At 34.3% G+C, this 72,089-nt stretch overlaps 1 long non-coding RNA gene and 1 pseudogene across 6 annotated transcripts; both read right to left on the minus strand.

Moving 5' to 3' along the window:
- Nucleotides 1-7,841: 7,841 nt before the first annotated feature.
- Nucleotides 7,842-9,160, minus strand: LOC149533951 (uncharacterized; annotated as a pseudogene).
- A 2,747-nt stretch (nucleotides 9,161-11,907) lies between these two features.
- LOC149533952 (uncharacterized) lies at nucleotides 11,908-40,691 on the minus strand. 6 transcript variants are annotated; one of them, XR_016357218.1, is made up of 3 exons: nucleotides 40,269-40,691; nucleotides 39,549-39,732; nucleotides 11,908-12,179 (listed from the first exon to the last, which is right to left on the minus strand). It is a non-coding gene; the product is annotated as an uncharacterized LOC149533952 (long non-coding RNA). The 6 variants fall into 6 exon arrangements; XR_016357214.1 differs by having other exon boundaries at nucleotides 11,908-12,201; nucleotides 40,269-40,678; XR_016357219.1 differs by having other exon boundaries at nucleotides 39,549-39,728; nucleotides 40,269-40,663.
- Between the last annotated feature and the right edge of the window lie 31,398 nt (nucleotides 40,692-72,089).

Genomic DNA, 72,089 nt, shown 5'->3' on the forward strand with positions numbered 1-72,089 from the left:
TCAATTTTAAACCTAATAAAATAGAAAGCTTCATGGAATCTTAGTGCTTAACCTAGACCAAATAGAATTCTTAACTTCACAAAAATCAAAATTGTAACCAATCAAACTCTAACCAACACTAAAATTTAGTTTAATCCCAACCTTTAAAAAAAATATGCCAAATTATATACTAAAACTAACACTTATCAAAATTGAACACCTAAACCTAACAATAAAATAAACTAAATTGCAACCATAAACATGATTAAACTTTATTAAACTTTCTTGAACCCTATCCACAATCATATAATAAGGCTAAAGAAAACTTAATTATAACTCTAAAACCAATTGATTGCCAAATTAAATTGATGTATAACCTTAAACCTAATTAATAATTAAGCCAAATTGAATTCTAACCCTCGTACTATATTAGATCAAATTATTATTCTATAAAAAAATGAATGCTAAATTAAATTTAAGTATAATCTTAAAACTAATAAAAAAATAAAATTGGTTGAATCCTAACCCTAACACTATACTAGATCAACCAAATTAGATCTAAATGCTAAACTTATTTGATACATGGAAATTAATATACTATTAATCATTACATTGAACAAACCTCTCTATGATAATGACGATCCAATGAATGTATAAATATAGACAACACTTCACCAACACACTAACTATTTAATGTTAGTTATTACCATATATATTAATTTAATTATTACACTATATGTTTTAAGAAATTAAAACCTCCATAACTCGTGTTCCCTATTTATGCTAATATACTAATATATTTTTTAAGTAAGAATAATCTTATATATTAGAATACAAAATATAATGGTGAAAAAGTTTAAACATAAATTATAGACAAGTAGAATTTAAGTTGCTTTTACATAACTTTAAAATTACTAAATTTGATACCGTTCTAAAGAAGAAAATAATGTCTATATTGTAAAGTGAAAATTGATAGATGGGCAGAGGCACATGAAAACATAAAAACACTAAATACAATGTGCTGTAGCACAATAAAAATATATTATATTTCACTCACGGTGATTTCAAATGAATACAGTGTCTTTTTATAGGCAAGTGTACAATATTCTAGAGAAATCTAGCATTAGCTGACAAGACAAAATATCTACATATTTATGGAAAATACTACATCCGACTCAAACTTCTAGAAAATACTTCAATCGTCACAACCCAAACCTAAACCTAATAATCTAGAAACATCTAATGATGGATGATTAATTCTTAGTGGAAATTGATATTTCTAACACTCCCTCCTAATTTCTACTATCTGTATCATGAATATTTACAATTCCCAATGCTTCCCTCAAAATCTCAAATTGTTCCTTTGCTAAAAAAGCCTTGGTGAAGATATTTGCAAGTTACTCCTCTGATTTGCAATGTTGTAGATTAATTTCTCTATTATTAACTAGCTCTCTAATGAAGTGATACCTTGTGTCAATGTGCTTTGTCCTCTTGTGAAACACGTGGTTCTTTGAAAGTGCAATAACAGACTTGTTATCACAATAGATTGTAGTAGGTCCATCTTGAGCTTGCATTAAGTCTTTCAAAAATCCTTCACATCCATATTGCTTGACATGCTATTGTTGTTCCCGCTACATACTCTACTTCTGTTGATGAGAGAGTTACTACAAGTTGCTTCTTTGATGTCTAGTCTACAACACCTGTCCCAAGATGAAATGCATATCAAATGTGCTCCTTCTATCCTCAGTATTCCCTGCAACATCACTATTTGTATATCCAATTAATTGAAAATCATTTGAAATAGAATACAAAATGCCATGACTCATAGTTCTTGTAATATATCTCAAAATTATTTTTCTTGCCTGCCAATGTGAGTTCTTGGGTGATTCCATGAATCTAGAGATTAAAGTCACTCCTACCACATGTGAAGAAACTAGACTACAATTTATCAATCTAAATCTTTTAAAAATATCTTTTGCATATTTACTTTGGAAAATGAAAATTCCTTTATCATTTTGAGTAACGTCAATGCCAAGAAAATATTTTATCAATTCTAGATTTGTTGTTTCAAATTCTTTTTTCATTGCTGATTTAAACATGTCAATAGATAAATTGCCTGTGAAGATCAAATCATGAACATATAAACAAACAATCAAAATCTGACCTTGTTCATTATTCTTGGTATATAATGTAGGTTCACTGGTGCTTCTCTTGAATCCATTCTCCATCATGTATGAATCTATTATGTTGTACCAGACTCTTGGAGCTTGCTTCAATCAATGCCTTCTTCAACTTATAAACTTTTTCTTCATGTCCTCTTATTTCATATCCTAGTGGTTGTTGCACATAGACTTCTTCTTCCAAATATCCATTCAAAAATGTCAATTTGACATCCATTTGGTGAACTATCCTTTTGTTTTGATTTGCAATAGCTAATACTATTTTCACAGTATCAAGTCTTGCTACATGTGCAAATGTCTCATTATAGTCAACCCCATATTCTTGTGAAAATCCCTTAGCAACTAACCTTTCCTTATATTTGTCTACGTCTCCATTAGCTTTAAACTTAGTCTTATAAACCCATTTACACCAATGCAATCTTTATTCTTAGGCAGATCAACTATTTCACATGTATCATTTCTCTCAATTGATTCTATTTCATTATTTATTGTATTATTCCAATGCCTTTCCTTAATTGCATCTTCAAAATATATAGGATCTTGAGCAAATAAAGAAAAATTTGATTGCAAATCTATTTTACTTTCTTGATCATAAATCTCACTTAAGCTTCTAGTTTTCTTGCTTGTAATCCTTGATCTCAATTGTGCAAGTATAGGGTTTGAACCATTACTTACTTGTGAATTCAAAGATTCTCCATGTTCAACTTCATTTTCTAAGTGATCTCCTTGTGGACTCCGTGGTGGAGTTCCTTCTTGGTCACTTGGCTGATCCTCTTGATCTTCATGATCCTTTTTATACTTCTCACCATATGGTATTGCTATAGCACCCATAACTATTTTATCTATATTTCCATACCAAGATTCATTGTCTTTAAATACAACATCCCTACTCACAATAAATTTTCTGGTGATAGGATTAAACAACCTATACATGCCTTAGATTGATCATCATAGCCAATAAAAATGCATTTCTCACTCTTATCCTCTAATTTACTTCTAGTTTTTTTTGGAACATGTGCATATGCAATACAACCAAATACTTTGAGATGAGAAACACTATGAATCTTACCACTCCATGCTTGTTATGGAAACATGTCCCTCACAATCTTTGTCAGACTCTTATTCAAAATATAAACAACACAAGAAACTGCCTCATCCCAGTACTCATTAGGAAGATTCTTACCTTTCAAAATGCTCCTTGCCATCTCCATTAGTGTCCTATTCTTTCTCTCTACAACAACATTTTGCTATGGTTAGTAAATTGCTTTTCGATTCCATGATCCCTATAATAATCTAAAAATTCATTTGAGTTATACTCTCCTCCTCTATCAGATCTCAACATCTTGATAGGTAACCCACTTTTTTTCTCGACAAAAGCCTTGAATTCTTTAAATTTGCTAAAAGTTTTAGATTTGTATTTAAGAAAATAAACTCATGTCTTTCTACTAAAGTCATCAATAAATGTTAAGAAATAAATGCTCCCCCCTAATGATGGTGTTTTCATTGGACCACAGATAATTGAATGCACAATCTCTAAAGGTACCCTTGCTCTACATGACATCCCTTTTAGAAAACTCTATCTATGATGTTTGGCCAAAATACAACTTTCACATGGACTTAATGATGCTTCAATTGGAGGTAAGCCTCTTACCATTTCCTTTCTTTGCAATAAAGATAATCCTTTGAGATTTGCATGACCATACCTCAAGTGCCATATCCATGTCTGATCTTGTCTTGTTGCCTTGAAACTTGTTGCCATTTCATCAATCATATTGCTCTTCATCTGAAGTGGAAATATTCTATTATTTGTCATTTCTACCCTTGCAATCACCAAGTCACTAGGAGGCATATCAAATATAGTGCACATATTTTTCTCAAAACTAACTCTATAACCTTTTTGACTAAGTTGCCTCATACTTATAAGATTATGTTTCAAACCAAGTACAAAGTATACATTAGAAATAGATTTCTTACCATGCTTTGTTATAACATTGATTGTACATTTTCCACTTATTTCCACTATCTCATTATTTCCCAACATCACTTCTAATTTAATTGATCTATCCAAGCTTTCAAAATAATCTTTGTTTCCTACATCATTTGAACTCTCTTGGGCTACATTGCAAGTAATGAACGACGTCTCAGAACTGCTCTCAGAAAAATTTGCATTTTACTTACTCATATCAGCACGTTTCTTTCTACACTCATTTGCAAAAAGTCCAAACTTCTTGCAGTAATAACATTGAACATTTGTTTTATCATAACTTTGTGATGTCTGGCTGTTACTACATCCCCTTGAGTTGAAATATTGATTTCTCCTTCCTCCTGGATCTAAACTCTTTCCTTCTTCCTTTTGAAAATTATATCTACCTCTTCCTCTTCCTATAAATCTAGAATTTCCTCTTCCTCTACCTCTACCAAATGTCATTTGTGTTTTAAATGCATTCTCTAGTGAATTACCATTACACTTATTCAACTTGTCTTCATGATTATACAAGGATCCAAACATCTCATCTATGGATAATGCTGTTAAATCCTTGGATTCTTCAATTACAACCACAATATTATCAAATTTAGGAGGCAAACTTCTTAAAATCTTTTCTACAACTTTCTGGTCAGAAAGCTCATCACCATTCATCCTTACTTGATTAACCACATTCATAACACAATTTGAAAATTGCTCTACAGAGTCAGAATCCTTCATTTGTAAATTCTCAAATTCTCTTCTAAGTGCTTGCAATTTAACAATCTTTACCTTACTTGTACCTTGATATGCAGTCTCAAGAATGTCCCAAGCTTTCTTGGCCATAACAACTGGCTTAATTTTTCCAAGAACTGAGTTATCCAGAGCTTGCCCAATAATATGCAAAGCTTTTTTACTCTTAAGTTATTTTCATCAAGCTTTTTCTTTTGATTAGCATTTAAAGTAAACTCATCTACAAGTTTAGCATAACCATTTAAGATTATATCTAATAATTCATAGGAATCAAGTATAAGCTTCATTCTAGAAGCCCAATCATCATAATTCTTTCCAGAAAACATTGGAATTGAAGCCTAAAAAATCCCTGAAGCCATGCCTGATAAAAACTTATAAACAAAATTCACAAGTATAACAAACCCTAAATAGGGTAATAAAAAACTTACGGATCTCACAATAACTTTCTATCCCCTTTCTCTATTGTAATCCTCCTTATGATTAATCCTTCAAACTCCTCTTCTTAACCCTTCTCTAATACCAATCTTATGGATGGGCAAAGGCATGGAAAAATATAAAACACCAAACACAATGTGTTGTGGCACAATAAAAATATATTATATTTCATTCACAATGATTTCAAATGAATATTATAAGCAAGTGTACAATATTCTAGAGAAATCTAGCATTAGCTGACAAGGAAAAATATCTACATATTTCTAGAAAATACAACCAACTCAAACTTTTGGAAAATACCTCAGCCGACACACCCTAAACCTGAACCTAATAATCTAGAAACATTTAATGTTGAATGATTAATTCTTAGTTGAAATTAATATTTCTAACAAAAATAACGTCTATATTGTAAAGTGTAGTAAATACACATGCTTTCGACAATGATTGATCTATGCAAATATTTAGAAAGGCTACTATTTAAGGAATTCTCTTTTTGTTTTGTTTTGGGTAGTGTGTATGCACTTTAATATAAGGATATCTATCTAGAACTGTACATTCTTCCATGAATTAACAAGAGACAAAGCATCATAGTTCCTACCAAAATGCCAGGAAACTAATATCGAGAGTGGGGAAGAAGTTAAACACTTTAAGTTACAGTTGTAAATGCATTGACACAATCTTCTCTTACACCATTATTTTATTTTCTACATCAAATATATGACAACCATCTAGAAAACAAAAAATCTTCCTTCTTAAAATGTTTTCTACGATTATATCATATATTTTTATTTCTTATTAATTACACAATGAGCAATATTTAGAATTGATTTTATTAGTTTTTATTTAATAATAAAATTAATATTCAAATATTAAGATTAAAATGATATAATTATAAACAATTATTACTATAAGCATACCAAATTAAATTGAATATTATTTTTCAAAAATTATTGTATATAAAATATAATATATGATAATAAAAATATGTATTTGAAAAATTCAAAAACATTTTAAAAGAAAAATAAATCTAAATAGATTGAAATAAGTAGATTTGTGTAACTTATAAAATTAAAAACACTATATTAGCAGAATTATTTTATGTATGTTTATGTTACATTGTTGTTAAGGAATTATTATATGTCGTATTTTCTACATAGTTGATTGATGGTTGTACACATGTAATGAATCGAGATTGTCTCATCTCAGTTGGCACATACCTATTAATAATACCGTCAAACAAAGTGTGAAAAGTAATGCATGGAAATTATTTAAGCATTTAATAGACCACGTGGATAGCATGATTGTGAATGCGTTGACAGACATGGTATAGGCCATTTTGAATAGAGCCCAGCTTACAGTGGAAGTAGAACGAAGGGAATGTGCAATGTTTTTCTCAACCGTTGGATTAACTCATTATTCAGTTGTGTTCGTCATGCTTTACCAGAGATTGCCCTCATTTCTCTCTCGCTTTTCCTTTACTTGGTCTTGGAAATAAATATAGTAAAATGTTCCAATCCATTACAGATTTATGTTTCTAAAATTTGATATGTCCAAAGAGTAGAACTGTTGACACAACTTCTCCACTAACTTGACAAGCAGTGAGAGTGGCTTTCTTCCTTGATAGCATGCTGCTTCGTAATTTGATGGGACTTTGCATATCATATGAGAATAACATTCGGGGGGAAGTCAAATATGCAGAGAAAGTGAAACAACCCATTTCTCACACCTTTGCATGCTATTAGTAAACAGATTTGTCACCTTGAAAATATACGATTTAGCCCAATGGAGTATGTGGCAAATCGATGTCTCCAACAGTTGGATAGGCCTTCGATATCCGGCCTTCCTCTGCGTTTAGAGGGGCAACTCCCTCATAAGATAAAATTTGTGCTTTTTCAATAAAGATGAATAGAACTTAGAAAATAAAAAGGAAAACCATTGATAGCGAATGCACCACACGCCTTCAATGTTTTCATAAAAATGATCTATTAATGAGAGCAATCAAGGACTACGCTTGAGAACTATCACTGACACAATGCTAATTCAACCATTCATGAATACTCACACCATACCATGAAAGTACTCATAAATGAATCAACACTCCAACAATTCAAATTCCTTAGAAAGAGAACGCCAAATGTACTTCATTTATTTCCTTGCACCAAGAAAGTAAAAAATAACTGATTACAAAAACAACAGTTGTACACACTTTCCAAAAATTGCTTTGTTATCAGAGAATAAGTGTTCTCTGGATCCAAGTCTAAAAAGTCCCTTATTACATTGAGACTTCAGAATTTATAGCTATTCTGGAATAACCAACCCTTTGGCTTCATAACTACCTGAAAAGTAGAGTTTTGAAATTGGCAAGCATTTGAAAACTGATTCTAACTCTAACTCATGTAAAATTTTGACTTCTAAAGCAAAACCTTAACCAAAGGAAAGTTAGGATCCTAACTTAATGAGTTACAATAAGTGACGCATGTCACTTTCTACCACAATGAAAAGACCAAAATGTTGATTTCCTTGAGGCATCTTTCCAATTCATCTTTTTCTTCGTTGGCCAATAATATTGAGAGTTCTTCATAGGTAGAACAAAATTGTAACATATTCAAGGGACGATATCTGCATGTATCGCCAAATGTAAATTCCTTTGATCATAGTCATTTTAAAATATCTTACTTGAACATTGCTCAATATCAACTTTCATAAGTGTCACAATCTATGGGAAGATTGGATTGTGGTAAAGAGATTCCAAATATCAAATGTGTCATATGGACATATGTTCCATTTTACAAATGTTCTAAAGACCGAATAAGAAATGTCCTCAAGCTAGATAGGGTAACATGTGTCTTCACCCTCAGTATTCTAGAGGAAATGTGCATAGCTACTAGCATGAATAGGATTCCCAAGATCTCCGCAATAACATCTAAAAAGGATTCTTCTGCAGCAGTAAGGTCACCCTGAGCCAACCACAGAAAGTTTGCATAATGCCTTATGACTTCGGCATCAGAAACATTAACTTTCACAGCCTTATGAAAATACTCTTCGGTTCTGTCATAATCCTGAGTCACAAGATGCAAAAATTGAGCATAGTTTGAAAGTAGAAGAGGATTTTCAGGATCAGCCATGATAGAATTCTGTTAGTGCAGATTTGTACGATCATAACATGCATAATTATCAGGTTCAGGCTGCACAGTAATTGGGGCCACAAATCTCTGCATGGTTTCATGATCAATAGCTTCTTCTTCGGCCCCAAATTCTAGCTCCTCAGAAGCTTTTTTCAAGAATGCCTCCCATTGTTTTAACTCCTTGGCAACATGGTCTACCATAGGAATGGAGTCCTCAACTCTGCTACCATATGATGATGGATTGCCAATTGAAAATAATAATAATAATAATAAAAACATCGTGGTTCACTAAATTGTCTTCTAGAAACATTGCTTTATTTTGAGATGAACCATCAAAATGTGCATCCCCACCATCCATTCCCATTGCAATTGCTGAATTTTTTATTTTATTTTTATTTTTTAAAATACTACCACCAGCCTCATCTCCCACATCCATTGGCCTCTATGATTCAGCTGATAGATCTCCAAAGTGAGAGGATGATGAGAGCATCCGATTAATAGATAGATGCTCTCCAACAAGCTTAATGGGAAGAGCTTTCCTTCGTACTACCAATTATGTCCTCCATAATTGATACCATGGCAATAGAGGGTAGAACAGTGGCTAAAGCTACATTGTTTCCCATTGAATAAACTATAAAATTTGCAAGCATAATCATCATCGAAAACATAAGATTAGGGGTACACGAGAAAACCTGTTGAAAGAGCTACACAAAGGAAGCGTACATTTCTCTCTACACACTACTCAAAAGCTCCCTTCTCTTTGTTCTTTAACTTCAAATTCCGCAAGGATAGAGGCAATCTGACATCATTGATCTTGTTCTCCAGACTTATAGGAGAAATTCTATTCAGTTTCATGCTCTTTGCATTAACATCTGGCTCAAGACAGATAAAAATGTTGTCAAGCTTAACATAAGGAAAATGCCTGGAATGCGCAAATCTAGAATTATAATTGCGCCGCCCCCCCCAACCAAAAAAATCTATGGTTGGTTTCATTTCCGAAACTGCTACTTTTGCCTCCAAAGCTCTTGCCGTGGAATTCTATGAGCCGTTCCTCACTATAATCTGCAATACGGCAATCCCACCACCTTCCTCGATTTCATCATCCAAATGGCATTCTAAGGCCAATTCTTGTAGCCTTCGCAAGTATTGGAGATGCCTATCAATCAAATATCTATGTGTTCATTGGCATTTTATCAAATGGTTATCTTGCTATCTTGTCCTTGTTCAGGAACTTGCCTCTCCAAGTGTTTGACCAATTAGCATTTAAAGATTGGTGTTATTAATGAGGCCACAAATTGAATATCTTAACTCGACACCCCTCATCTCAACTTAAATCTTTTCTGGTGGATGCATTATAGCATTTTGATTCATTTCATCTCCTCCGTGTGTGGGCTCTTAGTACATCACAAAAGGCATTCTGTATGACCGTTCCTGAAGCAACTCTGCCCGTGTTTTATGTAACTTTCCATCATAATAATGTCATTGAGACGAAGACACAACCTATTCATTTCCATTGATCTTACCACTGCTTTTGGATTTCCTTTGAATTTCACCGATCACATCAATCTTCTCAATGAATTCTATCTTGGCTTGAATTACCTTGGTGGATTTCTCCTACGAGCTGCTTTTCCATAGACATTTCGGTCGTCTTGACATTCTCTGAATCCATGAATTGGCATAGAGCAAACATGGCATCTAAATCTGCTAAGATCTGCAGTGCATTAAAACGTAGAAATTTCATTTCTGAATACTTTTCCACCATTGTGATCTATGATCATCAACTACCTTTATTTATGCAAAGATGCTCTCATGTTTATATTTTGTCTAGGTTAAGATTAGAGCAAAAAGTTTGAGTACGTGGAGAGAGAGTACTTCAGTACATGGAGAGAGAAGATTGAGAGGGAAAACCCGAATCCAAACTCGTACTTCTCTGTAAAAGTTTTGAGTATGTGGAGAGAGAAAAGTTCGGGGAGAGAAAATGTTGAGGAGAGTGAAATTCAAACTCAAACCCAAACCCCGAACTTCTCTCTAAAAGTTTGAGTATGCGGAGAAAGAAAGTTTGGTTTTACTTGAGGACTAATCTCTCTCTTTCTGATTAATTAATATAATTAAAATGTTTAGGTAACAGGTCTCACCTCTGTCTCCATAGTTGTGTTGTTAATTTTTGTCCTTGTAATTGTTTGTAGTATGTAGTTGCCAGAGATAATTCTTGCCTGATCATGATACCAATTTAGTCACCTGCTCGGAGGAGCACAACAGAATTTCATTTCGACCTAAAAGATCTCGTGATTCATGCGTGGCCTCTTTATTAGGCTTTTCACAATGAATCTATTTTATTAGTGTATGTAATTTTTCTGTATTGAATGGGACTATGTGCAGAGCAAAAATAGGAGGCGATGTGCAGAGGAAACCCGGATTGTGGGGGAGCTAAGGAATAGTTCATAAAAACAGATATTATTATCTTGATACATGGCAGGAGGAAAAGCGAATAATATAGTTCTGGAGTTTGCTATGGAAAACTTCTAGGAGGGGTTTAAATTGACCGGTTTTCCTGGCTTGAAACAGTGTTCCATATCATAGCCTCCTGGATTGTTGTTCTTTGCCGAAGAACCCATCAAAGCAATAATATCAGCATGGATTTACCAGTCGTTTAAGGAAAAAAGCTAATCTAAAATAAAAAGAGCGATAAAAGGTTTTACAACAAGGATGTGTGACACCTATTGGGAAAATGAAATGTCTAAGCCAGAATTCCAAAAAGGGTTTAAACAACATGAATTAGAGACAACTATTTGCAAAATCGTTTAAGCTTTTTAAAGAAAGATCTTCACGGTATAAAAACTGTTTCACAAAATGTTTCACTTAAAAGCACAACCAAAAAACAAGGGCTCTTACAAGGCTGTAAAAATTGACAAAATTCCTTACTCAATTTTGCAGGCTAAGTTCATAGGAACAAAAAAAAGCCAGCAATGTTTTGAATGAATATTTCTTAGTAAGAAGGTGCCCAAAGGAGTTATTTAGCAAAAAGAACTTGCAGAAGTAGCTCCAAAAAGATCACCGGATGAAATTTAATGAGCAGGCCTGAAACTGAATTCAATGAGCAGACCTGAAACTTGAAGCTTTTGGTAAAGGTTTTGTCACATTAAAATGAAAGTTGGCAATTTTAATGGTTGAAGTGTAGACCTCTTCGATAATGTAGAAATTTCTAGAATTCTAGCGGGCAGAAATATCGAGATATTTTTTCCCATCTCGAAAGTTCCCTTAATTTTTGCAAATTATGATGTTCCAAAATTCATTTATTTGCTCACCATAAATAGTTGTAGCCAATCACGAAGTAGAAAAATACAATTGTTTTCAATTTTTAAATAAGTGAAAATTCTATAAATAGTTGTACCCAATCACAAAGTAGAAAAATACAATTATTTTCAATTTTTAAATAAGTGAAAATTTTAAAACTTTAAAAAGAACAAAGAAGTCTCATAAATTCTTAAGTTTGATTGGTTAGTTCATTAAAATATTGTATTTAATGTGCACTTAACGAATGCATTGGTTTCCTGCACGGCGGGAGCTATAATAAGTTCCCTGTTACCAAAAAAATGCTAAAGCTGGGCACCTCCGCCAATTAGAAGGATAACTCATGCGTTTATTTTTCAAACTAACTCTTCCTCCACCTCGCCGACGCTTTCGCTATCTTTGTTCAGCTTCATTTTTCCTCTGCCCGTATGAAATCTTAAAAACCTTAGCTGCCTGCAAAAAAACTTCGAAATTCCTGAGAGATTTACAGAACACGCTGGACCCAAGTCAAAATACTGAAAAATATAAAGTTCCTATGAAATTACACAAAAAATTATAAAAATCGTAGAACTTACGGAAAATGCTGAAATGTATAAAGATGTGTGAAAATAACTTATAAATATCGTGTGAATTTATGTAGAAATCACAGAGCTTAAGGAAATTACTGAATAATAGAAAGATCTGGATAATAAAATATCGTGTGATTTTACACTTTTTTGTGTAGAAATCACAGAGCTTAAGAAAATTACTGAATAATAGAAAGATCTTGAAAATAACTTATAAATATGTTGTGAATTTACACTTTTTTGTGTAAAAATCACAGAGCTTAAGGAAATTACTGAATAATAGAAAGATCTTGTAACATTAAAAAAAAAAGGGAAATCACAGAAGCCTACACAAAATACTGAAAAATACACAGCTTATAGTATGAACTTGCAAAGAGCTTATGAGATTAAGCAGAATTTTATAGAGACTGATTAAATTAAGGGAAATACTGAAAAATAAAAAGAACTTGTGAAAATAACTTTCAAAGAGTTTGTAACATTAGGAAAAAAAATACAGAAATCACAGAAGCCTACGCAAAATACTGAAAAATATACAGCTTGTAGTATGAACTTGCAAAGAGCTTATGGAATTACAGAGAAAGTAATAAGCAGGGACTGTTTATGATCCCTAACCTCTAAAATGCAGCTGTACGTTCTCAATCCAGGTTAAAACACGCAAAGTCCATAGTTATGTTTTGTCTCTCTCACAGGGGAAAGCCCATAGTAGTTCAGCAGTTGCTTTTGGGAAAAAGTTTTTAGAAAATAATAATTGGGTGTGGTTTTATCTTTTAGGGTTGTATCCAGTGGGCTCAAAACAATCTCTTTTTAATTCTAATATAATTTTGGAAAAAATGTCTGTATTAATTTTCTTATAATTAGGAGAAAAGCTTTGAATGTGTTTTATTAATTATATACTTCATATAAAATTTCAATCTTCCAAAATATTCAGTGAAATGGTTAATAATTGGTACATAAGGGATCTAATATATAATTGCACCATATACCCTAAAATTCATAATTATATTATGTATAGTTGATCAATGAAATTGAATAACTACTACAACATTATAAACACTAAGTTAGACAGAATTGTTCACATCTTCATGAACTGGATTGCTTATTAAGGTGCCCAAGAAGCACAATAGGCATAAATCCTTTTGCTCAATTTGAGAAGCCATTATGAAACAGATGGTCAAAGAGCTTAGAAAGGAACAAAGTGGTCGTTCACTCCAGCAAGGAATCCTCATTGCTAAAAAGCAAGGTTCAAATAATTCATTTTAATCTGAACTGGCGGCATGAAAACTTATAAGAAAATCCCTTTCATTCTGAGCTGGAGACATTGAAAACTTATAGAAAATGCACTTCATAGGTACATAATGTTCTATCAGAAGTATTGTAAAATTGTGTGTGCACTTGGTAGGTACGTACTATTTTATCAAATAAAATACTTTACACACAATTGTTTATTGTTTATTGGTGTAAGAAAGTGTTTATTGGTGTAAGAAAGCTAGACGAGATTATGTGAACCCCAAGAGTTATGGTACTGAATATCGAAGTTTTTATGATATGACCATTTGTGTTTTTCGTCCAAAGAAAATTCTAATTCGTAGTTTGAAGAAACAAAAGATCAGCCTTTTATTTCAAGTTACTTTGGTGAACGAAATTATAATATAAGGATACTACAGATCAGATATATTATTTTATAATGAGTTGCTAGTATCAGTGTAGAATTTATGGCATTGGCATTATTTATAGTTTAAATTATTGTAGATAATGATTTATTCACTATGGAAAGACAATGGAAATAGATTCTATTGTTTTATAGGTTTAACATTAGTCAACTTCAACAAAAATAAGAAACGTAAACTGGTATTGAAATGGGTGTGGCAATTTCAACTTTATGCAGAGTCCAGAAAGAGATGTTGTGGAAGGTTGTCTTTGGTATTGTTACTAATCATAGAAAACTTAAAAAGTTGGAATGTAGAAGAACAATGTTCCAGTGGAAATGAAAAGCACACAACTTGAGTGAAGACTATAGGCATCTGGTCGAGGACAGGAAGAATATAAAGCACACCTAGCTTTCTCAGCCTTGGGTTTCCCGTGCTCTTTTTTTTAATATTTTGTTTGTTCTCTTTAACTTTGATGTGGGTTACTATGTCCCTACTCGTAATCTTGGGACAATACTGTTATGTTCAAATTAAATTATGTTAATCTATAGTATTCTACGACTCCTTTTTATTTTTTGTGATTATCAACAATGTTTTGGCTGATAAGTTAGACTTTAGCATTAGTAGTTATAACTCTGGTTTTTAATTAAGTTTTGTATGTTGGTGATTCTCTAACACAAAGTTTTAGGATGGTCTTTTCTAAGGCTTGATTGTAATGGCTCAGAGAAGAGATGATCTATATTCTTTTGTTTCCTAGGTTTAGGACCCTTTTCCTCCCTCCTTTAATCAAAAACAAAAATAAGAAGTCACCCTTTCGATACACTAAACCAAAAAAATAGTATTAAACTATTTATTTTTCTCCTACTATAAACTGGTTATGACGATGTCTATGAGTTCAATATGTGTGTTATAATATTTCATAGATAAATTCACTTGAGCATTTGAAGACCCCTAAGGGAAATAAGAATACATTGTATAAATCAGTGTTAGTCTCCAATTTTTGCAACTGAACCATATATATGCAAAAAAAATCTATAAGAATGTGTAAGCTAAAAGCTGGTACACACACTTAGATAAGCATAAGCGTATTGATATAGAAATAGATGTATTCTTGTTAGAGAATCAGAATCAAAACATGTCATTGTGCATAAATGTACATGTAGACCCACTAAATGTAGCATATGTCTGCTTGAAAAGTAGGAAAGAGTTCTACAAATTGAGACTTTTCTTTTAATCTAAAGGCCGACAAATCACATAGAAGAAAACTACAAACAAAATACTCCACTAACATAGATACAAAGATTAATACAAGTTATAGTTTTGTGCAACAACGGCGAGACAATAAAAAATGAGTGAGAGGATATGAAAATTTAATAAGCTAAATTAGGTGTTACCTTTTTACCATCAAGCATAGAAATCTTCTCCTGAAAAGGTTAGCCATAAACCAAGAAAATTAACGAGTATAAAGAAATAATCTTGAAATAATTACGGAATTGTGATGTGAATATCAGGATTTAACTGTGTGATTTTGAGTCAAACTCGATGACCCATGTTTCATGAGTAGTGATTCAACATGAATCCATCTCTCATGAGAATAAATGGAACACTTAGCACTCATTGGATCTAGGTGATGCTCACAGGGGTGAAACACCGGGACTTCCCGGGAGGTCACCCATCCCAGTACTACTCCAGCCTGAGCGCGCTTAACTACGGAGTTTCCTCCACAGTTAAACCCAAAGCTTGCAACCCCATTTGCAAAACCTTCACCAAGTGTTGTGCCTTATGAACCATTTATTAGAAAGCCCCTTAAGCTCATCAATTGATAAGTAGGAGATGATTTCCACAGCTAGTCAAATTGTGATGTGAATATCAGGATTTCACTGTGTGATTTTGAGTCAAACTCGATGACCCATGTTTCATGAGTAGTGATTCAACATGAATCCATCTCTCATGAGAATAAATGGAACACTTAGCACTCATTGGATCTAGGTGATGCTCACAGGGGTGAAGCACCGGGACTTCCCGGGAGGTCACCCATCCCAGTACTACTCCAGCCTGAGCGCGCTTAACTACGGAGTTTCCTCCACAGTTAAACCCAAAGCTTGCAACCCCATTTGCAAAACCTTCACCAAGTGTTGTGCCTTATGAACCATTCATTAGAAAGCCCCTTAAGCTCATCAATTGATAAGTAGGAGATGATTTCCACAGCTAGTCAAATTGTGATGTGAATATCAGGATTTAACTGTGTGATTTTGAGTCAAACTCGATGACCCATGTTTCATGAGTAGTGATTCAACATGAATCCATCTCTCATGAGAATAAATGGAACACTTAGCACTCATTGGATCTAGGTGATGCTCATAGGGGTGAAGCACCGGGACTTCCCGGGAGGTCACTCATCCCAGTACTACTCCAGCCTGAGCGCGCTTAACTACGGAGTTTCCTCCACAGTTAAACCCAAAGCTTGGAACCCCATTTGCAAAACCTTCACCAAGTGTTGTGCCTTATGAACCATTCATTAGAAAGCCCCTTAAGCTCATCAATTGATAAGTAGGAGATGATTTCCACAGCTAGTCAAATTGTGATGTGAATATCAGGATTTAACTGTGTGATTTTGAGTCAAACTCGATGACCCATGTTTCATGAGTAGTGATTCAACATGAATCCATCTCTCATGAGAATAAATGGAACACTTAGCACTCATTGGATCTAGGTGATGCTCACAGGGGTGAAGCACCGGGACTTCCCGGGAGGTCACCCATCCCAGTACTACTCCAGCCTGAGCGCGCTTAACTACGGAGTTTCCTCCACAGTTAAACCCAAAGCTTGCAACCCCATTTGCAAAACCTTCACCAAGTGTTGTGCCTTATGAACCATTCATTAAAAAGCCCCTTAAGCTCATCAATTGATAAGTAGGAAATGATTTCCACAGCTAGTCAAATTGTGATGTGAATATCAGGATTTCACTGTGTGATTTTGAGTCAAACTCGATGACCCATGTTTCATGAGTAGTGATTCAACATGAATCCATCTCTCATGAGAATAAATGGAACACTTAGCACTCATTGGATCTAGGTGATGCTCACAGGGGTGAAGCACCGGGACTTCCCGGGAGGTCACCCATCCCAGTACTACTCCAGCCTAAGCGCGCTTAACTACGGAGATTCCTCCACAGTTAAACCCAAAGCTTGCAACCCCATTTGCAAAACCTTCACCAAGTGTTGTGCCTTATGAACCATTCATTAGAAAGCCCCTTAAGCTCATCAATTGATAAGTAGGAGATGATTTCCACAGCTAGTCAAATTGTGATGTGAATATCAAGATTTAACTGTGTGATTTTGAGTCAAACTCGATGACCCATGTTTCATGAGTAGTGATTCAACATGAATCCATCTCTCATGAGAATAAATGGAACACTTAGCACTCATTGGATCTAGGTGATGCTCATAGGGGTGAAGCACCGGGACTTCTCGGGAGGTCACCCATCCCAGTACTACTCCAGCTTGAGCGCGCTTAACTACGGAGTTTCCTCCACAGTTAAACCGAAAGCTTGCAACCCCATTTGCAAAACCTTCACCAAGTGTTGTGCCTTATGAACCATTCATTAGAAAGCCCCTTAAGCTCATCAATTGATAAGTAGGAGATGATTTCCACAGCTAGTCAAATTGTGATGTGAATATCAGGATTTAACTGTGTGATTTTGAGTCAAACTCGATGACCCATGTTTCATGAGTAGTGATTCAACATGAATCCATCTCTCATGAGAATAAATGGAACACTTAGCACTCATTGGATCTAGGTGATGCTCACAGGGGTGAAGCACCGGGACTTCCCGGGAGGTCACCCATCCCAGTACTACTCCAGCCTGAGCGCGCTTAACTACGGAGTTTCCTCCACAGTTAAACCCAAAGCTTGCAACCCCATTTGCAAAACCTTCACCAAGTGTTGTGCCTTATGAACCATTCATTAGAAAGCCCCTTAAGCTCATCAATTGATAAGTAGGAGATGATTTCCACAGCTAGTCAAATTGTGATGTGAATATCAGGATTTAACTGTGTGATTTTGAGTCAAACTCGATGACCCATGTTTCATGAGTAGTGATTCAACATGAATCCATCTCTCATGAGAATAAATGGAACACTTAGCACTCATTGGATCTAGGTGATGCTCACAGGGGTGAAGCACCGGGACTTCCCGGGAGGTCACCCATCCCAATACTACTCCAGCCTGAGCGCGCTTAACTACGGAGTTTCCTCCACAGTTAAACCCAAAGCTTGCAACCCCATTTGCAAAACCTTCACCAAGTGTTGTGCCTTATGAACCATTCATTAGAAAGCCCCTTAAGCTCATCAATTGATAAGTAGGAGATGATTTCCACAGCTAGTCAAATTGTGATGTGAATTTCAGGATTTAACTGTGTGATTTTGAGTCAAACTCGATGACCCATGTTTCATGAGTAGTGATTCAACATGAATCCATCTCTCATGAGAATAAATGGAACACTAAGCACTCATTGGGTCTAGGTGATGCTCACAGGGGTGAAGCACCAGTACTTCCCGGGAGGTCACCCATCCCAATACTACTCCAGTCTGAGCGCGCTTAACTACGGAGTTTCCTCCATAGTTAAACCCAAAGCTTGCAACCCCATTTGCAAAACCTTCACCAAGTGTTGTGCCTTATGAACCATTCATTAGAAAGCCCCTTAAGCTCATCAATTGATAAGTAGGAGATGATTTCCACAGCTAGTCAAATTGTGATGTGAATATCAGGATTTAGCTGTGGAAATCATCTCCTACTTATCAATTGATGAGCTTAAGGGGCTTTCTAATGAATGGTTCATAAGGCACAACACTTGGTGAAGGTTTTGCAAATGGGGTTGCAAGCTTTGGGTTTAACTGTGGAGGAAACTCCGTAGTTAAGCGCGCTCAGGCTGGAGTAGTACTGGGATGGGTGACCTCCCGGGAAGTCCCGGTGCTTCACCCCTGTGAGCATCACCTAGATCCAATGAGTGCTAAGTGTTCCATTTATTCTCATGAGAGATGGATTCATGTTGAATCACTACTCATGAAACATGGGTCATCGAGTTTGACTCAAAATCACACAGTTAAATCCTGATATTCACATCACAATTTGACTAGCTGTGGAAATCATCTCCTACTTATCAATTACAGAATTGTTAGACAACAATAAGATGACTCACCGAACCACGAATCAATTGTTGAATTTCTTCTATGTCAAACTAATTTGTGATTAACACGAACGAGCTGAGAAATAATAAGCTTCTGACGAACATTTTCAAAAAATCACAGAGAGATGAGCAAAATTAAACGAAACAAGTGAAAAGAAGAAAGAGTTCACAATATTTTTAAATTATAGCATGTACCTCAGTAATAAAACTGTACAAACAATAACAATCCTGTCCACGTTGCCCTCGAAAATTACTGCACACAACCTGCAATATTGTAAATACATAATATAAAACAAGCATCTTCTGATCTAGTCTTTCTTTCTAGAAAGAGGGTGTTCAGTGAAAGGTTGTTAAGCGTTAACCGTCATACCATTCATGTTAAAAGTTTGGATTTTATTTTTATTTACTTTTCAATCATTTTTATTTATTATGTTTTATTAAATCAATGAAATTTCAGATAAATAGTTTCTTTTATTTGAAAAAATTAAAAATTTAATATATTAGTATTAGGAACTAATGAAATGTATAATAATTAAATTAAATCATTTCCTTTCTTATTATATTTTATTAAATCAATGAAATTTTAGATAAGTAGTTTTCTTTTATTTATTTTTAAAATGTAAAATTCAGTACAATAATATTAGGAACTAATGAAATGTATAATAATTAAATTTGGTGAGTATTATAAATCTACAAAATATTGAAATAATTTAGTTAACAATAAATAATTAATAAAATAAGAATTAAATAATAATTTTGTTTCTTCTACCCATCAAAGACTTTTTTTTTTCAAATAAAGCAAAAAAAAAACATAAATTAAAATATAACAAGAGCTTAGTTGGAGTCCTTGCCATCTACAATATTTAATTTATGCAATCATCTAGTGATTGGTATTTTTATCTCAATAATAATAAATAGAAATGCAAAACATTTCATGTCCATGGCCATAGGGAGTATATTTTTTAGGCTTGTTTAGAATTTTATTGCAGAAATCCTCAATCCTTCACCAACTTTGCAAAAATGAACAAAAACACTCTTTTACAACACTAAAGGTGCCCTCAAGTGAAAAAAAACACTTGACACTAGGCTATCAAATACCAATGGCCATAACAATAAATAATAAATACTTTTAAACTCTCACAAGACACAAACTTGCAAAACAAAGACCCCCAATACCATTAAGTAGATGTTATTAAGTGTCATGAATTAAAATCAGAAAACCAGAAAACCCTATAACACATAAGTGAAGAGAAAAGCTTTAATTAATGTAAGAGCCATATTCCTTCTCTATCTCTACCTTGTATCCCAACATATACTATATTTGTAGTTTAAAGTTATGGTCGTTATAAAAAAGAATAATTCAAGTAGAAAAAATATCACAACAAAGACTACACAAAGGTTATTGAAATTGTGTCCCATATACATCATTTCCCTCAAGTATCCAAGTAAGCACTTCTTAATGAGAAAAATATAGTCCTCGCCACGGATGAAAATGCATTATACTAGAAAGACTTCACATCCACCATATGAATCAATTCAGAGGTAGATAGAATATTGCCACAAAAATTGAGAAAGATAAACTTTTCATAAAATTATATTTGATTCTTTTCATAAAATTATATTTGATTTTGTCATCAGAGATCATACATGTAATTTATTGTTGAGGTCTTCAATACCACTACCAAATTCAACAAACAACCTCTCTAAATCTATGGCTTTGTTGTTAGGTCTCAAAGCTGCTCTTTACAAAGGTTTTAAACATTTGATTATTGAAGGTGATTCCATGATTATTATTCAAGCCACCATTTCCAGATCTTGTCCTAATAGAAAGTTACTTTATGTTCTTATGAAAGCTTGGTTTATGCTACATCAAGTTCATGACTTCCATATTTGTCATACGTATCGAGAGGGTAATGCTTTGGCTAATATGTTCGCTAACTTGGCATGTGATGGATATAGCATTTCACTCTCTCAGGGTTCTCCTAATCTGAGAGAGTTTCATGGTATCTCAAAAGTACTGAAATTGGATAAAGTTAATGTACCTAAATGTTGACTAGATGATAGATGTCATGAATGCTAATGCATATATTACTGATCCTACTCTTTCTTCTCTTCACAAATATTGATGGCTTTCTTGCCATTTTCTCTTATTCTACCTATCTTTATTTTTTTATATGTATACTTATATATAGGCTTCTTGCCTTTTGTTTTTTGTTTTTTTAATTATATCTAATAATCAACCTAAAAAGTTTAAATTTTCTAATTCATATGTTAACAAGTTGTATCTAATTAGAGAAACCACTAGAGATGAATATTGTCTATGTGTTTTCTATAGAGCATCGAAAGTTGTTTCCTACTTTATAATAGTTAGCATACGTAGTAGAGTTTAGCATACTTAGCTATAAAAATTTGAAAATACAATCTTATTGTAATGTCCCATTTTCAAGAAAAAAATAATAATAAAAAGAATTAAGTATAAGATTAAATAATCAAAGAATGAGAAAATATTTATAATTGTATTGATTCAATGAAACAAAAATAATATATAAAATAAAAATATTAATTATAAATAGTTATTATTACAATTAATAATATAATCATTAAATATTATAATTGAAATTATATTATTTATCTTAATTATATATTACAATATTATAAAAGAGTAATAATTAATATTTAATCAAAATAATAGCACTGATAATGATCATCAATAATATAATTAAAAAAATTATCAATTAATATATTGTTATACTATAGAACTTTAAGATAGACAACTATAAGAACAACTTAATATTGAATTAACAAGTCAAATAGAAAGGCCACAACACTGGAGAGAGATAACTTATTAAAAGATAGAAGCATTAATATCATTGAATAGATGATATATTTTTCATTGAACCTAAAGTGCATACAACAAGGGCGCAAGTGCCAAAGTTCCTGCCTTACCTAAGTTCGAGAGATAGTTGTGAAAGGAAAAATTGTGAAATTATTTCAGGAATTTTGGTGTTCCATTAGAGGCTCTATCTTGTAGCACTCTGGCCTAGTACAAAGAATAAATATAAAAAAGCATATATATATATATTAATAATTTCAATCATTCTTTTAAAATTTGTTTTTGTTCAAAAAAATTTTAATAATATTTTGACTTCAGATATATGAAAGATTGAAAAATGATCTCTAAAAAATTATAAATTTTACTTCATATAGTAAAAGAAAATTAAACATATATTCTATATAATTTTTTTAAACAAAAAGTGACATAGCACTTAGATATTATATATATTAATAAACTAGTTCAAGGGCTCATCAGAGAGAGAACTAGCAAGAAAACTCTGAATCCTTGCCAAAGTACAAAAGTGCTAAAGGCTGATAGGTTATACCAGGCATACCTACAGCAATATACAATTACTCGGCATTGAGAAAGAGTTCCCAAAACATGGTATATATATATACTCTGCAAGCATGGTATATACAAATACTCTGCAATGAGCAATGCCAATGAACCTCTCCTTCTAAAAGATTTAACTAAAATCAAGAGAACATTGAACCCTCTGTCTAATTAGAGCATTTGTGAAATAGAAAAATACCATCCAAATCAACATCTGGGACATGAACGATGAAGGCCAACTCCGTATTGTCCATTTTCAGCAAAAATATGAATCCTCATGCACAAAAAGTGTGAAAACTAATAGCCAAATAAGTGATAAGTGTGTCAAACAACTATAGCACTAGTTTCTATAAAGCTTCATTCATCTTCTTCGTGTCCCAAATATGACACTCTTCTAAGCATGGGAATTTCAAACAAATAACCTCTAAATGGCAAGATTCAAATATGGAGCCTTCACAACCAAGATTAGCTAGGCAATCAGCTAGTTTATTGCCCTCCCTCAGAGTATGAGAGAAACAAGTAGCATGAAAAGAGTCAATCAAATCTTAGCATTGTTGAAGGATATAGGTTAGTTTCTAGGTATGAGAAGACTGTGAGAGACAAGAATTTATAATTAGCTAAGAATAACCTTCAATATGGATGGAGGAAACATTATATCTCTTAAGCCAAAGCTAGACCCGCCAATAGGGCTTAAGCTTCTACAAGGTTGTTAGTACCATCTGGTAAAACATCTGCTTTGATTACAACTACTTCACCTTGTCAATTCCTAATACAAGCACCCAAGCTTGACTTACTAGGGTTCCCACAAGAGCAACCATCAAAATTTAACTTAAGAAAATTTCTAGAAGGGGGAGACCATTTGATATGAAGTCGATTAGATTGATGATTAGAATTCCAGTTTGGGGAGACACCTAGAAGCAACTTTGTTTGTTTCCACAATTTTAGAAGCGGATAATCCCAAGCAGGTACTGAAATATTATTCACACAATTGAATATATTTGCATTCACTCTTTCTAAAATTGCATTCTCAATCCCATCTAGAATAGATTCTAGGTTTAATTTTTTATTACAAAAAAATGATCTTGTTGCACTCCCACCAAATGGCCCAGACCATAGCAGCCAAGATGTGCTTCCAAATACAAGCAAACAAAGATCCTAGAATCAAAACTAGCCAAGATTGAAACAAGTCCCAAAGACTACTTGCAAGAGGTAAATACATTTGAAGCTTGCTCAACACAAAAACCCAACATTGATAAGAAAAAGGACACTGAAGAAAGAGGTGATCTATAGTTTCCAACTCCTTGTTACATAATTTGCAAACAAAAGATTCAACAATACCTAGCCTGAACAACTGTTCACTAGTGAGTAGCCTTTTTCTAAGGGCTAGGCAACCAAAACATCCAGCCTGGAGCAACACAATAGAGTTCCAACAAAAGGAAAAAGCTCTACACTTCTTGCTTGAATTATCTATTTGTTGAAGACCATAATAACCTTCCTAAATTGAGTAATCACCACATTTGGATGGGGGCCATCTAACTATATCTTCCCTATTAGAAAATAAAACAACTCTTTCAACAAGAGAGTCCCTCAAAGAATGCAGACTTGGCTAACTAAGAAGATGTGTTGGAGATTCTTCCCACAGAACCCTTCTTGAATGAATTTCAACTGCCAAAACATAATCCAAAAAAGAGGAGCCCCACTCAACTTTTAGGACTTTGCATGCTTCATCCAACTTTTCTTGTTTGCATAGAGAGGGGAATCCATTCCATGAGTCTTCCCAAATCTTTACTTTCTCCCCACCATGGATTTCCCAAGTAACATAATTACAAACAATATCCTTTGAAGACATCATAAAATTCCATATGGCTAAACCTAGAGGAGGATTAGACAAAGTAAAGATTTTGGTAGGACTTGGCGAATCTAAGTATTTTTCTTGCATGATTGAACACCATTTTGCATGAGATTCCATATACATTTGCCACACAAGCTTGCCTCCAAAAGCCTTATTTCTAGTAGCAATATGATGCAACCCCACACCCCTAGATGCCTTATCATGAGTCATTTCAAGCAAAGAAACAAGAGGCAGCTTCGTTTCATCTGATAAATTTCCTTTCCATATAAAATATCGAATAATCTTTTGGATTTGCAAGACTATAGAAGAGGGAGCATTAAGAATTGACAAGTAATAGTTTGGGATAGCTACTAGGACATCTTTACCTAGAAAAATATGACCTGAAAAAGATAACCATCTATCTTTCTAGAATGAGATCCTAGCCCTAATTCTATCAATGCTAGGAAGCCAAAAAGTCATCTTGTTGGTTCCTATAAAAAAAGGAATGCCTAGAGAAACTAATGGGAGTTGACCCACCCAGAAGCCCAAAGTTGAAGAAATCCTCTGTGCTACTGCATCATTAGTGTTGAAAATGAAAATTTTAGATTTGTTGACATTGATTCTCTTACCAGGAAATTCTGAATATAGGTCCAAGGCATACTTAATATGGGTAGCTTCCTTTACATTTGACTTACCAAAAGGAAGAGTATCATCAACAAAACGGGAATGTGTAACTGTAATAGATGTATGAGGAATCAAAATTCCTTGCCATAAGCCCAATTGTGAGGATCTATTGTTGAATCTTGTAAAAGCATCATCCATAAGAATAAATGAAATTGGAGATAGAGGACCACCCTGACAAATCCCTTGAGAAGAGGGGAAAAAACCAATTGACTTGCCATTAATAATGACTAAAAACTAGGCACTGGAAATACAATTTTTGATCCATCTGCACCACTCTGAAAAACAAAATTTGGAAATAACTTTAAAGAGGAATGATCATCTTACCCTATTGTCGACCTTCATCATGTCAAGATTGATCACAAAACTAGAAAACTGATGAGAATTGATGGAATGAAGAGTCTCATGCACAATTATAGTGCCTTCGCATGTTTCTCTTCCTAGTACAAAACCACCTTGACCTGAAGAAATGATACGAGGAATAAATTGTTGCAACCTCATGTATATAGCTTTGGTAATCAATTTATAAATCATGTTGCATAATGAGATAGGCCTAAAATTAGCAAAAGAGACCGAATGCTTAACTTTTGGAATAATAGTAATGTTAGTTGAATTGAAGCTTCTAATCATCCAGGCATTCCTTCTCAACTCTTTTACCACTTCTAATAAATCAGAACAAATAAAATCTTAGTGTTTTTGATAAAAAAGACCTATAAATCCATTTGGGCTTGGAGCTTTGTTAGGTGGGAATGAAGATACCAATTTTTTTTATTTCTTCCAATGTGAAACGGGCAAGCAACATACTATTATGACCTTCTATACTAAGAGGGGGAATACAACTAATAAAATCATTAATCAAATTGTCATCAATAAGATCCAAATGGGGAAGCCAAGAGATTTGTTAAAAAGTGAACACCTTCCTCAATACCATTGTCTTCTTCTATAAGATGAACAAATTCTGAGTGCTTAATTAAAAAAATAGTATTAACAACCCTTTTAACTCTTATAGATTCATGAAAAAAATTCATGTTCTTATCCCCATCTTCTAACCATAGTTCACAAGACTTTTGTCTCCAATAAATCTCCTCCCTTTTGCAAAGCTCCTCCCATTCTTCTTTCAAGGATTTTTTTTCATGATATAAATTTGGACTAAGAACTTTTTGAATGATGATTGAATTTACCTTCTCAAGTTTTTCTGAGACATCTTGTTTCTGTTTGAACACATTTTTGAAAACTTTCGCATTCCACTCTTTGATCATCCCTTTCATGTAATGAACTTTTTAGAGAACAAAAGCATCTTAGAATCCCTATAGATCGGAGTATTTATCCACCATTGTTTTAAAAGCATAATAAAATCAGGATGCTTGAACCACATGTGTTCAAACTTAAAAGAACTAGCTCGATAATGACCTTGTGATATGTTGTTCTTTGATATCAATAACTAAACTAGAAAATGATCTAATACAGCAAAAGGTAAGATTTCAAATTTAAAACTAAAACTTAATAGCTTCCATGATTTTGAAAACAAGAACCTATCCAATCTCTCAACAATTCCTAAAAAACCAATATATCGATTAGTCCATGTGTATAATCCATTCTCAAGAAAAATGTCACTTAAGGAAGAAAAAACTTGGATAGTTCTAATGGGTGGACAAATTCCCCCTTTATTTTCAGATATGGATAGTAGTGCATTGAAATCCCCACCCATGATAAAATTCATCTCTCTTTCTTGCTCGATAGAATCCGTCAATACAACCCAAAGGTTCCTCTTATCATTTGTACACATGGGACCATATATGTTGAAGAGAAGAAATTTCAAAATATTCAACTTTTAGTAGCTACCAATTGGAATCTTACCCAATAAAATGACAATGAATACTTTTAGCATTCAATAAAATTGCTAAACCCCGAGAGGCCCCATGCCTTACTGCATGAACTGAAAGCCAATGTCTTATCAAAAACTTGCTCTAATAGTTTATCTTCTTGAAGAAGAATAATATCTTCTTTTGTAGAATCGAGCAATAGCTTGATTCTACCTCTTTTGTTAGAGGCATTGATGCCTCTGACATTCCATGTAATGATCTTCATTGCTAAAAAGGAGAACCTCTCATTCTCCTTATCAATCTTTTGATTGATGAAAACTTATCATCAGGAGTGGATTGAATACCAGCATCCACTTCCAATATTGTCTTTGCATATTTCGGCTTTCTACCTCTGTTTTTTGTAGTCTTCTTCACTATGGTGATAGCAGTCGGGGATTGATCTAATGACTAATGAATTGAGAAGTCAAAATACCCTCTATCCATGTTATTGCCATTTTGTTGACTACTTTTTGATTCTTTACCAGTTGAATCCATCACATCTGCATAATTCAATTCATTCAAAATATGGCCTTCTTTAGAGAGATTACTTGCCCTCATTTGAGGTTCTACAAACTCATTGATCTAACAATAATCTAAAGGAACCTCCAAATTATTCATATCATTCAAATTTTTAACTTCTTCAAGATTATTAGATGCTAACAATTTACGTTGGATGAGAGAATTCCTTTGACAACTATCGAATGATATTGGATATAAGGAATTAGTTGTTCCTTTCAGTACTGCATTAAAACCTTGGGGATTTTCCACATTCACCAATTGAGTCTCATTTGGACAATTAGAAATTGATTAATAGAGATTATATCATTCAGGTGAATAATTTCCTTTATAAAAACTCCTTCCTCAATTGCAATTTTATCAATAAAGTTATATGCAAAAGTTGTTGACAGAACTGTGGCTACTTTCAAAAGTTGATGCTGGTGGATCTTACCTTTTAATTCATTGAAAATGCATGACAAATGAATAGGTTTGTTATGATAGGTGAGATCATGCACTAGCATGTCCATCAAAAAAGAAGGGATTTCATTAGGCTTTAAATCGTCTGGACCCATTAACAATAATGCAGTCTTAGAGTTCGTGCTCACATTTATATTGTTCCTCCAATAGTGCCAGAAGAAGCACAATAATGCCAGAACTTGAATTAAACTATTAAAATCATCAATGGGAACAAAATATTTTTGAAAATGAACCATGGCCTGACTAAGAAAAACCCGATCAGAAACCACTGGATTCTGCATGTATGCTTGGAAGAGTTCTGCATTTGCCCATGCACATTTTAAGGGATCTGTGCAATGATCACAACATATCTCTACATTTGGGATTTGATCTTGCAAATAGTCTAATGTAAAGTGACCCAAAATAGTCAAATATTTGTCAATAACCTCTAGACTTTGAACCACAATGAGCTCATTCAAGGCACCCGACTTGGATTTGACCATGACACCCATTGGTTTGGGCTTAGACATGTTAGCAAATAGACTCGAACATCTCTTTGAAGATTTTCATAGGGGACTAAATCATGCTTCATATAAATTCTAATCTAATTGGCTATAATTTCAATAATGTTGGGATCCCTACACTCTAATGGTAAAGTAGGTAGGCAGATCCAAAAGGGCATGAATTGGCCTAGGGCATCGTTAAATTTGAAATTTGGCATCCACGAAATGGTGAATAATCCTTTCCCTTTACAGAACCAACCCTTATGTTTATGTACAAAGTCCCTAGAGGCCATTGAATCAAATAAACTTATAACGTAATTGTGTTGTGAATCAATGAGAAAAACTTCCTTAACTCCTTCCTAGATGGATCTGGCCCAATCCAAAATACTTGATAATAGTAGCAAGTTAGGGCCAAACATACCTATTAATGTAGTGTCTTTAAGGAAAGCAATATGCACCTGAAGGTAATGATTAGGAAAGATTACAGACAGATATGAAAGCATCATGGGGGAAGCATTTTTTTGTTCAAATTTAGATTCCTTCTTTCTCCATTCAAATTACCAATCCTTGCCCAAGATATTGTTTGAATAATATCAATCATGTTCATGTCTATGTCAGTCTCCCTTAAAGGAAGAAACATTACTTATAGCCCCATATCTGTGCCATGGCATCCTAGAAGAGTCCATCCCTTACTGCTTCATTGGATTGTGCGATTTCCCTTTCCTTCCAATGGAGATATTATTTGGAAAAGTTAAAAGCCTAGGTCTTTTACAAAATCTATTATTGGGAGATGAAATGAACGATGGCAACCATTCTAAATGAACTGATTTGGATGGATGATGATCAGTTGGCTCAGAAGGTAATGATCTATATGAAGAACTTCAGGCTTGGGAATCTCTACAAATGTCAAAGATCTCTTTTCTCCTAAATTGATTAAAATCTACATATGGGCTAGTGGAACCTATCCTCCCTATGTTTCATCCAAACTCGTGTGAATCTTTCACCTCTATTACCTCTACTAAACCCACACCCTCCTCTACTGTGAAATCTCACTCCTCACATCTCGTCATTTTGAAAATTTAATAGCTTGATTTTTATTTATTTATTTAATAATAAAATTGCAAAAACAATAATACGATCTCGAAATAGATAAACCTTTTCTATAATTTATGAATTAATATTTTATTGACCATTACCAAATGTAATTGAAATAAAAATAAATGAAAAGTAAAATTAAACAAAAATTTAGTAAGAACAACTTATAAAATTAAACCAAAATTAAAACAACATTATTGTTTGTAAAAATAGATAATTAAAATGATGTATTATATGATATAATCAATATTTAAATACAAAATTATAATATTAATTTTATGAAATTCTACAGATAATGATGTTAGTAAAATAAATAAAAGAATTGTTCATGGCTTAACTTTCGATATGTCAAACTTTTATGACAAAAGGATTCATTATTTCTTTTGTTAGTAGGTGTTTACTTTATCTCTGCACAATTGTCCCAGTTTGGCATAGGTTTTGAAAACCTTGCTTCCCTTTAATCTTTTCAAAGTCTCACTCTAGAAATCTACATTTCTTTTAGAAGTATTGCCAAATAGTCTACGTGCCCTATATGTGCATGGATTTTTGCAAAAAAAGCCTACAACCATGCAAGTGCAAACATGCTTGAAGTTTTTGTTTGACACATTTTTGTTGAGAACAAAAGTAGATATTGTGTTTTATCCCAACTTTAGGAGTAGGAGATGGCAATGAAGCAAAGTTTTTGTATCCAATAATTCATAGCTCATAGTAATTATATTTTTATGTCGTAAGAGGATCAACAAACTCTTTAAAAATGGATTTCCATCCTAAGCCCATTGTGGGGCAAGGAGGGAGGATATTAACACAATTTTTGGATGGTGATGCTACCCATAGAAATCACATTTTCTTCAAATCTTCTCTCATATTTGTAAGTGCAACACATTTTCTACAAGAACCTACTTTCCATCTGCAAGCACCATTATACATATGTCTGATTCTCTAACTTCTACATTTCTTTTAAAAGCTTCTCAAGTTTTAAAATATAGTTTGGGTTGTTATGTAGCAGCTTTGTTTTTCTTTAAATTTTTGACTAATTTGAAGTGCTTTCTGATTGAGAAATGAAAATGGGATCACATTTTCTATCTTTTTAAATTTTTTTGGTCTTTATACTATAATCCTATATATAAGTTAAATTGGATAAACAATGAAGGAATTCTTGTTGTAAATACAATTTTGTTCCATGATTTTAAAAATCTGATTGACACACACTTTAAGTATAGGAAGTTTTATTTTAGGGCACAAAGATTGCAATAAATCATCTTTATGGTTGTATGCAAGACATTTTCTTGTAGTTAAACATGTTACATCTCTTGCAAAGCATTTGCCTCTATTGAAAATGTGGAGAGATCCATTGGATGGACTCTTAGCTAGACACTTGATATTCTTTTTAAGAAAACATTAAGTGTTTTGAGTTTTCCGAACAGTGGGCATTGGGTCTTTGTCTCTGTGTTTGTACTTGTATGCTTTTATTCGTAGAGCAATAAAATTCTGTGCAAGATTCAGTGACCCCAAATATTTTATTGTAAATCATATTATCATTCTTGACTAGAATAAAAGACTAGGAGAATCACATACTAATTAATGAGGCTTAAAATTCTCAAAATCCTAAGGTAATTGAAAAGGCTACCAAGTAATCCCCCAACAACCTCCAAGGATTGCCATAGGCAATTCATTCTAGAAAATTTTAAGTGACCTGGTATCATACATTATAAGGCCACACATTTGAGTGTCATAAAAATCTTTGAGTTGCCATCGAACCTCTGCAATGGTTGTTTTGAAAAAAGTTCTCTAAAGAAGAGCATTATGCCCACTGAACAAAGGAACTCAATCAAAGCCTTTACAAACACAAATTCATACTAATATCTTCCTATTAACTCAAAGATAATGACATTTCCTACTCCAAATCTGATCAAATATAGTTATAGACAATAATAAATCCATATAATTAACTTTGCAAAGAGAAATACATAATATTCAATAACTTTGCTATTTGCAATTGTCTGCATCAAGTGTCTATCTCTCCATGACTTGAATTTAACATGGCAAGTGTGAAGAAGCTCATAGGTAAATCCATGAGAATAGAAAATTCAGTCTTATAGTACCCTTTTTAAATGCAAAATTACAACAAAATTGATCAACCCACTAAATCTCTGTAGCAGGGGAGGTAAGAATACAATTATTGTTTCAGATAATTTTTTTCCAACATATACCAATAGGTATAAGTGTCATTGGATTATGTTGTTTCAACGTATACCTTCACTATCTCTGTATTCGATGGTGGAAATTATGGATTTTCAGGGTGGGTGGATAGGAGGTAAGAAGAATTACAACTCCAATAAGAGTAATGTTGAATGCTACTACTATCACAAGTATGGGCATTATGCAAGTGAATACTTGAAGAAACAAAGTGATCAGTTAAAGCAAAATGCTAATGTGGCGGATGTTAACATGGGAAATGCAAACAATCCCATAGCCTTCATCGTGTGTAACATCGATGAAGAAGGAAGCCCTAAGGTATGGTACCTGGACAGTGGTTGTAGCAACCACATGAGTGGTAATGAAAGTTTATTTTCTTTCATTGATAAGACTTTTAAGTCTAAAATTAAGATGGGAAATAATAGAAATATTCCCATAGTGGGCAAAGGATCTATTATGGTCCGCACCAAGTAAGGTGAGAAGAAGGAGATACAAAATGTGTATTTTTCCCCCGGTATGAAGCACAACTTGATGAGTGTTGGACAACTCATTCAAAATGGATATAAAGTGTCGATGGAAAATGACAAATGTGTCATTCATGAGAAGGATGAGAGTAATAGATTACTTGCAGTAGTCCAAATGACAAAGAACTGGATGCTCCCATTAAGGATAGAGACATGTTTCTCTTCTCAAGTTAGTGTTGCACCTCCCAAGCATGCATGTACAACAGTACATTGGCAATCAGTTCTTAGGAGCGTGATTAAAGACCTCTCCAAGCTTTGGCATCTCAGGTATGGACATCTTGGCTTTGCTAGTTTAAATTTGTTGTCTAAGAAAAGAATGGTAGATGGTTTGCCAAGCATTGTAGATTCATATGGCAAGTGTAAGGCTTGCATATTGGGTAAGCAACATAGGCTTCCCTTTAATTCTGGAAATTCTAGAAGGGCTAGAGCACCATTAGAATTGGTGCATTTTGATTTGGTAGGTCCTATGAAAACTACTTCTATTGGGGGCAGTACTTATTTTATGACATTCATAGACGATTTCAGTTGTAGGACATGGGTGTCTTTTTTGAAGAATAAATCTAAAGCTTTTGATAAATTTGTAGAATTTAAAGCCCTCGCTAAAAACGAATGTGGACACTATATTAAGATCCTTAGATCAAATAGAGGAGGGGAGTATACCTCCAATATGTTTGTAATTTTTTGTAGGAAAAATGGCATAAAGATTGAGCTTACAGCTAGTTATACTCCGCAGCAAACTGGAGTGCCTAAGAGAAAGAGCAAGACCATTGTTGAAATGGCAAGAAGCATGATGAAAGCAAAAGGACTCCCAACTGAATATTAGGGAGAGACTATAGCAATATCAATATACTTGATCAATAGGTGTCCTAGAAAATTAGTTCATGACAAGATACCTCTTGAGGCTTGGTCAAGGAATAGATGGATAGTTGAGTACTTGAGAGTGTTTCAATGTGTAGCATATGCACATGTGCCTAAGGAACAAAGGCAAAAGCTGGATGACAAAGGTTTGAAGTGCATCTTCACAGGGTACAACTCAGAATCAAAGGCTTATAGATTGTATGATCCAATTAATAAGAGGATCATCATTTCAAGAGATGTGGAGTTTCTTGAAAATCAGTCATGGGATGGCTGGGTAGATGAATTCTCAAGCACTTCAAGCAATGTGTCTACTATTGAAGAGGAAGTAGATGACATTGTTGATTAGCAAGAAGATGGAGCAGCAAACATAGATTGCAAACAAAGGAAAAAAGGGAAGTAGCCCTTAACATGCCGAGCAACAGCACCAAGCACTTCAAGACAGCCCCGAGTTAGTATGCAAAATAGTAGCAACAACAATACTGAAAATTCAAATCCCACTCTCACCTCCCTATTGCCAAGAAAGACCAAAAGTCTAAGGGAGATATACTAAGAAGAAATGTATGATGAAGATTATGATGAGTGTAAATTTTGCACTATTTTCTCATAGTGACCCAATTTATTTTGAGGAAGGTGTGAATGAGGAGAAATGGTGTAATGAGATGGATGAGGAAATAGATGCTATTGAAAGAAATGAGACATAGGAGTTAACTACTTTGCCTCCCAAGAAACATGTTATTGGATTGAAATGGATATACAAGACCAAGTGCAATGCTAAAGGAAAAATAGATAGGCATATGGCATGTTTAGTGATCAAAAGGTACAAGCAGCAGTATGGCAGAGATTATGATGAGACATATGCCCCAGTGGCAAGAATGGAAACCATGCATGTTATCATAGCAATTGTAGCCGAGCACAAATGGAAGGATATCAAATGGATGTGAAGTTCGCCTTCCTAAATGGTGTATTGAAGGACGAGTAGCCACCTGATTATGAAGTTGCAGGTGAAGAACACAAGGTTTATAGATTGAAGAGAGCTTTATATGGGCTCAAGCAAGCTCCACGGGCATGGTAAAGTAGGATTGACTCATATTTGATTAGCAATAACTTTAGCAAAAATGATGGTGAACCCACACTTTACATCAAGGCAGCAAATGGTAATGTGTTGATTGTTGTCTTGTATGTAGATGATTTAATCTTCACTAGAAATGATAATTTTCTAATTGGTGAGTTCAAGGAGACCATGAAAAATGAATTTGAAATGACATACTTAAGTCGCTTGAAGTATTTTCTAAGCATAGAAGTAAAACAAATGCATGATGGCATTTTCATCTCTCAAGAAAAATATGCAAGGCAGATCTTGGAGAGATTCTGAATGCAGAATAGTAAGGCAGCCCCAACACCAACAGCAATAGGTCTAAAGTTGAGCAGGGAAGATTGCAACAAAAGTGTGAATCCAACACTATACATGAGTATGGTTGGAAATTTGATGTATTTGACTGCAAATCAGCTAGACATAATGCATGCGGTAACTTTGATTTCCAAATTTATGGAAACACCAAAGGATTCCCATTGGCAAGCAAGAAAGAGGATTCTAAAGTATGTGAATGGTACCAAGGGATTTGGAATTTTGTATATTGTAGAAAATAATTTCAAATTGGTGGTTTATATAGATAGTGATTGGGTTGGAAGTTTAGATGATAGGAAGAGCACTGTCGAATACATGTTCCATATGGGATCGGATGCAATTTTATGGGCATCCAAAAAGCAACCTATTGTTGCTCAATCTATAGCAGAGGTTGAATACATAGCAGAAAATGCAACAACATGCCAAGCTATTTGGTTAAGGAGGATCTTGATAAATTTGAATGAAAGGCAAGAGGATGGAACCACAATTTATTGTGACAACATCTCCTCAATTGCATTGTCCAAGAATCCAGTCTTCCATGGGAGAAGTAAACACATAGAAATCAGATATCACTTCAACAGAGAGTTGGTGGAGAATGGGGATATCAAAATGGAATTTTGCAAGTCTGAGCAGTAGCTAGCAAACATATTTACTAAGCCTTTAGGAATTGGAACTTTTGTGCACCTAAGAGAGAGTCTTAGTGTAGTTGATTTGGATCAGAAGTGATCCTTGTTTGTTTGGGTCAGGACAAAGGGGGAATGTTGAAATATCTCATGTGTTTTGGTTACCCCTTGAGCCAAACACCCACCTACCAACCTAACGGCTAGCAGAATGGTTAGAAAATTTAATGCTCGATAGGTGAGTTGTTTCAAATTTGGAAAAGAGGAGAAAACAATTTTTTTAAAGAAGATAAAAGGAATGCTTATTGATTCATTCAAAGATGATTCAATAGATCAAAGAGTTGCAGAGCAGAAAAGGAAGAAAAGAAGTTGATCAATAGATCAAGTAAAAGTGCAGAAGACAGAAGGAAGTTTGTCTCATGCCTACAGTTGCACGTGTTTCTTCTCTTGTCATTCTGTAAGTTTGTTGTTTATTGGTTTTTTCCTGTGAAGCAGTGATTGCTCTAGGCATTGTTGTATGCAACCATTAGAACTGTAAGTTTAAAGTTTAAAGTTTGAAGTTTTATCTGTTTGAAGATTTTAGGGTTATTTTAGGGTTTTTTGGTCGAAGCCAAATGCTCCCATATTTTGTAATAGTTTATCATATTTGAATAACAAGCAAGAAAGCAGACATACTAAAATCTATTGTCCTCCCTCTATTTATTGCATTTGAGAAGTTTATTGTTGAAAGCTTCATACTTTGGCTCTCTAGTTTTAATGGCGAAAAATCCAAGTTGTAAGTCTGGTCACTCAGTCTAGTCTTTGACTGGGTTCCATCTCTGTAGTTATTGCTGAGCTCACTTGGCATCCTCTTCTGTTGAGCACCACTTTGTAGTGGCTACTGAGCTCACTCAGCATTGCTCCCTGCCAAGCTCACTCGACATACTCTTGTGTCGAGTTGCCCTTTGTTTTCTGAGTTCACTTGGCTTCCTCTTGTGCCAAGCTCACTCGACACTCTCCTGTCACTCAACACCTTCACATGCCAAGCAAAACTATCACTCGGCAATAGTTGTTGCCAAGAAAAATTTTAGGTTTTTGAATTTTATATTTTTCACAAGCAAATGGTAAATCCCCAAATTTGAAGTCATCACCTTTGCAATTTTTAAAAATGATCGAGATGTCCAATTGCAAGGATATGGGAAGAAATACCTACAACTCCTGTGAATAGCTATTACATCAATGGAAAGACAAATATATAATCAGAATATGTGAAATGGAGAAGAAATGATGACATGACTATAAAGCAACAAGAGATATCATTAGTGTCAATCACCACTGCCAATTCTACTCTTTGAGCCACAACAAAAAAATCTAACGACACTAGAAGAATGGCATTAGCCCTTTCAGTGCTTCGTTCTACTGGTAGTCACCCCAAAAACACCATTGACAAACACCAAATGCCTGTAACGAGAATAGAAAGAACTCCTCACTTGCGATAGTTATTATTATTATTAAATTTAATATTTGCATCTAGTAATTACATTAATGACATATTGTAGTACCGTAGGACAATTAATGACAAGTGGTCATGTTTGTATCTTTCAGATTTATTGATTTTTTTCAAACAAAAAATATTTTTCTCATTGCCTTTTTTCCTCACAGCGAATAAGATTTTCAATAAATAGTATTTTTTAAATTTTAAAAATATGTTGAAATTATCAAACATTGGTTAATACAAGTAGACTTTAAAAATTTGCAAATCTGATAGGTGCCTTCAAACTAATATTGGATCATCCAATAGTTACACTAATAACAAAATCTTTAAATTGAACCATGGAGATCTATAATCAATGTCCAACCTCCAATGTCCAACTATAGATGACCCAAACTCAATACAAATTATTATATATATAACTGATGTGTGGATTTGAGGGGATTGATAAACATAGCATTTACAAGGTAGCCTAGTAGGTAATTATTGAAATAATATTCAAATATTAAATAACAAATCAACTCTATTTGATTATTGCTATATTGAATTATCTAATTGTTTGATAAGGAGAAGTGTCTCTAAAAGGAAACCTTTTCATCTTATATGGGTTTCAAACTCATTCCAACAAAAGGGGAGGAAAAATCTATAGGTCTACAATACTAAGATTTTAGGAATTGGTAATCATAGTAGACAATTATTTCAGAGTAGACAATACTTTCAAAGTTTGGCAATATTAAGTTTGCTAATCATTGGGGTTATGCCCCTTGTACGGCCCTTCTAGTGTAGCACCATATACCTTCGTTGGTGATCATACTCCTTGCGGTCACTAGGAGAAGCCAAAATAGTTCAGTGCGACACTCACATACTCCCATGTTATAGTCTTCTTAATCTCACCTCCATAAAGGATGGGTTTGGGTTGGTCCCTAGTGGCTCCTCTTGCTACCCTTGATGTAGATTGAACTTCTGCACTCAAAGACCCTAAATGGTGTTTCCCTCACCTGGATTTAGCTATTTCTCCACGCATGTCAGAGGGAGTGAAAGTGACAGGTGATGCCACTATCACCTTTGCTGATGGTTGGACTGCCCCCAAACCATCTGCCAAACCCACAAACTTCTACTCATGTTGGATTCATGTTGAACCACTTCTCATGAAACATGGGTCAATGAGTTTGACTCGAAAATCACACAGTTAAATCTTGATAGCAATATCACAATTTGACTTGCTGTGGAAATTATCTCCTACTTATCAATTGATGAGTTTAAGGAGCTTTCTAATGAATGGTTCATAAGGCACAACACTTGGTGAAGGTTTTGCAAATGGGGTTGCAAGCTTTGGGTTTAACCATGGAGGAAACTCTGTAGTTAAGCGCACTCAGGCTGGAGTAGTACTGGGATGGGTGACCTCCTAGGAAGTCTCAGTGCTTCACCCCTATGAGCATCACCTAGATCCAATGAGTGCTAAGTATTCCATTTATTCTCATGAGAGATGGATTCATGTTGAATCACTACTCATGAAACATGGGTCAATGAGTTTGACTCAAAAATCACACAGTTAAGTCCTGATAGCAATATCACAACCACACTAAGATTTTCAATTATGTTCTTAATGTGTTTTTTAGTCTAAAGATTTTTTTAAAATCTTATAAAATGTACCTATGGGCTCCTGAGATTGCTATGTCTCCAAAAAATGTGTTATGTTAATATCATTATCAAAGCCTATTGTCATCTTCGAAAAATAGATATTGCATATGAACTACTTTATGAATGTTGAAATATGGATGTTCTTCAAATGAAACTACATGTAGAATATTAGGAAATCAAAATTTTGGCTACCTGCACAACGTCTCTACCTCTCTTTCATTGTTCTAAAGAATTTTCTTGCAGTAGGCCAAATACAGAACAAGAAAAATGTTTAAAAAGTGAATGTAGAATCTTAACTATTTGCTCTCGTGCATGCCTATTATAAACAAAATTTGTACAAATAATCAATCTCTCTAATAGTAGAGGATCATTCTATTTCCTACATAGATTGCTATAAATAAAAATTTATTTGAGAATGTATAGGATGTGCCCTAATTAGCATTGTACTACCAAACTCAATTTGATGCAAGTACCAAAAGCAGACCAAGTACAAAATGGGAGAGGTCAGATTTTAAAAAAAAAACTTACAACATTTTAAATTATTACAAACATTCAACCAGCCCTAGCTCTTCTATAATTTCTAAGTATTCTATGGAAATTAGCTTAAAGGACCTTACATGATGATCTATGCATTAAAATATTTTATGAATGTACACCTTGGAACATGCAACCAAACTCTAATTGCCAAATTTTCCTCTTTTCCATGCCATGACATGAGATACATAAGCAGGTGGATGCCCATAGCAATATGACAGTGTGGAGAAAACCAGCGAAAAAATCTAGAAATCTCTATCAAAACCCTCCCTATAGATGATGTGAATAAATAAAAGGAGACAAGTGTATTGTTTTAGAAATGGCATTTGTCAAACCTTCGTGATTTCTCTAATATTTTGATGAATAAATAGAAAAGACTACTACAAAAAATGTAGCAAGCCAATGAGAAATTAGAAACTTAAATATTTAAAAATTATTTTAATACAATAATTTCATCAGACCATTGTTTAGGTTACTAGTGCACAATTTTTGAAGAACAAACTAGTACTCAAATTGCTATCAAAACCTTTAATCTCCTGCTTAACGGCAAGACCTAAAAATATCATTAGATTTAATAGTTCATTATCCCAAAAAAAAAAAATACTGAATTTAAATCACGTGGGAATAATTTAGAAAAGACTAAATTTGATACGAGTCTGATGAAGGGAAAAACCCTCAGGAGTCTAAAAGTGCAGAAAATCTCGTTGTGAGCAAATACTTAGAAACGCTAATCCGACGGGAATTCGATATCTCTTGGTAGAGTGCCTACGCACTTCCATACGAGTAGATCTATCTAAAAAATTGCACATTTTTCACTGAACAAATAAACTCGGGGAAAGAGGAGCACTCCAATGCGTACCCGGTATTGGAGAACTCGAAGAAAATCCCTGGAAAAATGATGAGGCTCGACAGCTGCGCCGCATAAAAGGAGAGCTCATGCGCTTTTATTTATCAAACACTTCCTCCGCCTGGCCGTCATTTTCGCTATTTTGTTCAGCTCTATTCTTTCTCTGTCCATCTGAAATCTCAAAATCCTAACCTGCCTGCAGAAAAACTTCGAAGTCACAGAGAGATTTACAGATCACGGTGAACCTAAGTCAAAATAATGAAAACTATGAAAAGCCTATGAAGTTACACAAATCGCAGAACTTACGGAAAATACTGAAAGAAAGAAAGATCTTGTGATAAAATGTTTCAAAGACCTTATGAAATTACACATTATTGTGAAGAAATCACAAAGCATAAGGAAAATACTGAAAAATAGAAAGATCCTGTGAAAATACCGCAAAGCCTCAGTTAAATTTTGAAAATACAAATAGCTTGTAAAATTAATCTTCAAGAAAAGCTCGTGAAATTACACAAAATTTTACAGAGATCGCTTAGGGTAAGGGAACAAATGAAAAATAGCAAAGGATATAAAAATAACCTTAAAAAAGTTTGTAACATTAGAATCCTTAGAAATGCTGAAAAATACAAAGAGCTTGTGATATGACCCTGCGTAATACTTGTGAAATTACAGAAAAATTTAAAGAAATCGCAGAAACCAGGTTAAATACAGGGACTGGTTATGATCCCTAACCTCTAAAACGCAGCCCTAAGTTAGGTTTTATGTTTTCTCCTCTGAGAGAGTAAAGTTGCCCAAATTTTCTTTGGAAAGTGTTGTACGGAATGATGAAAACAAGAATGTCGAGGTCTACAAAATGGACTCCAAGCTTTCCGGATTGAATCTTGGCCTTCCACGATAGGAAATGGGCGCATTCAATTGACGGCCGAAAAGAGAGTACGTGGACTCAGTTGACGGCAGAGCAGAAGTTGATATGCGAGGGAGGCTTCATCTGTTGATAGGTACAGTCGGTTTACCCTCAAAATGAAGTGGAATTAATGTCTGAGAGGAATTATTGTTATTCGTCGATACCTAAGTACGCATTCGGATGTTCCCCTCGATTACATCCGTTCCTTCGCAATGAAATACGGCAATTGAAATGATTGATTTTATCCTTGTGAGATGAATGTGAAGGTCTAAATGCATTCCGAAGTACGTGTGAAATAAATGTGAACGCCCTTTCGGGAACGCGAGAGCCATTCTGATTACACGTTTCCTTCGACCATTGACTGGCCTGTCGTGGAGAAAACCGTTTGAAATTAGAGCTGAAATGGTAAAAAGTTCTAAACAAATAATAATTGGGCGTTTAGTTTTAGATTTTAGAACTGCAGTGGCCTAAAAATATTTCTTTTATGTCCTAACATAATTTTGAAATATGTTTGTAATATTTAATTTCTTATAATTAGGAGAAGAGGACTAGTAAGTGAATGTATTCCAATAAGCGCATACTTTATATACACTTTCAATCTTCTAAAAATATTTCATAGATGTGTAATAATTTATTAGTTCTTGTTTTATATAAGGCAGGTAACTAATTTTCTGGTTAGCTCCCTATCTCCCTATCAACGTACATTGATTCAGACTTAAAAAGACACTAACATGTTAGATTTATCACTTGTGATTGACCCTATATTAATTAATTAAAAGTCTTTTCATTTACTTTGATTTTTAGTTGTTATAAATTAGTTATAAATTAAATTTATTTATTTTTAAATAGTGTATTTAAATTATTTTTAATTATTTTTAAATTGTTAATGAAATTTTTCTTAGATTTGTAGTCTATCAATATTTGTATAAATATTTTTCAATAGAATAATTTACATTCAAATTTGTAAATTTGAAAAATAAGGAATAAAAAAAATGAATTTGGACAAGTCTCCAATGGTTTTTTTTTTTCTTTTAGAAATATTGGGACTTCGTAGGAGAAGATGTTACAAAAGTCTTGGAAGGAGTTAGCAACTTCAGAAAACTACTGAGAGAAGTCAATAATATTTTTATAACCATTATTCCAAAAAAGGATTAGGTGGAATCTTTTAACGATTTTAGACCCGTAGCTTTATGTAATACACTCTATAAGCTGTTTACTAAAATTTTGGCTAGCAAACTTCAAAAGATGTTGTCTAGTCTTAATAAGTGAGGAACAAACAAGTTTTCTCCCAAGAAGATTGAAAATATGACAACTCCATTCTAGCCCACGAGGTTGTTCGTTTGGTTGAAAATAATAGGTTACCCAATATGCTCATCAAGTTGGATATTATGAAAGCATATGATAGGGTAGAGTAGCACTTTTTATGCAAAAGTTTTGAAGCTTATGGTTTCCCTAAACAATGGATAGAGTTGATTTTTTAATGTATATCTACTCCAAAAAAAATTATATATTAATAAATAGCATCTCAGGCTTTTTAAGCATATCTCATGGAATAAGATAGGGAAACCCTATTTCTCCCTTTTTGGTTTATTCTTATGGTTGATGCGTTATGGAGCTCAATTTCACAAGCAAGAATGGAAGGAGCCATCAAAGCTATCTCAATAACCAATGGGGAGGAACCATCAACACACATGCATTTTTTTAGATGCTACAATGTTATTTGGAGAAGGATTGACTAGTGAAGCCCAAGCCTGAAAGGATATTCTGGGTAACTATACCAAAGCGTCAGGTCAGGAGATAAATTGAAGATCATTTTCTTCAACACTTCCACCAATTTGGAAGCTCAAATTTGTGCCATTTTAAACTTTAACAAAGGTATCTTGCCTTGTAGAGACTTGGGTCTCCCTCTCAATTCGAGTTACAATGTTTCTAAACTATGGGATGCCCTAGTACAAAAATTAAAAGTAAAAATCTCTTGATGGAAAGGTAGGTGGCTTTCCTCAGTAGGGAGGAAGACTATGGTTTGTACTATTTTTTTCAGCACAACTTGTTTACCACCTTTCATGTTTGGATCTCCTAAATAGAAAAGTGATGGAAATTAAAGTTAGCTACTTAGAACCTTTTTTTGTTAAGGTAATTAATGCATGAGCATCCAATAGTGTAAGGACAAACCTATATCACCCAAACATATGCTTAGTGTTAGTTTTTATTTAATGTTTTTGTATTTTTGGATACCCCTTTTGGCCAAATAAAGGATCCAACTCTCACTGTTCCGCTATTAGTTTTTTTGCATTAGTGTTTTTTAGCACCTTGGGATATGTGCTAGTGCAAAAAATTGGTTGTTTCGTAAATGAGTCATTATTATGATGAGTTTGTTGAAAACATATTGATACAAGTATGAGAATGTGTTTCAATCATTGTTTTGTCACTGATGTCAAACCTACTACTTGTTAGTAAGACAATTGCTTAGATGATTTGAGTACTTATTTTTTTTATTAATGAAGAGGATTTGATCAAATGAGGTAACAATAGCACCTAAAGGATAGGTTGAGTTATGATATGGAAAAAGAGTACAATGATTAGTTAAGACAATGATATTATAGTGCATTGATTATCTACTTAAGGTTGCAAAGGATGGATACATTGATTAAGTTTAGAAGAACAAGTAAAATAAATTATGTATGTTAAGCATAACAATCTGCATAGTAGGTATCGAGAAAAGTTAGTGTAATCTGAGCAAAAACTTAGTTGCAGTTGAGAAAATTCAAATTTCAGTGCATGCCGAGTGATATAGTGTTAGCCAAGTAAACTTTAGTTGATGTCGAGCACTAGTAAACTTTAGTTCATGCCAAGTGATTTGATAGTGGATGTCGAGTAACACAATATCTATCGAACATTAGAAGCAAGTTAATGCCGAGTGACAACATTATGAGAAAGATCATGAACTCAATGAATTTGAGCTAACAAGTTTGATTTCTTGGATTGTGTGAACCATGTGGAAGATAAGGTTGATGAGCTAGTGGCACAAAATTCAAGATGAACTGTTTTGAGGCAAATTCAAAGAGGATTGAACAAGAAGTTTCTAGAAGGGAATAAAATGAAATGATGGGTAAATTCATTGAGTCCTACCTAATCCTACCTAACCTTAAAATGGATGATAGAGGATGAATGATAAATTATCTAAATTTTCTATTTGTAGAGATGATTGGTTAGAAGCAAACATTGTCATGTGCCAAGATTTAAGGAAGACAAGAAGTCTAAGGTATTTCTTCATTTAGTGACCAAAGAGAAGAGACTGATATTAGCAAGCAAAGTATGAAGGCTTAAGGGTTAGGATGCTTGAAGGGTGGAAAAGCTATCAGAATTGAATTTTCTAAAAGCCAAGCATAATGGAGGACTAAAATAGAGATCTATAATCTACAAAGTGAAGTTGTAAGTTGTTATCATATCAATCCTTACTATTAGTTTCTAATCATTGTATCAGTCTGGGGTAAATGCTTTAGATTAAGGTTGACCTAACAATCATTTGTAAATCCTTTAACTAGGTGATGTATTCCAAGGGAATAACCTAATGTCCTTTAACAAGGCTCTCTCCTAATAGGGTGATTTGAATCCTTTGATCTGGTCACATTTAATAGTGTGCATTGTAACCTTTAACAAGGTTGTGTTTCATAGGGAATCACTTCTAAAGAGTGAGAATGAGTAGCATGTTACTAGTGATTTTTCCCAAATTGGGTTTCCACATAAAATCGTTGTGTCAAATATATTATCAAATCTGTTATGCTTCATGCTTACATTTCTGTAAAGTTAATTTCATAGTAACCTACAAAGTTTGAGTGATCGCGTTATCTAACAAATGCATTCTTGTATGATGAATATGTTTTATAGATATAGGTTCACTAAGCTATGAAAAGTTTTATTTGTACATATAAACCTTGGATAACTAATTCACCCTTCTCTGAGTTATTCTAGAGAATTCTAATAATTGGCATTAGAGAGAGGACTAGTTTGAAGGTACTAGAAGAAAAAGATCAAGATGTCAAAAAGAGAGGTGCCCAAGCTTAATAGAGATAACTTTCCTACATGGAAAAGTCTAATGAAGCTACACTTAGGAGGTCTTGGAGATCATGCATAATCTACCATCACCACAGAGCATGTTGATCTTGTTGCGACCCTAACTATTGAAGAAACAAAAAAGAACACAACCAGGCAATGTTGGAGATTGCCTCTACCCTAAGATATGCCAAGTTTGATAACATCAAGGATTTTGATAATGCAATAAAAATGTGGGATTCTCTTCACACTATTTATGAAGGAGACACAAATGTTCTAAGAGTCAAACTTGAAATTCTTAGAGGTAAGTTCGATGATATGAAAATGCAAGAAGGTGAGAATATTGCTCAATGTTGCTCTAGGATAAAAGATATTGTTAATACAATAAGAGGAGCTACTAGTAAGATATATGATGAGATTGTACTATGCAAAGTTTTGAGAACACTCTTGCCCATTTATGTTATTAGAGTTTCTACAATACAAGAACTGAGATGTATACCAAGTTCTAATCTGACTCTTGAAGGTTTGGTAGGTAGGGTCACAAATTTTGAGCTATATAATTTTGATAATTTCAAATATGACAATGTTGAATCTACTTTCAAAGCCAAGCTATCATTGAAGGAACCTAATGAGAAGAAGAAGAAAAAGGTAAAATATGTTTCCAGTGATAATGATACAAATGAGGACGATGTAGAACAACTTGAAGCACTACTAGCAAGGAGATTTCATAGAGGTAAATAAAAATTCAAAGGTAAGTTACCTATCACATATTTCAATTGCAATGAGGTTGGTCATAATGCTGCTAGATGTCTAGAGAAGAAAACTTATAAAGGTAGAGACAAGGACAAAAGTAGAAGAGATGAAGAGAACAAAGATTACAAAGACAAAGGCAAGAAGTCCCGCTACATTTCTGAGGAGGAATCTAAAGATGGATATGATGGCCATGATGATGAAGTAGTTTATGTTGCAATGAAGGATGATTCTGATGAGGATGAGACAATTGCACTGGTGTCCTATGTGAACAAGAATGACAAATGGATCATCAATAGTGGGTGTTCAACATCACAGGACTAGAGATAAAAGTAAGTTCATTACCTTGAATTATTATGATGGAAATAGGGTAAGGTTTGGTAATGATGCACCTTGTCTAATAAAAGGAAGAGTTTCTATCAAACTCATGGAAAAGATTTTATGTGAAAATGCTTATTATGTTGAAGGACTTAACTATAATTTGTTGAGTGTGTAATAACTAAATAGTTTAGGTTGTAAGGTTGAGTTTGAGAACAAAATCTTGCTAAGATATATGATATTGATGGAAAAATAATTGGAAAAGGTGATCAAACTAGAGGTAATCTATTCTACCCTGATATGGAGAATGCTACTTATTTAGTTATAAAATTTGATGATGTGTGACTATAGCACAAGAGGTTATGTCATGTTACTTTTGATAACTTGGTTAGTATCAGTAATATGAGAAGAGTCAGAGGTTTCGCTAAGATGAAGATACCTGACAATATAATTTGCAAACAATGACAGTTAGGTAAAAAAGAAAAATCAAATTTTAAGAGTAAGACCCATACCTCTAAAGAAATATCAGAGATTGTTCATACTGACTTGTGTGGACCAATTGATGTGCAAAGCTACAACGGAGATACCTAAATTATGTTATTTGTTGATGATCATTCTAAAATAATGACAGTTATGTTTCTGAAATAAAAATCTGATGCTTTCTAAATGTTTAAGTGGTGCTTAGAAAGAGTTGAGAAGGAAACATATAAAGGTTTAAAGTGTTTGAGATTTGACAGAGGAGGAGAATTTACATCAAATGAGTTTGAGATGTTTTGTAATGACAAACATTTGACTTTAGGACCCCTCCACAAAAAAGAATTGCTAAAAGGAGGAACATATTTGTAATGGACTGTGATACGACACTCATGATGGATAAAAATGTTGCTTTGAAATACTAGAGAGAAGTTGTAAGTACATTTGTCTATACCTTGAACTTCGTGAAAGTCAAGAAAGGTATTCATTCAACAACTTTTGAATTGTGCTATGGATACTCACCTAATGTAAAATATTTGAAGGTATTTGGAAGCAAGTGTTATATTCTCAAGGATTTCAGGAATGGTAGACTAGATGCAAAAAGTGAAGAAGGTATATTCCTTGGCTATTCTATAAGAGACAAAGCTTATAAGTGTTTAAATACTAACATTAACAAAGTTATTGAAAGTACAAATGTAAAATTTGATGAATATACAAAAGTACATGAGGCTGAACCTATTAAGGAACCAGAGGAATACAAATCATTTGTATATTTTTATGAAGGTATGTCTACTGATGAAGATGTTGTAATTAAAGTTACAAATCAATAGTAAGTTCCAATGATTGCTGAGTCACATATTATGAATGTCGAGTTGCATTCAGGAACCAAGCTACATTTAGGTGTTGAGTTACATAATGAAGTTGAGACACATTTTGATTTTGAGATTAGTGTAAATAAAAGAAATGTCAAAGTACCTAATATAGATGTACATAGTGATTTAGATGTTGAGAGACCAAATGAGGAAAAGCGAGCATAACCAAGATTGTTAAAGTATGTCAAGAGACATCACCCTGCAACACAAATCATTGGAAATAAAGATGCAAGACCAATGACAAGGAACAAGCTGAGAAATAATACATGTTTTCTTAGCATGCATGAAATAGTGAAATATTCCCTAGAAGATGTGGACTGGAGTAAAGCTATGAAATAAGATATTGAACAAATTGAGAAAAATAAAATATGGACTCTACTTCCTAGACTAGGAGATAAAAATGTGATTGACACCAAGTGGGTGTATTGAACAAGTTAGATGAAAATGGTGAAGTCACAAGGAACAAGGAAAGATTATTTTGTAAATGATATACAAAAGAAGAAGGAATAGACTATGGAGAAATATTAGCTTCTATTGCAAGATTGGAAGGAGTAAGAACTCTTCTTGCTTACTCTGCATACAAAGGTTTAAAAGTTTATCAAATGGATGTCAAATCTACATCTCTAAATGGTATATTAGAAGAGGAGGTTTATATAGAACAACCAAAAGGATTTGTTGATGCTAACAACAAGAACATGGTACATAGACTACACAAAGCTTTATACGGGTTGAAGTAAGCACCACGAGCATGGTATGAAAGGCTTCACAATTATCTTTTGAAAATTGGATTTGAGAGGACTAATGATAATAACAATTTTTACTCAAAGATAGAGAAAGGAAAAGGTATTTTACTGTATGATTTTTTTGTTGATGATATCATATTTGGAGGTCAAGATACTTTATTTAAAGCTTTTGCAAATAAAATGAAGAAATAATTTAAAATGTCTTTATTTGGAGAGATAAAGTTCTTTGTGGGTTTGCAAGTACATCAAATGAAATATAGTATATACATCACTCAGTCAAAATATGTAAAGGAGATACTAAAAACTTTTGGATTGGAGGATTCCAAGCCAATAAACATTATATTGGCCTATGATTAAAAATTACAATATGTAGTACACATCAGACGTGATATTGCATTATTTGTTGGAATAGTTGCAAGATTCTCTACTAATCCCAGGGAGAATCATTTGATGGTTGTTAGGAGAATAATGAGATATCTAAAAGGCACAAAAGACTATGGTCTATACTATAAGAAAAATGAGAAATTTGAATTGAGAGCCTACATTAATGTTGATTGGGCTAAAAATATTAATGACAAAAAGAGAACTAGAGGAGGAGCATTTTTCTTAGGAAAAAGATTGGTTAGATGGACTAGCAAGAAAAATAATTGCATATCTCAATCTATTGCTGAAGCAGAATATGTTGCTACTGCAGTAAATTGTATAAACATTGTATGGATCAAACAACTACTCAAATGTATGAAGGAATAAATCACTGAACCTATGATACTTTATTGTAATAATACAAGTGTTATAAACATATCAAAGATTTTTTTGATGCATACAAAGGCTAAACACATTGCGATCAAGTATTATTACTTGAGAGAGATAGTTCAAAATAAAGAGGTGAAGATGGAATACGTTAACACAAAAGAGAAAATAGTTGATATCTTCACAAAAGAATTACCTAAGGATGTTCATGAGTATCTAAGAAGTAAAGTAGGGGTGATACCCTATCCAAGGCTACTTAAGAAGCATGAGAAATGCCTTGCATCAAATAAGATGATTGACATATGTCATACATTGATGTAGTGGATCTTACTTTAGGAGATGCCTAAAGTAATTAAAGAGTTGGAGCTACAAATCAGTCACAAGCTAGGTGATAGAGGGAGAAACTAAAAATTTTAATATTTTCATATTAATATGACAAATCTTTGGCATTTTTGTCAAAGAGGGAGAAAGACAAATAAAGGGAAAATCCAAAGAAATCTAGCAATCCAGAAAGAGGAGATTATAGAAGATATAGGATGATAGTGTTAAGACAGATATAAGAAGCGATCAATAGGGAGTCATAAGGATGAAGTTGATTGTTTGTTGATCAAAACAGAATTATGTACCTTATAGAGAAGATGAAATTTGCTAATAGAGGGAGAGACTTCAATACAAGGAATTATAATACAAGGAATTATTTTCTTTTTTGTATTATTGTTGGTTATATTGATTAAATTTGATTTGTCATCAATGTCAAAGAGGGAGATAGTTGAAAATAGATATATACTGGTATGAAAATGTGTTTCAATCATTATTTTATCAATGATGTCAAACCTGCTACTTCCTTGTAAGACAATTGCTTAGATAATTTGAGTGCTATCATTTGTTTGATTAATGACAAGGATTTGATCAAATGAGGTAACAATAGCACCTAGAGGAAAGGTTGAGTTATAATATGGAAAAGGAGTACAAAGATTAGTTAAGATAGTGATATTATAGTACATTGATTATCTACTTAAGGTTGAAAAGGATGGATACGTTGATTAAGTTCAAATGAACAAGTAAAATGAATTATGTCTATCAAGCTTAACAATCTGCACAAGTAGGTGCTGAAAAAAGTTAGTGGAAGTTAAGTAGAAAATTAGTTGGAGCCGAGTGATACAATGTTAGCCAAGTAAAGTTTAGATGATTTTGACCACCAATAAACATTAGTTCATGTCAAGTGATTTGATAGTGGATACTAAGCAACACAGTATGTGCCAAGTATTAGACGCAAGTTAATATCGAGTGACGACATTATGAAAATAAAAATGAATTCGATGAATCTGAGGTGACAAGTTTGATTTCTTAGATTGTGTGAAACATGTTGAAGATAAATTTGATGAGCCTATGGTACATAATTCAAGATGAAACATTTTGAGGTGAATTCAAAGAGGATTGAAGGAGAATTTTCTAAAAGGGAACAAAATAAAATGATGGGTAGATTCATTGAATCCTACCTAATCCTAAAATAGATGCTAGAGGATGAACGACAAAAGATCTAAATTTTCTATTTATAGAGATGGTTGGTCATATGCAAAGGTTGTCATGTGTGTGAATGTAAGGAATACAAGAAGTCTAAGGTATTGCTTTATTTAGTGACCAAAGAGAAGAGACTACTATGGGAAAGAAAAGAAAGATGGCTTAAGGGTACAAATGCTTGAAGGGTGGACAAGTTATTAGAGCTGAAGTGTTTGAAAGCTAAGAAAAATGGAGGACTGAAACAAACATCTATAATCTACAAAGTGAAGTTGTAAGTTGCTATTGGACCAATCCTTACCGTTACTTTCTAATCATTGTATAAGTCTAGAGTAAATCCTTTGGATTCAGGTTGACCTAACAGTCATTTGTAAATCCTTTAACTGGGTGAAATTCCAAGAGAATGATTTAAAGTCCTCTAGCAAGGTTCACTTGTAAGAGGATTATTGAAATCCTCTAACTAGGTCACATTTAATAGTGTGCATTGTAACCTTTAAGAGGGTTGGCCTTTCATAGGGCATCACTTCAAAAGAGTGAGAATGAGTAGCATGTTACTAGTGGTTTTTTCCAAATTGGGTTTGGATCATGTAAAGTCATTTTGTCAAAAGTGTTATTGAATCTATTATTTTTCATGCTTATATTTTTGCAAATTTGATTTGATAGTAATGTAAAAAGTTTGAGTGATTATATGATCTAATGGATGCATGCATGATGAATATGTTTTATAGATATGGGTTCACTAAGTTGTGAAAAGTTTTATTTGTACATCTAGACCTTGGATAACCAATTCAGCCCCCCTTAGTTATTCTAAAGAATTCCAATAGAGTTAGAGGGTGTAAGTTGGAGGGATGATTGTACTTATAATTTAAAGCATTTTAGAAATAGAATAAGGTCAAAAGGCTTTATAGTTTGAAAGTTATTTTCATTTTAAGTTGCCTGGAGACCCCTAAGAATGCTTCAAAGTCAGATTTGAGGCACTAAACAACCTTGTATGTGCCAAAAAAATGGGGAACAAGCTAAGCTCGTACATTGGGCTATATAACACTTGTAAAAATTTATGAAAATATAAATAATTCATTAATCAGAGTCTTGGATCAAAAGTTATGCCTCCCAAAAGTTGGACTACCAGTTCTAAATTCTTCATATTTTGCACCAAGTTCTTACATGTCTTGTAGAACCTTCTTCTTTGATGGTGGATGCCAAATGGCATATTATAAAATGTATTCCTAACCCTAAACCTAATTTAGGTTACTTTAGGTCATTTCTTGCATTGTAAAGGTAGATTTTGTAGACTTTGGGAAAGGGTACTATGAGAAGGATTTTTCTCTAGATTGTGATAGCATTGTAAGCCTATAGGGCATGTAGCTGAGTCTATTTCCACTATATTTAATTTAATAGCTTATCATATTTGATAATAAAATTATCCTTTTCCTGTTGTGTTCATTTTGTCTTGGGTTGTGTCCTCATCAAGTGGTATAAGAGTAGGAGGTCCCTGAGTGTGCAGACTGAGTGCTAACTGTGAGGGAGTTTGCACTAGGACTATGTGGTTGTGGGTTTTAAGATAGTGAGAAGATGCCTCCATGAAGAGAGCATGGTGGAAGGGTTGGAGGTGTTCCACTTGAGGTTAGAGTCCTCCAAAGACGGTTTTAGGTATTGCAATAAGAGATCCGTAGAGGGATGAATCTTGTCGTAAGCGATGAAAGTGAGGATGAAAATAAAGAAGATGGAAATGTTGTGTAGGAAGGGGAGGGTAAAAGTACAAAGCTATGTCACCTTTTAGGATGACTTATTAGAATGATTAAATTTGTGTATTTCTATCTAAAAACCAATTTTGTTCAAACATATGATCTTGATAAATTTATTTTTTCCAATTGGAAATGTCTATTAAATACATTGTTTTATACTAGTTTGTATCTAATTACTAAATAAATAAAATTATTTAAGAAAACTGATATTTCAATATCTCTTACTAGTTTTTATGAAATTTTTTAATAACATATAAACACCATTTTATAGACCTCAAAGTATAGAATAATCTCATATATAATTTATAGTGTTTTAATTAGATATAGTATATTGAAATTAAATTTGTTTACAAGTGTGTACTTTAACACTTGAGAAGACGTCAATTTTGAGAAAGAAAAAAATTAAATTATTTCAAAAAAAATTTAAAATTATATAATATTCTAGAGGAGAGACAGTCCTGTTCAAGAATGTATAATTTTTCTTTTGGTTGCAATAGATTTATTTTGAAAAATATGGTGGGAGATGGAAACTATCGATTTTAGGTGAGTTGAAATTTGAATCATTATAAAAGAGAATATATAGGTCTAAAGCCAATTTTCATTTTTGATTATTCTAGCTACATATATTATTTATAACATAATCTGAGATCAAAGGGAAACAAGTTTATTTCCATATAGTTTTGTTGTGGGAACTAGACCCCTAACTTTTAGCATTTTTCAAAAAGAAGAAAGTTATCTTTCAAAAATAGGAAAATATATAAATTATTATTCCAAATAATTATTAAAAATTATAATCCTAAACTTCATCTATTTCTACACATTTTATTAGTTTACTTCATTTTAAAATTCTAAATAATAATACCAGAACTATATGTCACTGAAGGTGGACAACTATAGTTATGTTAGCCTTTTCCTTTGTAAAAGGGTGATGCGACTTTGTGCTTTTACCCAGGAAGAAGAAGGAGATTTCTTGGACCAGGAAGAGGAGAAGCTTTTTAAGGCCATTACCAATTTGGGCAAAAGACCTAAACTTGAAGTTGGAATGTTTCCAGGAATCTAAACTTGGATGGGTTGATCAATTGGATCAATGAGTTGAAGGCATATTTTGAGTATGAGGATATAGAAGAACATGATAGGGTTAAGTTTGTGAATTCCATGCCAAAATTTGGTGGCAAGAGATTCAGATAGAAAGGAATAGAAGAGAGAAGGAGAAAGTAACAAGATGGGATCACATGGTGGACAAACTAAAGAAGCATTTCATTCTCGTTGCCTATGTGCTTCATTTGTTAAAGAATATGCAAGGGTTAAAGAAATAGGGAAAATATATCCTAGAATATACATATGAGTTTTACCAAGTCCTTATTAAGATAGGGCATGAATAAGACAACAAGGAGAAGGTTGCATGTTACCTTAATGGGTTAAGACCAAGCATTCAAGAGGAGCTAAGTCTAGTTAGAATGACCACCATTAAAGAGGCATACCAATTTGCCTTGCGAGTTAAGGAGAAGCTACACAAGAAGTTTGATGGAAGGAAAAGAGGGCATAGTCAAGGAGGAAAGGGTGGTGGTAGGTCATTTAGACATTGAAATGAGGACCAAAAGAAAAATGAAGATGTGGGTACTAGCCAAACCCAGAGGAATTACGGTTTCAACTAATCCCATGATCAAAACTTTAGAGACCAAAGAGGAAGAGGTAGAAGATGTGGGCAAGGTTCAAGAGAAGGAACCTATTAGAGTAATTTAATATTTTCTAATTAACTCTAGTCTACTTAAGCTATACTTTAGGCATCTAATAATTAATTCTTTTATTAATTATTTTGATGCGAGCTAGGTTAGACCTTTTTAGGGTTTCAATCTCCATTATAGGGATGATCTCTCATTGTAAACATCAAAAAATAAATAAATTAAAATTGAGATTAATTCATTGTTGATTATAGAAATATACTTTTTTTCTCATTAAGAACATCTCATCTATGGGTATGGGAATTTTTGCCTCCATAGCCTTTGCTTCTCTCTTATGTAACAGATATTTGCATGTAGGTGATTCTTAGGAGCTATGGGGTAGATCTTTCATCAACTTCAACATGGTATTAGAGCTCTAGATCTTCATGCCCCTATTTTTTTTGTGAGAGATTGAGCTTCGGATCTGACATCAACTTTAAGATCTGAGCTTTTAGCATTTTTTATTGGATCTGGGGGTCACTGATTTTTGATGCACTTTGAGAAAAAATGGACATCAACATTGAGCTTAGAGCACTTGAAAATCCCTATTTCCATAAAAAATACGTCCAAGTTGGATGATGTTGAAATTTGAGGCAAATTTTTTTTATGCCTAGGTCATTTTTCCCTAGGCATGCAAAATGAGGCGATGATATTTTTTTATTTAAGAAAATATACGTCAAATGTTTTTTATTTATTTTTAATCAAAATCTATGGAGTCTTTTATGAGAGAAGCTATCAGATCACCATTGAAATAGTTCAAGCTGAGTTCAATCTACTTGAGAGTGTCCAGGCATGAGAGGCAGAATGGTGTCACATGGCCATTTGGGCTACTCGTGATTCCTTGCTTAGAATTTTTTTGATGGGTTTGACACTTGTTTAAAGGCTTGGATGGATATGTTTCAAATAGTGTTTTACATCAGTGTCCTCGCTTTACCATTTGGTGTTTGGCATCGGTGTGATGATGTATTCCAAACTAGCAAATTTAAATTATGGTAAATCACATTGTGAGAGGGCAGTTTTTTTTTCCAGAGACGTGCCATTATTGGGATAGATGCCTTTTTTTGGGGAATGTGCACCCTTTCTTGGGAAATATTTTTTCCTTGATCAAATAGCGAGTTCCATTATTCAACAATGCCCTTAAAAATTGCATGTTCTTACCATTGACTTCAACCTCCACAAATGTGTTTTTTGGAACTCGAGTTAATTTTGGGAGGTCTTTTTTTTTTGGTGAAGGGCAAATCTTTTTGGAGGGGGGAGATTTTCATGCTCCACCATCACAACCACACCTAGTTTTCAATTTTTCTCATACCCTTTCAGTGGGCTCTATGAAATTTATGTGACTTGAAGGCTACCTAGTCCTTGTCATTATTGACTTTCAAGAGTTTGTATTGCTTCCTTGGATCTTGCCCTCTCTCAATACTTGGACAAGCACTTTATGGTAGTTTCTTCCATGACACATGAAAATTTTTGTCATTCTTTTTGTTGCGACTGAGCCTTTTTGTATTTTGGAGGAGTTATTTGGCAAGATTGGTGGAGGCCCAATAAATATTTGGAGTGAACTTCTATCTTGGAGGTTTGATCTACCATTTGGAGGGTTGGCACCTCGGGCTCCATTTCAAAGTCTTTGTGCTCCAAGTCAGTGACCTTTGCATTTTTTATTGGCAGTTCATTGGAGGACACGATGCTACACTTGACACTATTGAAAAGGTTTTAGTGAAGGCCTTTGGAAGTCGTAGATATTTTAATATGCACATGCCTTTAATCTAGACTAGCCAACAAGCCATGTGCAATATTATTGGTGCTTGTTCTTTATGATGGCGTGGCAATGTTCATTAGCGCTACCTACCAACATGAACCTTCAATGCTTCTTTGTGCTTTAGACTTTGAACTTTTTTATGGAAGATGGTTTGTGGAGTGGGAAGGATCCCATGTGAGATGGTTTCGAGTAGCAATTTGAGGCCCATGTTTATGGTCTTTACCATTCACTTTGCCTGTATTTTGGCAACACTTCTCAGTTGTTTGTAATTCCACTAGTGGTTTCAGTCCCAATCAACACCTTCATTTTTTAAACACTCTCCTTTTGGAAGGATTCATAGTAATGGTTTCTTTTGAGGGCTACATACATTCATCCACTCATCTTGGGCCACCCATTTTGTGGTCCCCATGACTTATCCCTACCTATACTTGTACATGGTGGCTTTTTGGATATTCATAGGTAGAATTTTCTTTATTAGTGGTGTTGTGCCAAAGATTTTTTGGGTCCTAATGTGCATGCAATCTTCTTGGCCTCATACACTTAGTCAGCGACCACTCGTTCCATCACATCATATGTGATTTCCTTTGCTAATTTCTTTTTCTTTAGTAGATTTTAAGCTATTGATTTGGATTTGCATGGTGGATTGTCATTTTTTGGCAATATTATCACAGATATATTTTTTATCACATGCTTATTTACTAGCCATAATGCATTTCATGACACCTATGTATCTGTTCTAACTCTATATTTTGGCCACCAGTTTTTAATCTGGCATTGGCCCTTTGCATGACTCTACGTTTCTAGCAATCAACATTTTTCTTTGATAGGGGTCATTTTTTTGTATTTTTTTCCTTGACGTACATTTGACCATCAAATTTGGGCTTGTCACTTGCTGACATCAGCACTGCATCAGCATATATTATCACCTCCTCAGCCTCTATTTGGACCTACCATCACATTTTTGCTCATATCTTGGGCATATAGACTCCATTTTTGCAAACAAGATATTGCTAGAAATCTAGTTCTAAGGCCATTATAGTGGGACAATTAGTTTTTAGTTTTGATACAATTTTATGGCTTTTTCTACTGTCAAAGTTTAGAGTTCCTTTTTACACTCTAGGAGACCTAACTTGATCATCAAATCTCTGATTTGGGAATTCTCTATATCATTGAAAAGGTCTTTTTGACTTCTTTTCAATGATGGTGGTTGTTTCTATATTATTCTCTAGGCACATTCTATTCAGACTTCTACATGTTTGCATTTTGGTGGATAACTTCCAAGGATCGATTTGTTTGCTTCAGATGATTCGTCATGACTTGTACTATCTATTGTATCAGTCTAATGTCTCTTTTGGTCTATTTAGAAATCATTTGTATGCATTATTACAAACACACTAAGATAAAGTGCCATACTACATCTGTATTTTTGTATCAGTTGTTTTTCCTTATTTTGCCTTCTGCTTCGAGTAGTGTCATTTGGGGGCACTCATGTAAATTATTTTATTCTTGGGATTAATTATACCTTGTGCCTTATTGTACATGCACTACTTTGATAAAGTGCCATGGGGGCTTCATGTTTTGCCTTTGTTTTCCATCTTCCTTTGTCTAGTGAGTGTCCCTTTTATGACATTAGCCTCATGACGTGTCTAAGATTGATCACCTCAGTACACACATATATACTATTTTGTGCATCTTGATCATGGTTCCTTGACATGCAATTATTTTGGCCCACTTTTCCAGTTTTCGTCACCTCACCCTTGTCTACATTAGTGGTGATTCTTCTGTTGTTTTTCATGCTTCCTTGGTTCAATTGATTAGCTCTTTAGGCTTTGGTGTTTCATGCCATATGTATCTTTGAGTTTAGTTGTTTGCCTTTATGTGCCTCCTAATTCAATGTAGGTTATATTCTTCTCTACCTAGTCAGGTTCTATTTCAGTGGAGGTTTTTTCAGATCAGCAATTGTTGTTGGCATAGCTTTGCAACTTCTACATGCTTCAGTGATGTTCTTCATGATCATCTTTTGTTCCCATCTTCTAGGAAATTCTCTAGTTTGGAGGCTTCTTCAATCCTTCACTAGTTCTTTTAGCATTATTTCTATCTCTTTTTGGAGTAGGGTTTTTCCCATGTGGTTTTCTCTATTTCTTCTCTTTTCAGAGATTTGGTTATGCTTGGGTACCTCATCAGGCCTTGTTTACCTTGACCCAATTTTAATTTTAGAAGTAGTTTCTAGGTTTTTAGCTACTCCCTAAGATTTTCTTAAGGGGTGGGTGCTAGAGTAATTAGATATTTTCTAATTAACCCTAGTCTTCTTAAGCTAAACTTTAGGCATCTAATAATTAATTATTTTGTTAATTATTTTCATGCAACCTAGGTTAGACCTTTTTAGGGTTTCAATCTAATGTATAAGGATAATCTTTCATTGTAAACATTAAAAAAAAAAAATTGAGAACTGAGATTAATTCATTGTTGATTATAGAAATCTACTTTTTTGCCCATCAAGAATGTCTTAATTATAGATCTGGCGATTTCTACCTCCATAACCTTTGCTTCTCTCTTATGTAACAGGTGTTTGCATATAGGTGATTCTTGGGAGCTGTGGAATTGATGTTTCATCAACTTTAATAGAGGCTTTTGTGGTATCTATTTCCATTGCAATGAAGAATATCATCACTATTATGAGTGTCCTCAATTGAAATGAAGGAAAGATAGGAGATTTGATGGTCAACAAAGGGTTACTCATGTGGATGATGATGCTAAGTCATTACATTCAGAGGATGCAAAAAGAGGAGAAGTTCTGGTTAATGAAAGGGTCTTGCTGAGTGGTGAAACTGAACCTGAACAAGGAGTTTGTTTCATACCAGGTGCAAGTGTGAGGGTAAATCTTGTGATGTGATTATTGATGGTGGGAGTAGTAGCAACTTGGTGTCAAAGGAGATGGTCTCAAAGATAAGATTAAAGAGGGAGAAATACACCCACCCATATTAGATTGTATGAGTATAGGATGATCATAAGGTCATGTTTAGTAAACAATGTTTGGTAAAGTTTAAGATTGGGAGTTACCATGATGAGGTTGTTTATGAAAGAGGAGATGGTCTCAAAGTTAAGGTTGAAGAGGGAGAAACACCCCTATCCATATTAGATTGCTTGAGTGCAGTATGATCATAAGGTCCTGGTTAGCAACTGATGTTTTGTACAAAGTTCAAGATTGGGAGTTACCATGATGAGGTTCTCTATGAAATCATACAAAAAGAGGAGAAGTTCTAATTAACGAAAGGGTCTTGCCAAGTAGCGAGACTAAACCTAAAAAAGGAGGAGTTTGTTCAATACCTAGTGAAAGTGTGAGGGTAAATATTGTGATGTGATTATTGATGGTGGGAGCACTAGCAACTTGATATTAGAGGAGATTGCCTCAAAGTTAAGGTTAGAGAGGGAGAAACACCCCCATCCATATTAGATTGTTTAAGTGTAGGATGATCATAAGGTCTTGGTTAGTGAACAATGTTTGGTACAGTTTAATATTGGGAGTTACCATTATGCGGTTCTCTATGAAATCATCCTAATGGATATATTCTATTTGTTAAATTGGGAAGATCATGATAGTTTGATAGGCATGCTATGCATGATTATCGTACAAATACATATTCTTCGACAAATGATGGAGTTTGTCACAAGTTGAAGCCCTTGATAAAGGAGGGTGAAAAGTTATGTAGTAGTGCTAGGGTATTTCTTGTTGATGGAAGAGAGTTCCTCAATAGCATGAAACATCAACATGTGTTATACTTTAATTCCTAGAAAGAATAAGGAAGGTAGTAGTGAAGTTTTAGGTCTATTAAGTAAGCATGGACATGTAATATTTGATGATGTCCCAAAAGGGTTTCCACCAGTAAGGAAAATCAATCATCAAATAAATTTAGTCCTTGGAGCTAGTTTTCCTAACAAGGTTGCTCATAAGATGACTCCTACTAAGACTAAAGAGCTAAACAGATAATTTTAGGAGCTATTGAGGAAAGGTTTGATTCGAGAGAGCCTAAGTCCATGTGTAGTACCTATAATATTGGTACTAAATAAGGATGGAGAGTGGAGGATGTGTACAAAATATTAGACTATAAACAAGATAACTATCAAGTACTAATTTCATTTACCAAGGATGGATAATCTTATGGACTACTTGAGTGGAGCTCAATACTTCACAAAGAAAGATCTCAAGAATGGCTATCACTAGATACACATAAGAGAAGGAGATGAGTGGAAGACTACATTCAAGACCAAGGAGGGTTTGTATGAGTGGTTATTCTTGCCCTTTGGACTAACCAATGTGCTAAGAACCTTCATTCTACTTATGAATGAGGAACTAAGTAAATTTTTGGGAAAATTTGTTATTTTTCTATTTGGATGATATTTTGAATTTTTGTAAGTCTCTGGATGAAAATTTATTGCACATTCCTAGTGTCCTTGAAAAGTCAAGGGAAGAGAAACTGTTGATTAATTTGAAGAAGTGTAGCTTTATTGAAAAGAAGTTAGTCTATTTGGGATTTGTTGTATTAGTTGAATGACTCAAAATGAACCCAGAGAAAGTGAAAGTCAACCTAGAATGATGTACTCCAAGGTCTATCATTGAATTCACTAACAAAAAATTTCTTAATTCTCTCTCCAAACATACTAAGATGACTAATTGGGATGAAAGGATGATAGGCATATGGATTGGTCTCAAAATTCCTCCCTTTTTGGGTGATGGAGGGACTCTAGGTAAATTAAAGAGATTAGAATGTGTTTGGTAGGCTCCATAGGATGGCTGGTTCAAGTTCAATTTTGTTGGAGCCTCTAGAGGAAATTTGGTTCAAGTAGGTATAGGGTGTTAAATTTATAATGATCAAGGGATTGAAGTAGCTAAGTTATCCAAATACATAGGTGAGGCTACCAACAACTAGGAAGAGATTTATGCTCTAGTGGAGGGCCTTTGGTTGTGTAAATCCTTCTTTATTAAATTTTTAGAAGTTGAAGGGGATTCCGCCATCATAATTAATGCACTTTGAAAAGGTTCCCTTCCTAACTAGACAATAGATCATTCTAAATTATCTATAGCTTTAGAACTTTCCAAATATTTTGACAAAGTTATTTTCAATCATATCAATCAGGAAGGTAATAAGTGAACCTAGAAGAAGGATCATTCTCCAATTAGGATGGCCTCATGAAGAAATCTTGGCCTAATCTAATTAATCCCCCCTTGTACTACTCTAAGGCTAGTAAAGAGGCTAGGAAGAATTGCAAAATGGAGCCTCCTCCCCCTGGATGGGTTAAACTAAATGTTGATGGGGCATCTCAGGGAAATCCGGGCATAGCTAGGATTGGTTGTATCATTCATAATGAGGATGGATTATGGATAGCCAAAAAAGCTTAGTTGATTATGCCGACATCCAATAATTTAGCTGAACTTGAAGCCCTCCTCCCAGGAATCCAGTTATGTCTTCAGCTTAATTTACATAAAGTCTTCATTGAAGGCGATTCTCAGATTATTGTGAATGCTATAAGGAAATGATCCACTCCCAATTGGGCACTAAATTCTCAACTAGAAGTGGCTCTGTCCCTCATAGACAAGCTTGTTGACTTCAGGATCGGCCATATCTATAGGGAAGGTAATCAACTTGCAAATCATCTTGCCAACTTTGGAACAGATGGAATTAACTCATTACTTACAAATGATGGTTACTCTCTAGCTCCTTAGTATATTTTTTATTTTTCATTTCTTTCATATTTAAGATAGACTTTTCTTTGAGCCTATTTAATTCTCTTCCTATCCTTTTTAGCTTTTCTTAAAACCTTCCTCTTTACTATGTCACGACAGATAGAGTACTTTTGTATCTTCATTAATTTATTCCTTTATCTTCTACTTTAGTTATTTGATACCCTGTGGCATGGCTTTTATAATCATTAGTTGAAATGGATGGCTGCGGTACTATTCACATCATCGCGACACCAGCTTCGTATGTGTGAACGTCAGGAGAATCACGTAATTATCTTTCTAATCATGGTTGATCACGAGTTATGGCCCAACATTTATTTATCATTATTCATCCTCTTCTTCACATTTGCTACTGCAGTTTAATTGTTTTCTTCCAGAATTTTCCCTTCGCATCTCACAAGGGTTTTCAGTTAGACTCAGCTCTGGTCTGCCATCGTTGAGCATGGAATCCAATATTGCTCTCTTCCATTCTTCAGAGAAGCGCACTATGGCCTTTTTTGGAGCAGTGAAACCTGAAAGATGGAATTTAATTTTTCACCCAATAGATGACATGACACGGTTTGCTCTTAACAAAGCCATGGGTGAAGGGGTTTTTGATTACAAATACACCTGAAGAACAAATAGTGACATAATTGGGTCATTCATAGGCTGTTTGGTAAGAGCTAAAGTTGAAGCTGATAACATAGTTAGGCTTTGTTGCGACTTGTTTGTCCCTTCTTGGAGAAAGGGGCTTGAACAAGTGGTCTATAGTATAGAAAACAAATTCTGGATTCCTTTCCCTGAGAGATACATGAATTTGTAATGACCCTTTTTTAAGCTATACCTCAAGTTGCTCTTGGTTCTAGTTAAAAGATTTCAATATTCACTTTATATTTGGAAACTATGTGAGAATTTTAATTATCTAATAAAATCCAACCTTTAAATAATATACATATGTATATAATGGATAATTTGTAGGTGTGATAAATTATAGTTTCCAATCTTCCCTTATTATAGTCAACTTAATATTCTTCTCCTATAAATAGTTGTGACTTCAATGTTTCTCTCCTATTGATTAATAATCAATAATAAACTGGAATGATTCAAGCCTCACGTACTTTCTGATGTGGTTGTTCCCGCACAGCAGACTGCGGATTGGTTGTTGCTTGTATGACTTCGATGCCTCGGGTCTTCTTCCTTAATCACTTAATAATAGTGCATTGATGTTAGGATAAATCACGGACAGAAATAAAAACTACATGCAAATATAACCAATAACAAAAATAATAGAACACACAGAAATAAACACAAGGCACCAAGATTTAACGTGGTTCACCCAATCCCTGGGCTACGTCCACCAAACAACAAGTTCGATCTTATTACAATCCAGTGATTACAACCTGATTACAATCCGTAATCCCTTACAGCTCAATACCGCCGCAAGAACCAATTTCGTATCACCACATATGAAAAATACCCAACCCTAAGCCCTTTTTATACAAGTATTAAACCGCTTTAGGGTTATAACATGTCGGCCATATGTCATCCATAATATGTCGGCTACCATGTCGGCTACCATGTCGGCTAATTCCAAAAAAAAAAAAATTTGTACTTTCCTGATCAGTCACCACAATCTAACAATCTCCCACTTGGGGACTGATCAGGCTCCACACTAAACAACAATCTCCCACTTGGAGACTGATCCTGTAGCAATACAACTACCGCATGGGGCTCCCACTGGATCAAACCACCTTGGACTCTGCTGTTATTTTATTCACATTTAGTCTAAAAAGACCAACTAAAGCTAAAGAGGAGTTTAGCTTCTCCCTTGTGACAACCTTTGTCAACATATCTGCTGGATTTGCATTGGTATGTATCTTCTCCAGCTTTAACTGTCCATCCTCCAAAACTGACCGAATGAAATGGTACCGCAACTGTATGTGTTTGGTCTTAGAATGCAGAGCTGAATTCTTAGCAAGATGAATGGCACTCTGACTATTTGTGAACAAATAATTATCCTTCTGAGGATGTCCCAATTCTTCCAAGAAGAACTGAAGCCATATCATCTCTTTGGCTGCCTCTGTAGCAGCAACATACTCTGCCTCTGTAGTGGAGAGAGCATTAATCTTCTGTAGCCTAGAAACCCAGCTCACGGCTGCCCAACCAACAGTAAAGACATAACCTGTAGTACTCCGCCTGGTATCAATATCCCCAGCCAAATCTGAGTCAACATAGCCCTGTAAATCAGTAGTAGAGCCCCCAAAGTGTAAAAACTTATTGGATGTTCCTCTCAAATATCTGAGAATCCACTTGACAGCATTCCAATGCTCAAAACCTGGATGACTCATATACCTGCTAACGACTCCCACTGCATGTGCAATATCTGGCCTAGTGCATACCATAGCATACATCAAACTTCCTACAGCTGAAGCATAGGGTACCTTGGACATCTTATCCTCCTCTTCCTGTGTCTTGGGACACATCTCCTTAGTCAATTTCAAATGACCAGGTAAAGGTGTGCTGACAGCTTTAGCATTCTCCATAGAGAAATGTTGCAACACCTTCTCAACATAATCAACTTGAGATAGCATCAATGTTCTGTTCTTCCTATCTCTGCAAATCTTTATACCAAGGATTTGTTTTGCTGCCCCCAAATACTTCATAGCAAATGCATGTGCTAACTGGCATTTTAGCCCCTTAATATGATGCATATTAGACCCAGCTATAAGCATATCATCAACATATAGACATAAAATAATGTAGCTATCATCATCCAACCTCTTAAAATAAACACAGTAATCTGAATGACACCTTTTATATCCATGCTCATGCATAAAACTGTCAAATTTCAGATACCATTGCCGAGGTGCTTGCTTCAGGCCATATAAACTTTTCTTCAATTTGCACACTAAGTTCTCCTTACCTTTGACCTCAAAACCCTGTGGCTGAGCCATATATATTTCTTCATCCAAATCACCATGAAGAAAGGCTATTTTAACATCCATCTGCTCTAAATGAAAATCTTCAGTAGCCACAAGACTTAAAACAGTACGAATAGAAGTCATTTTAACAACAGGAGAAAATATCTCATCAAAATCAATTCCCTTTTTCTGTGCAAATCCTTTTACAACTAACCTGGCCTTAAATCTTTTCTTACCTCCTTCCTCTTCTTTCAACCTGTAAACCCATTTATTATGTAAAGCCTTTTTACCTGCAGGCAACTTGCACAAATCCCATGTCTTATTTTTCAGCAAAGAGTCCATTTCATCTTTCATTGCAGACTCCCACTGAATCTTAGTATCCACCTGCACAGCTTCATCATAACTTTCAGGTTCACCAGCATCAGTAAGTAAAATAGAATACAAAGAGGGAGAAAACCTTTATGGAGGTCTAATTGGCCTTGTTGACCATCTAACATTCACTGGTGTGTGTGGTATTTGTTGTTGCAGTTGTTGCACATCATGAGGAATGGCTGAAACATCAGCTTTTGGAGTATCATCCAGCACTACGTAATCATCTTCTTTCTTCTCATGTTGCTGCAACAGATCTTTGTACAACACTTTTTCATTGAATATGACATCCTGACTTCTTATAATTTTATGATTTTCAAAATCCCAAAGCCTATAGCCAAATTCATTAATGCCATATCCAACAAAGACACATTTCTTTGATTTAGCTTCTAGCTTGGTTCTATTTTCAAAGTCTATATGAGCAAAAGCTTCACAACCGAAGGTCTTGAGAAAAGAATAACTCACCTTCTTACCAGTCCATGCTTCCTCTGGAATACCACAGCCCAAAGGAGTAGAGGGACCTCTATTAATCAAATATACTACGGTATTGACAGCCTCCGCCCACATGTGTAAGGGCAACCCAGCATGCAACCTCATGCTCCTTGCGCGCTCCATTATAGTCCTGTTCATGCGTTCAGCCACTCCATTTTCCTGTGGAGTCCTTGGAACAGTTTTTTGTCTACGAATATCATTAGTGGAGCAATAATCTTCAAATTCATGACTGCAATACTCACCACCATTATCAGATCTGAGACATTTTAATTTCTTACCAGTCTCATTTTCAACCAAGCATTTCCATTTCTTAAAAGTTTGAAATACATCAGATTTCTGTCTAAGGAAATAAACCCATACTTTTCTAGTTGCGTCATCAATAAATGTAACATAATAATGAGAGCCACCAAGGGAAGATACCTGAGCCGGTCCCCATACATCTGTATGCACAAGCTCTAATTTCTCCTTTTTGTTTTCCTTCCCTGTCTTTACAAAACTCACTCTCTTTTGTTTTCCATACACACAACTTTCACAGAAATCCATATTCACACATTTTAGACCTGGTAAAACTTTCCTTGAATGAAGTACTTTCATACATTTCTCACTTATGTGCCCAAGTCTATTGTGCCACAGCGCTGTATTAGAATCTACAGCAGCTATTTGTTCTGCCTGCTCAACTGCAGTAATTGTTCCTAAATATTCATTTTTCTCTAAAACAATCAAAGTAGAAGGAACAATATGGCCTGTACAAAGATATAAGGTGCCTACTTTCACACCTCTTGCTACTACAAGGGAACCTTTTAAAACCTTCCAATTTTTATCATTAAAAGTAACTACACAACCCTCATCACCGAGTTGCCCTACTGAAATTAAATTTCTACTTAGTTTTGGAACATGTCTTACCTCATGTAGTAGCCAATGATTCCCATTCTGCAACTTAATCTTAATTTTTCCCTTTCCAACAATCTGACAGGGTTCATTATCCCCCAAATAAACAAGCCCAAAATCCCCTTGGACATAATCAATGAAATAACCTCTATGAGGTGTAGCATGAAAAGAAGCACCAGAATCTAAAACCCATGAATCATCAACACTCTCTAAAGACAGAAGCAAAGCATCCTCTTCAGATTTGTTACTTACCACATTTGCCTCTTTGTCTCCATCTGATTTATCTCCTTCATTTTTCTTTCGAGTCCAACAATCTTTCTTTTTGTGCCCTGGTTTCCCACAGTACCAGCAATCATTTGGTCCTCTTGATTGAGACCTCCTCCCCTTTGACTTTCCTCTTGATTTCCCATGATTTCCAGAGTTACTTCCTCTTTCAGTCGTTCTGCCCCTGCTTTGTGCATTTAAAGCACTTCCTGATGTAGATCCACCGGAGGATTTTCTACGAGTTTCCTCACTTAAAATAACACCGATCACATCATCATATTTTAGGGTACTTGATCCAGGAATAGAATTACTCACCGCCATTACCAAGCCATTCCAGCTTTCAGGCAAAGAACACAAAATCAAGAGAGCCCTAATTTCTTCATCAAAATTGATACCCACAGAAGATAATTGACTAGTAATAGTATTAAACTCATTTAAATGATCTACAACAGATCCACCTTCTGCCATTTTCATATTAAATAAACGCTTCATGAGAAATACCTTATTTGAAGCAGAGGGCTTTTCATACAGTGTCGCTAGGGTTTTCATCAAATCTTCTATCGTCTTTGCTTTTGTAATATTAAATGCCACCGATGGTGCCAAGCATAACCGAATGCTTCCGAGTGCCTTTCTGTCCAAAAGATCCCATTCAGCCTCTGACATAGTTCCCTGATTCTTGGCTTTTCCTTCCAACGGCTTCCATAAATCCTTCTGATATAAATAGTCTTCCATTTGCATCTTCCATAACTGGAAGTTCTGCCCATTAAACCTATCAACCCTCAGCTTACCATCATCTGCCATTGCTCCCACTCAACCGTGAGACTCCCACTTAACCGTGAGACTTTCCTGCAGAGGATAACCGAAAAACAACTAGGCTCTGATACCACTTGTTAGGATAAACCACGGACAGAAATAAAAACTACATGCAAATATAACCAATAACAAAAATAATAGAATACACAGAAATAAACACAAGGCACCAAGATTTAACGTGGTTCACCCAATCCCTGGGCTACGTCCACCAAACAGCAAGTCCGATCTTATTACAATCCAGTGATTACAACCTGATTACAATCCGTAATCCCTTACAGCTCAATACTGCCGCAAGAACCAATTTCGTATCACCACATATGAAAAATACCCAACCCTAAGCCCTTTTTATACAAGTATTAAACCGCTTTAGGGTTATAACATGTCGGCCATATGTCGGCCATAATATGTCGGCTACCATGTCGGCTACTTCCAAAATTTTTTTTTTTTCGGGGCGATGCCCCGAACCCCACTATTTATGAAGTATGTATAGTACTTTCCTGATCAGTCACCACAATCTAACAATTGATTTCAATGCAATTTTGTTATTCTTGAGGTTCGCCGGTATTAAGACTTGTCTTATGTTTTTGTTTCTCCTTAATATATATGAGCGATTCACTCGTATGAATTTAATATCGATCTCCTGCACTCTTTATTACTTTGCCCTTTATAATCAATGATCTCGTAACAATGAGTATGCCATCCACGTGTTCTGAGTTGATATTATGAGTAACTCAGGTTTTACAGTCTTAATATACTTCTAACTGCCACGACCTCCTTCATATGTTGTTCCTACACAACCCTGCAATGATAACCCTTATACTTAATGTTGATGTGATGTTAGAATGTGCTTCCTCCAATGCAAATTCTTATAGTGACTGATCTATAGGCTCTGTTGACTGGGTGGGTTTCACCAAGTTTGATATTCTTTATATTGAGTCGTACTTCTTCCTGTTATATTATTACCAACCCGATGTGTTTTTCCTGCCCTCTCTCTACGTGGCTCGGTGAATGAGACTCGTCTGCAAAAATGGTTTTGTGAATGTCTTTCTTCCGCTGTCCGATGTTTCCCTTTAACTCCTCGCTCACCTCTTTAAATATTAGATCGATGTGACACGACTCTTCCTTGTCATCGATGGTTTATGTATTTGGTTGGGTATATTAATAAGTCTTTGGTATAACCATATGTTGTAATAGATATTACTAACACCAAATATTATTATTGTTATTATGACTATTACATAGTGTATTTGCTCGTTTTTATAAATATATTTACTACTCATATTTTGAAGTAATATATCATAATGATATATTATAATATTATACTTGGATAAGTGTTATCCCATTATAAAATTATTATTGTTATTGGATATCATTTATAATTAATATCTTTGTAATTATTATATTCTATTATAACATATTAAATATATGTTATGTAATTATAATATCATATTGTGTTATCACTTAAATTAATTCTTTTATTATTATTATATATCATATTGACTAGTCTATTAATCAATTTGTTATTAATATTATATATATTTATTATTATTCTTAATTACTATCATTGTCTAATATGTTATTCAAAAATTCATATATCCTTAAATTTGGGCTCATGACAGAATCTTCCACTGGGCCATCCGGATCTTGACACAGCTCTCCGTCGCCAATCTCTCCTCATACGAGAGCACTGTACATTTTACCATGAGTGGACAAAGATGGAGGCTAGTTTGAATTTTCTTTTGCACTGGAGGGACATCATTCTAGAAGAAAATGAGGAATGGCTTATTAACTATCTCCAGCTCTTCAAAGCATACATCCAACTCGGGGTGACATTCGAGAATCTAAATGAGTTAGACTTCAGCACACCAAATACAGAAAGAACGAGCAGAAGGAGAATCGAGTTTGAGATCCTATCGAATTACCAGGTGGAACAGTTCAGTGACATTGAGGATGTAATCACAGTCCAGTGGAAGGAAGGTAGAGGTCTGGTTGAAACATGATCCTCGCTTAGGATTAGTATCATACTAGTAAGGTTTTCACACAAAGAAAGCAATTTTGTTAGTATGTTGTCGACTCTCTAGTTTAATAACTTAGTTTTATACATATGTACAGATGTTATTTGATAACCTCACTCTCTTAGATTTGTGTTTAAGTAACTCTAAGCTTTAATATAATATGTGGCTACCTATTAGGATAATCATAATTTAGGGCTATGGAGTTCTGGCTTTATTTAAGTACTCGTCCTTTGCATTCTCTAAATGACAGTAGTTTGATTTATTATTCTTGAGCAATGATCAGGTAGGCTCTCATCTCTTAATTTAGATCCCTTTCCGTATAAGGTTGCTTATCTTCTTTGCTTTGAAAATGTGTTGATAAGAATTTGGCATATGCCCTCTGTTCGTGTTTTCCCTCTTTGCTTAAGTAGCTAGTTTTCATTCCACTGATCTATTCTCTAACTGGTTTTTGTACATATTGTTTAAGTTAAGGTCCTTTCAATCTATATATGGTCCTCAATAGGGATGAAAATGCTCCTTTTTTCTGATAATTTTGTAGTCTTTAGTTCAATAGCCCATACTTATTCTCTTATGTAATGTTATGGTATTAATGCTAGAGTTTCCTTAGCACTTCAGCTGTAATTCAGAAGGTTCTCTTTATCGAAATGCATGGATCTTACGGATCCCTTCATTGAATTAAGTCTCTATTTTAAGGAGAGGGTTGTCCATCTGAACTCCTACTCTCGATTAGAATTCTATGTTAAGTTTGAATTCTCGGGTTAGTCCTTTGGTCTTCCCTCTTTTTCCTTAAAAGCTACTAGATGCTGGGATAGGAGTAATGTTTGTCGATTTTCTTCTGTTAAGCTATTGTTTGACATTTTAGCATAGGTCCTACTCAATGCTGGCACTAAAGTGTGGCTGTGCTTCTCTTGATAGTAGGGGCTTGGAGAGATTTTTTAGTCCTTTTTGAGCTTCTTGTCTTTCTGTCTTCTTCCCTCTTTGTGATTCTCTCTTCAAGCTCTTTTGTATTTTCTCCTTGATTTTCTTTGTCTTTTTTCCTCTGGTTTCTCTTCTTCCTTTTGGTTTATTAGCCATAGTATAGATTTTCCTTTTCTCTGTTTTGTGCTAGGTGTCGTTTCCCTCTCTTTAGTGGGTTTTCCTTAGAGGTGGTCGGGTTGTTGCATCGGGTTATTCTGAGTTCAAATAGTCCTAGAATGTAGTTGGTTGGGCTTTTTCTAGCTTTCCCTCTCTTCCCTACTCTTTGAGGTTTAGTGAGCTCTTGGTTTTTGGAGTTGTGTTTCTTTGGTGTTTGTTTTAGCCAGTTCCTTTTTTTCTCTTTTTTGGTCTCCTTTCCTCTCAGCTCTGTTTTGTTCTAGCCTTGGTTTCCGTGACCCTATCTATGTCTCCTTGGTCTAGTTCTTTTCTTTCTCTTTTTGTTGTTTTTCCTTCCTTTTTTTTTTGATGTGTCTCTAGTTTGGTAGAGGTTCGATCTCAGGATCATTTGGCCTCTGTTTGTTTTTTGTTCCCTCTTTCTCCTTTTGGTCCTTTTTGTTTTGTGGGAAATTTTTAGAGTTTATGTCTTCCACTAACAAGAAAGTATTATTGTCTATTAAAGGCCTCTTTTTTTCATATTATTTGATTTAGTGCTCGATAGTTAAGTTGGGAGATTATTTAAGCAATACTACTAACCTCTTCAATGGAAAAGTAATCAAATAGGGATGCAAGCTTTTGATCATCTTGCCTAGATTAAAGAATATAGGAAGCTCTCTAAAAGGAGCTACTAGATTTACAAAGCAATGTATAGTTTTTTCAATGTAAATTAGTACCAATTGGGAATTTTAATCAAGATATTCTAACTGGGGTATGCCCCTTTGCATGTGTAATAATATAGGATTGAGGTCTCGAGCTAAACTGGAGGTTTTCTTTCCTCGTTCTTTCCTACTAGTGCCAATTTGAACAGAGGAACGCTATTGTAACTATTTTAATTTTATCCATATATCATAATGGACTTGGCCATTTTACCGATCAAAAAAAAAAAAAAGTGTGCAGACAAGTTAAGTAATATGGGGATTAATTATTTTCTAGAATTGAATGCTTAATTAATGCCTCATATTCCTTATTAATCATTAGTTATAATGCTCGAAAAATCTAGTAAGTACAAGTTGTCTTTTATGTATAAAAATAGAGATTGTAAGAATTTTCCTTAGGGCAGAATTTACCGAAGACCAAGGAACTCAAACACAAGCACAACAGTAGACCAAAAGAGAGTATGATCAGAATGATGATATATTCATTCAATATTCAATGTGAAAGTACACTAGGAATGCCTATATATAAAGGCCTCTAGAAAGCTTCTAGAATGTATAGAAGTCAGCAACATGATAAGTCATACAACCAAGCACATGTCCACCAAACATGGGTTATCTCCATTAAGCATGGGAGTAAGTGTGATGATGAGAGGATAAGCCTACAATGGTGTAGCATGCAAAATAATTTTGTAGACAACATATGCTAAAATGGGAGTGTGAATAATTGTGTTGTCTACATGACAACTCAGTGAATGATGCAAACTCCAATATTATAAATACCATGTGTTGAATTAGAGTTGCTTACTCCAGTGTTGTCAACATGACAACTCATGAGAGTATGCAATCTCCTAAGTGTCTCACCTAAATAAATAATAAAATAATGTAATATAATAAAATAATGCATTAACCTAAGTAAACTTAAGTAAAGTGTAAATAGTAAATACTTATTTACACCAACATGCCCCTTAAGTGCAACTTAGGGGAATGCACTTAAGTTCACAAGAACTAGGATGAAATACATAATGGGTCCCAACTACTAGGCCATGTTAGGTACCTGTGTACATGATGAAATGTAATCTCTCATAAAGCAAAAAAAGAGGGAAAACCTCATGGGAAAAACCCTCCCCAAAAAAGGAGATGAAAAAACTAGATGCATGGATGGATGGAGTAATCAAGACACCCCCATTACGACATACATCGAGTATATACAATAGAGAAATGTAAGAACACTATCCCAAAGGAAAAGGTTCCCCACACAAGAGAGAAAAAGTAGAGAGACATGATAGTCTCCCTCCCAAATGAAGAGTGCAAATCAGTGCTAGCTGCTCCAATGTAGAAGCTAATCCAAGACTGCAAAATAGTGTTTCTTCCCTTTGGAAGAAACAATACCCTAGGTACAATTGAGATGCTTTCGCTATGTGTGGAAAGAATCCTAATAATCAGTGATGCCTATAAATTTTTTTCAACTATCCTTGTGAAGGATGAATGTAGAACTTGTCTGAAAGAATCTACTATCTCCTCAACTGATAAAGGGACGTCCTGCAACTATTGTCCATAAGTATCCACAATCATATCAACCTATGAATGTGAAGATCAATTGTGTAGAGAATGGACATGAGGGTTAGAGTGAGCCCTCACAACAACTATAAAAGGATATTCTCCATCAAAGAGAAGATGTACA

This window comes from Cupressus sempervirens, chromosome 10 (assembly GCF_028749045.1).
Source record: "Cupressus sempervirens isolate cs-2001-9-10 chromosome 10, ASM2874904v1, whole genome shotgun sequence".
Lineage (NCBI taxonomy): Eukaryota > Viridiplantae > Streptophyta > Pinopsida > Cupressales > Cupressaceae > Cupressus > Cupressus sempervirens.